Source organism: Nicotiana tomentosiformis, chromosome 1 (genome assembly GCF_000390325.3).
Source record: "Nicotiana tomentosiformis chromosome 1, ASM39032v3, whole genome shotgun sequence".
NCBI lineage: Eukaryota > Viridiplantae > Streptophyta > Magnoliopsida > Solanales > Solanaceae > Nicotiana > Nicotiana tomentosiformis.
The window spans coordinates 93,588,126-93,660,214 of NC_090812.1; the positions used below are offsets into that span (position 1 = coordinate 93,588,126).

Here is a 72,089-nt window from a genome sequence, read left to right on the forward strand (position 1 = left end):
CTTCCTTCGAAAGGTAACCTCTTCTATTTTCCTGTGGTATTTTCATTTTTTGTTGTACGTCGATTCATTTTGCTAACTTCAACATTTGTTTCTTTCCCAGGCTGGGGGTCTTTTCGAAGGAGTCGGGCACCGGTGCCAACCTTTTGAAGGAAGGCTGTTGCACCTTTGGCTTCCGCCCCTATTGCGACTACCGTCGCTTCTGTGCCGACCCCTCCCTCGGCTACCGCAGTCCAAGAACTTGCTTCTGTTCTGTCTACTATGACGATATTTCTCCTGAGGACAGCAGTCTAATGCCTCGTAAGCGGAGAGCCACGGATGCGGGAGGAGAAAGGCCAGTAGTCATCGACTTGGAAGAAGGAGATTTCATTCTTCGAGAGATGACAATAATGCATGTTGGAGAAAGCACTAGGGTGGACTCCGAGGTTTCGTATTTGGAGGAGATGAACGTGAGTGCACCGATGCATACCACGGGGAAGACGGTCAAAGGCGGGATGTTTGACGATGGCCATGTACTTTCAAGGCAAGAGAAGGCTTCATCTTCTAGGGCTACAGTGGATGTCCCCTCTTCTACTGGTGGCATAGAGAAGGTCGTTACTGAAGAGGACGTCGGATCTGACTCCGATTTGGATCTACACGAGTTGAGGATGATCGACGAGGGACTTACTCAACTCGAGATGAGGTTGGAAGGGGGCTCCAAAACTATTACGATCCCAATGGATCGTAATCTTCTTTTAAATTTCGAGAAAGTAGCCCCTACCCTTGGTCCTCTTTATTCTGAGGTTGAGGGTACGACCCTCGAGATGATAAACGACAACACTCTGTCGAATAACAATTCTGCTCTCCGTGTAAGTACGACTATCGTCTATTCTTTTCCTTATGCTTTGGTTTCTTTGTAAGTTCTAACTCATTTTATTTGTTTTATAGACGGTTATTCTAGAGACTGAGAGTGCTCGACAGGAGAAGAGATATAAAGACATTTATGTGAGGATGAAGGACAAGTATACAAAGTGCCTTGGGAAGTATCAGGAGCTCCGGTGTCAGCTTCACGAAGGCGGCCATGTTCGGATCCTGAAGGATGACTTAAGAAGAGGGACGAGGAGCTGATGTGGGTTGTTGAGAAATGCAGTGTCCTTGAAGGGATGTTGAGGAGAAAAAAGGAGGAGCTTGAGCTTAGTAGGGGCATAGAGGCCCAATGCAGCGATCTCCAAGCCCAAGTGGTCCAGCTGTGAGGCCAACTCGAAGAGTGCCAGTTCAAGGCAGAGGCTCTCAGTGGCGAGGTCACCAAGAAAAAGGAAGAGCTTGATAAGGCAGAGTTTGCTCGGTCGGAGGCTTGGAGAAGGGTGGAGTTCCTTGAATTAGCGAACTGAACCCTTCGTTCTGAGCGATAAAATGACTTGTCGACGGTGAGAGCTAAAGAAGAACGGCTCGATGAAAGGATTGGGGAGTTGGAAAAAGACACCTCCGATCTTTATGATTGAGTTGCTACTCTGGAGGCCGAGAAGGCCAAACTTCTTGCAAGGACTTCTTCATCTACAGTTTTTGGCTTCCCCAACATTACTTGTGAGCTCTATGAAGAATTGATTCATGCCGAGGAACAATTAGATGTGCTTCGTGAGTTGCATGTGGCGGGCTCCGATCCCGCCGTGCACTTTGAGGATGCTCAGGTCTAGGCTCATGAGGCTCGGATTACTTGTGGCTACGACTCGTCTATGCCTCACCCTGGCGAAGAAGAGGAAAACGGGGAGGATATTATAGATCGCCTTGAGGATGAGGCCTGGTACGATTCTATTTACCCTCCAAGCAAGGATGGAGAGGGCGTTGAAGATCGGACCGGTGAAGACGTTATGGGTGGTGATGGCAATGGCCAACAGTAGTTTGTTTTTAAAAGTTTGTGTATTTTTGCTGGCGTCTTCAAGAGCCGTTGTAAGAAACCTTTGTCTATAAATATCATAGTTGGTTTTTGCTTTCATTTGCGCCTTTCTTATTTGTTGTGGTTTGTTCCTGTACTTTGCATGTTTTGCTCCTTCATACTTTTGTTACTATTCTTTGACTGGTTGTAGTCTTTGGATTGAATAGCTATGGGCTGAATTACCCCTTTGTCCGTATAGATCAAGTATGTCTGCGGATCGATCGGTTAGGTTTGAACTTGGTAGGACTTAGCTTTTTTCGGTTAAGTTTAACCTTCTATCGAAATGTGACTGAGGGCCAATAGGTGTCATTTGAACTTGGTCGAACTTAACCTCTTTAAATCGCAGTTGAGGGCCGGTAGGTGTTTCTCGAACTTGGTCGAATTTTAACCTTTTGCAGGTATTGTTCGAGTTGGGTCGAACTTGATCTTTTATTAAGGTGCGACCGGGGGCCAATAGGTATTGTTCGAGCTGGGTCAAACTTATACCTTTTATTAATGTGCGGCCGAGGCCCGATAGGTGTTGTTCGAGCTGGGTCGAACTTAAACTTTTGTTAATGTGCGGACGAGGGCCAACATGTGTTGTTTGAGTTGGGTCGAACTTAACCTTTTGATAATGTGCGGGCGAGGCCAATAGGTGTTGTCCGAGTTGGGTCGAACTTAACCTTTTGTTAATGTACTGCCGAGGGCCAACAGGTGTTGTTCGAGCTGGGTCGAACTTAACCTTTTGTTAATGTGCGGCTGAGGGCCGATAGGTGTTGTTCGAGCTAGGTCAAACTTTACCTTTTATTAATTATGCGGCCAAGGGTCGACAAGTGTTGTTCGAGCAGGGTCGAACTTAGCCTTTTGTTGAGCTGTTTCTGATAAACGTAAGTTTCTTATTACTTTGATGTTGTTGCTCTGATAACATGATTAGAGAAAGTTACAAAGTTTGGGCATTGGCTGGCGTTCCAGTCCTAGTCCCAATCTAGTTAGTCCCTTCATTGCTTGACAAGGCCTTCTTCATCTATGGCTTTTGGCTTCCCCAATGTTCCTTGTGAGCTGTATGAAGAATTAATTCATGCTGAGGAACAATTAGATGTGCTTCGTGAGTTGCATATGGCGGGCTCCGATCCGGCCGTGCGCTTTGAGGATGCTCGGGTCAAGGCTTGTGAGGCTCGAATTACTTGTGGTTATGACCCGTCTACGTCTCACCTTGGCGAAGAAGATGAAGACGGGGAGGATGTTATAGATCGCCTGGAGGATGAGGCCTGGTACAATTCTATTTACCCTACAAGTGAGGATGGAGAGGGCGTTGAAGATCGGACCGGTGAAGACATTGTGGGTCGTGATGGCAATGGCCAGCAGTAGTTTGTTTTTAAAAGTTTGTGTATTTTTGCTGGCATCTTCAAGAACCGTTGTAAGAAACCTTTGTCTATAAATATCATAGTTGGTTTTTTCTTTCATTTGTGCCTTTCTTATTTGCCGTGGTTTGTTCCTGTACTTTGCGTGTTTTGCTCCTTCATACTTTCGTTGTTGTACTTTGACTGGTTGTAGCCTTTGGATTTAATAGCTATAGGCTGAATTACCCCTTTGTCCGTATAGATCGAGTATGTCTGCGGATCGATCGGTTAGGTTTGAACTTGGTAGGACTTAGATTTTTGTTCGGTTAAGTTTAACCTTCTATCGAAATGTGACCGAGGGCCGATAGGTGTCATTTGAACTTGGTCGAACTTAACCTCTTTAAATCGCGGTCGAGGGCCGGTAGATGTTGCTCGAACTTAGTCGAATTTTAACCTTTTGCTGGTGTTGTTCGAGTTGGGTCTAACTTGATCTTTTATTAAGGTGCGACTGGGAGCCAATAGGTATTGTTTGAGCTGGGTCAAATTTATACCTTTTATTAATGTGTGGCCGAGGGCCGATAGGTGTTGTTCAAGCTAGGTCGAACTTAACCTTTTGTTAATGTGCGGATGAGGGCCAACAAGTGTTGTTCGAGCTGGGTCGAACTTAACCTTTTGTTAATGTGCAGGCGAGGCCAATAGGTGTTGTCCGAGTTGGGTCAAACTTAACCTTTTGTTAATGTGCGGCCGAGGGCCAATAGGTGTTGTTCGAGCTGGGTCGAACTTAACCTTTTGTTAATGTGCGGCCGAGGGCCGATAGGTGTTGTTCGAGTTGGGTCGAACTTAACCTTTTATTAATGGCGCGGCCGAGGGCCGACAAGTGTTATTCGAGCAGGGTCGAACTTAGCCCTTTGTTGAGGTATTTCTGATAAACGTAAGTTTCTTATTACTTTGACGTTGTTTCTCTGATTACATGATTAGAGAAAGTTATAAAGTTTTGGCATTGGCTGGCATTCCAGTCCCATTCACAATCTATTTTGTCCTTTCATTGCTTGACTTGGAGAATATTAAGGAGTCGGGCAATGAAACAGAAAAACAGTCCCTCCCCTGCATACTTTGATTCGAAGTGCCCCTTTTGTCGCCTCGTTAAAAACCTCCTTAAGAAAACCCTAATGGGACAAAACTCAAGTGGGGGAAAAAGAATACGACTTGGGGACACCTCGTCCTTTTAGAAGTTGAAGTATTTGAGGTGGTTGATGTTCCAATTGTTTGGTAATTGTTTTCCTTCCATCGTCTCTAATTGGAACGAACTCTTGTTTGCTTTGGCTGTAATTTTGTAAGGGTCGTCTTAGTTCGTTCCTAGTTTGCCTTCCCGTGGGTCTTTTCTTGCTTGACTTTTGGCTTTCAGTACGTAATCCCCGACTATAAACGGCCGAACCTTTTCTTTCTTATTGTAGTAACATTCTGTTGCTTTTGGGCGACCATCCTTATGTATGTCATATCTCTTTGTTCGTCGATCTCATCGAGTTCCTGCCTTCTACTCTCGTCATTACTAGTACCGCTTTCATGGGAGTACCTTGGCTGGGTTCTCCGACTTCGACTGGTATGACTGCTTCGATCCCATGGACCAGAGAGTAGGGTGTCTCTCTTGGCTCGTCTTCGGGATTGTTTTATACGCCCATAATACTTTTGGGAGTATCTCCGGCCACAGTCCCTTAGCGTCTTCGAGCTTTCTCTTCATGATGTTTAATATGAACTTGTTGGAGGATTCTACCTGCCCGTTACCTGCCGGGTGATACGGGTTGAAAGTATCCTCTTAATATGCCATTTCTCGAAGAATTTGACTGTTTTTTTTTTGTGAAGTGGAGTCCGTTGTCGCAGTTGATCTCCTTAGGTTGGTGATCTCGTCCAATTTCACTCCTCTATTTGAGGATATGAAAACGGTCGATGCAATAGTAATACCCAACAAGGAGTCGGGGTCGATTTTCCACAAGGAGCTATGAATGGGTCTTAGGGATATATATTATAGTGTATGAGTTTGAATTATCTCAAATTACACTTCCACAAACTTTGGTTGTTTCTAGGTCTAATTTTAAACTAAGATTACAAACTAAGAATTTAAACTAGGATATTATTTTTGGTTGTTTTTCAAATGTTATAAAAGGCCTAGGGCTATGACCTTTATCTAGGTGTTCGCTTAATGGGTTGTAAGCCTTAAAGCTTGTTTTATTGGTCGGGGTGTATTATAGACATCAACACTCAAATACACACTGAATACCTCTCGGTCAGAGAGTGATTTTGCCCAATTTGGCTTTCTCAAGTCCAAATGGGTATTGAACAAAGCAGTTGATAATAAGCTCAAGTCGGGTTTTACTATCTCTAGATTTAACCCATTAATTGGGTTTATCAATCTCTCGATTGACCCAATTCCTTGCTAGCCAAGTTTTCCTAGACTAAGTCTCTCTTTTTCAAGTAGAGACCCAGTCAATTAGGCATGAAATAATTTTTGCAACCATTACTTCTTCAATTAAAAGTAAGAACAAGGCTAGATAATCAACACCCAACCATAAACAAGCAATAAATCAAATACCCGTCAAGTTACACACTAGGGTTGGGTCACAACCCTAGTGAAAATCTAGCTACTCATGCTTAAATTAGAAGATAAAGAAGAAGAAGTGATAATTAAAACCATATTAATGACTAAAATGATAAAACTAATATTCAAAAAGCTAAAAATAGCTAAATCTACTAAAAGAAGCAAAGTAAATGGCTGTTGATGTCAAAAGTTACCAAAGTTGCCCTAAAAAGGTGAAACTATTCTATTTATACAGTGCTGGAATTTTCGGACAAAATTGCCCTTACGGAGGTTCTGCGGCCGCACAATTCCATGTGTTGTCCGCACTTTTCTTCAGCTTGGCAGGATTGGACTTTTGCGGCCACACAATTCTGAATCGCGGCCGCATCTCTCCCTTTCTGCAGTCCGAACATTTCTGAGTGAGGCCGCACATGGCTCTTCTACGGACCGCACAAATGTTGTTGCGGCCGCACAACTGATCTTCTGCAGCTGCACAATAATTATGCGGTCCGCACTTCCTTTTAGCTTGAAATGAGAACTCTCTGAACTTCTGATCTTGCTTAGCTTCTGCGGTCGCACATTTCATGTGCGGACCGCATTTTTCATTTGTCTCCGATAAGCTTGCCTTCACAATCTGCGATTGCAGATGATATTCTACGGTCCGCACTTTGAACTTTTGTGCCTGTTTTTGTTCTTGAGTTCAGATCACTCCTTCATGAGTTAGATTTCATCTTAGTGGCTCATTTTCCAATATTCCTGCAATTAAGCATATTGTATCAGTTTTCGGAAACACAATTAAACGCCTTTGGGCTAAAACGAAAGCTAAAAGGCGCTAATAAGTAGTCAAAATCCCCACTTATCAGTAGGCCAAATCGGCAGATGTTGTTTCTCTATATAAAGGGGATTACCTCTTGCTCGCGTATTTGGGCGAACGCTCCTGCTTCCACCCATTTAGAGAAATAGTCAACTAAAACCAAAAGGAATCATACATTACCTCACCCTGGTGGGAGGGGACCCACGATGTCCAATCCCCACTTGATGAACGGCTACGGAGAGTTGACTGAGTGGAGAAGTTCGCCTGCTTGGTGAATTATTGGGGCGTATTTCTGACATTGTTCGCATTTCTTCACAAATTATGAGGCATCCTTTTTCATGGTGGGCCAATAGTATCCTGCCCGTATGAGACATCTAATGAGTGCTCGATTGCCGGAGTGAGCGTCGTAATGGCCTTCATGGACTTCTTCAAGGACGTGTTGGGTTTGGTTTAGGCCCAAACATTTCTCCAGAGGTCCACTGTATGTCCACTGTATGCTAATGTAAAATGGGAGATTGCATACCTTTACTTTCTCGGATTAGGACTGCACTTACTGCCACTTCGGAGACGGCCAGGTAAATGAGGAGATGTTCCCCGGTTTTAGGCTTTGAGATTAGAGGTGGTGATGACAGAAACGCCTTCAGTTCTCGCAGAGCATGTATGCACTCAGCCATCTATTCGAGGTCGTTATCCTTTTTTAGTACGCCAAAAAATTTATGACATCTATCATATGACCACGAGATGAATCTCGATAAGGCGACGATTCAACCAGTCAACCTTTGGACTTGCTTCTTGGTAGTCATGAGTTCTGGTATCCCTTCGATACCTTTGATTTGGTCTGGATTGACCTCCATCCCCCATTGCGACACTAAGAAGCCCAAGAACTTTCCCAAGGCTACGCCAAACACGCATTTCTCTGGGTTTAGTTTCATTATGTACTGTCTCAGCATGTCGAAAGCTTAATTCAAATGGTCGATATGGTCCTCTACGTACGGATTTGACTAGCATATCATCGATATATACCTCCATGGTCTTGCCAAGCTGATCTTTGAACATTTTTATGACCAATCTTTGATAGGTAGCCATGCGTTCTTCAGCCCAAATGGCATGACCTTATAACAATATGTTCCTCAGTGGGGGATGAACATGTTTTTCTCCTGGTCCTCTTCTTCCATAAGTGTCTGATTATAGCCCGAGTACGCGTCCAAAAAACTCAACAGCTCGTGCCCGGCCATTGCGTCGATGAGTTGGTCGATATGTGATAACAGGAACGAATCCTTCGGACATGCTTTGTTCAAGTTCGTGAAGTCTACGCACATCTGCCATTTCCCATTTTTTGTTTTGACTATCACTACATTGGCGATCCACTTGGGGTATTTCAACTCCCGGATGAAGCCATTTTCTAATAGCTTAGCCACCTCTTTATGGACAGCATTGTTGATGGAGGGGTTGAATTTTTGTCTGGCCTGCCTTACTGGTTCTTGGAGTTTGCAGTTGATGTAGGCCCTTTTGCTGTAGTCGCGGGGATCTAATTGAACGGGTTCGAGATCCTCTATAGTCAGGTCTGCGGCTTCAACTATTTCAGGATCCATAATGACGTACCTGGTCTCTTCTTGTGTCAACCTCGACCTTGTTGATTGGTATGCCTCTTTCTCCATGTCTTTTTTCTGTTAGGTTGTCGTGTTGTCTAAAGAGATGCGGTAGCATTCCCGGGACGTGCGATGTTCTCCCCGTATGTTGAATATCCCCCAAGCTGTTGGAAATTTGATTACTTGGAATAAGCTGGAGGGGACAACTCTCATGGGATGTATCCATAGTCATCCTACTATGGAATTATATGCGGTGGCCTGGTCCATGATGTGGAATGTCATCTCCAGCGTTATGCTGCCGGCCAAGACGGGGAGTGTAATTTCTCCCAATGTCCGTTCAACTGCATTATTAAAATCAGTTAGTGTGATGTAGCGTGGCACTATCTTGTCCTCGAGTCTCATCTGGGTGAGGACTAGGGGATGGATAATGCACGTTCCACTCCCATCGTCCACCATGATACGTTTGACATTACTATATAAAATATGCAAAGAACTGACGAGAGCATCTTTGTGAGGAGTCAAACCGTCGGCATCTGATTCGTCAAAGATGATACTTTCTTCAAGTATGTTATACCGTTCGTGGGTGGTAGATCTTTTGAGCTTGTGAGTGACAGTGAATTTAACTTCGTTGATGGAGGCATTATCGTTGCCACTGATGATTATGTTGATAGTGTGAGCTGGTGATGGTGGCTTCGGCGGGCCTTGACGTTCACATCCTCTAGCTAAGTTGTTTCTCCCCTTGTTGCTCAGCAACTCTTTGATGTGTCCCTGTTGCAACATGTTCACAACTTCTTGCCTGAGGGCGATGCAATTTTCTGTCTTGTGTCCGCGCTCCTGGTGGAATTTTCAAAGGCCATCGGATTTTCTAGTGCTCGGATCGGACCTCATCTCGGGCGACCATTTCACCTTCGTTCCGAGTTTTTCCAGAGCATAGACTATTTTTGTAGGTGACACACAAAAATTGTGAGCAGATAATAAGGGAGCCATACCTCTCTCATTCCGGTAAGTCCCCGTCCTCGGCCTGGATGAGCCTTCACCATAGCAGAAAGCAGGCGGCGCAGGGGCTCTAACATATGGCTGATATCATTCCCTGTTGGGCTGTGATACCGGGTGATCCCTCCTTATGTTATCTCTTCGTTCTTTCCTGGGCTCGGCTTGTATCGAGATGAGTCGTCGAGTTGGTCCGTTGAGGTCATCATCATCTGCTTGGACTTCGGCATAGTAGGCATTATAGATTTCGTCCCAAGTGGTTGGAGGATATTTCATCAACCGGCTCAGCAGTTTTCTGGTTGCTCTTTAACCCTCTCTACTCAACCCATTCTGAAAAGTCGTGACCGTCATCCCCTCGGACACGTTTGGTAGGGTCATTCTTACCCTATTGAATCGGGCGAGGAAATCCCTCAGTCCCTCTCCTAGGGGCTGCTTGATGGCAAATATGTCGTTTACTCTTATTTCAACTTTCTTGGCTTCGACATGCGCCGTTACGAACTTATCGGTCATTTCTTCGAAGGTTTCTATGGAGAGGGCTAGTAGCTGTGAGTACCATGTTAATGCCCCTCCCATAAGGGTTTCGCTAAATTTCTTCAATAAAATAGAGGACACTTGTTCCTTGGTGAGGTCGTTGCCCTTCACGACGGTAACATAATGAGTCACGTGATCTTCGGGTTCAGTCATTCCGTCGTATATCCTGAGATAAGGTGGCATTTTGAAGGTCTTTGGTATGGCATGCGAGGCTACTTCCTCGTTGTACGGCTGCTCTACGAATCTATCGGCGTCCCTCTTTGGTAGTAGATTAGGGGCGCCTGGTATCTTGTCGACTCGTTCTTGGTGTTCTTTCGTTTGATCTCTGAGCGCTTTATTTTCATTCTCCATTTCTTCATCCTCTTTAGAACAACGGCGAGGACGTTGTCACCTGCATTGTTAGTAACATTATGAGTTATACCTGGCGTTGGAGGGTCTGGTTGGCCGCCCTGTTCGTCTGCTCGTTGAACTATGTGGGCTCTTGCGGTCTCTGTAGTCATGCATGGAGTGGGCTTGTTGAGCACGCTTACTAGCGTATCAGACAACCACGCTTCGAGGAGATTTTTCATGGCCGGTGGTGTCCCCTCTCCTGTGGACGTGGAGGCCCTTTTTTCATTTGGTTTTGTTATGCTACAATGGGGGGGAGGTGACCTCTCGCGCCTGGGGGAGGCAATGAGTGTCACATCATCGCCTAATGTTTCACAGCTCTCGTTGATAGCGTTCATGTGGTTGCCAGGGAAATCACATGTCACTTTAGTCCTATCTCCTTGGTTACCTGCCATGTAGGTTTCCGTACATGCAAAAAAAAAAAAAGATCTTGGGGTTTGTTAGGTTAGTGACTCACGTTAATTATAGATATAAAGGAAACTAAAAAATTTACTAAGAAGTTCCTACAGTGTCAAACGGTTTGACTCAAAATACAGATCTTGGTTCAACTAATTAGATTTAAATAAAGAAGAGTCAATCTTAGCTAATAATAATATTCAAAAGATAAGATTATTGGTTTTATGACAGATAATATGTATATTTGACCAAATAGTAATGAATGTGACCACTAATAACAATATTCAATGATCCAACAAGGTGGAAGATAGCATTAAATAGTAATAAATGACATTTAAGAAAATAAAAACGTGTGAGTCACCCGAAAAGGGGTGTGATCCGTAGATATTCTTTTTGGCAATGAAGAATGATTGATGAGCCTTAGAACAATTAGGTTGTTCTTGGATCAAGTGAAAAAGTTAGAAAGAATCTTAGTAAAAATATTATTTTCGTATGCTTGTAATATGGTCAGATTCTTTCTATAAAGTCAATGTATTTTCTTACAAGTGAATATCTCTTGTCCCCTATCATTATGTCTCTTTCTATTTATATAGGACATATTTCTAGAAACCCTAATAGTACAGGTAAGAATATCCACTAGAATATTCTCTTTAGTGTCCTATCTTAAAACTAGTTGTTATAACTCTGTCTAGGATGCTCGACCTCGACCTTGATCCTTGTTGACTCCTTGACCGCATTCATCATTTATGGAACCACTTCGACCTTGGGCAGGTCCCCATTAGAGTCGTATTAGTGACATATGGCAGTATGTGAATACCTCCTTAATGTTAACATGGTTTGATCATATTAGAGATAATTTTTAACCCATACAATTTTATGGTCATCATTAGAATGCCATGTTTAAATAATTACCAAAACATTCCTTTTAAGTTCTTTTTTCAGTTCACTTTTTTTTCACCGTTGTGTCCGCATCCTTTTCTAGTTATGACAGGTTAAAACTTATAATTTTGTTTTGTTTTTAACTCAGTAGATAAGAGGTTGTAACTCTGGTTGCGGTACACGGGTTCATTACTAGCATCCTTTCTTAATCCCTATTAACTACATGAAAAAGAATAGAAAAATTGTCACAAGGATTTGGGATCTGTACGCACCCCGTGCAAAGTTTTGGGCCTATTTCCCAACATCTCCGAAGCTTAAGAGGGAAGTAGGAGTAACTTTTGCTTTTAATGAGAGTCCCTTCTTGCAAAATGTTCATTGCAATTTGCAACCTGTGAAAATGAAGCCGAGACTCGCTGCTTCAATTTCTGCTTTAATGGCCGGTAAAAATCTCTGTAAAACCCTAACTTTTTACTGTTTTTCAAATATCTCCCTTCCCGTTAAACTGTTCATTTTCCTCCGCCGCAGGTGAACGTGCCGGAATCTGCAAAGCCATTTCCAGCATATTACCGGAATCTCAAACATTCAACGGCGGCCAAAACTGCAGCAGGTAAAATACAATTTAAAGCTTGTGATTTAATGGAGTAGCTTTTTTCTTGGTAGTTTTACAAATAAAGATTAAGCAACAGTAAAAATCGAAATATGAAAAAATTTCTGCGTCAGTGTGCCAATAGTAGGAGGATTAATAGCCTACCTATATCCCTTTTTCAATTTTATCCTGGTTATTAGTGCTAATATAGATTCTTTAAATGTGAAAATTATCAAAATATTTCATTTTTAGCATTGGCTAATATCACTGCAATTTTTACACCATCAATCCAATTTAGTTGGTTATAGCAGGTTATCACCATATTTTCCAGGTTACCATATTAGACTTGACATGAACAGTTTACCTACTGATATAGGTCGATGGTCTAAAAAATTTATACGCCGTCAATGCACATAACTTAAACTTTGTTTGTCGTAATTCATCTTGATATTTTCGCTTATGGATTATAGTTCATCTATTCGTTGTTATTTATTATTTAATAATTGAGGACGATGTTAATTGTCAATAGAACTTTAAATCACATGTAATCGAGCAAAAAAGAGAGAAGAGTTGACATGAGAGTCTTTTCTCGTAGAGAGAGGGAAACCAATGCCAAGTTCGGCAATATTCTGAATGCATTTTAGCTGAAATCTTGTAGGAGTAATTTGTAACTGGGACAGTTATGTAATTTTTACTTCAAAGATATAGATGTTGTAGCACCCAAGGGTATGGCCTAGTTGTGAATGAAGTGGGTTGAGAACCATGAGGTCTTAGGTTCAAATTCCAACGAAGACAAAAATACTAGGTGATTTTTTCCATCTGTTTCGACAGAGTTACCTTGTACCTATTGCTAGTAGGAGGTAGCAGATATTACGTGGAATCAGTCGAGGTGCACGCAAGCTGGCCCGGACACCAGGGTTATTTAAAAAGAGATATAGATGTTGTTACTTGTTACTACTTACTAGAAGCACGCCAAGGCAAATGCACCTAGGAATATGTATATAGAGCAGGATATAGTGATGTTAAGATTGGATTAGACCAAGAAGCCATTTTATAGATTAACCAAAATATAATGGATGGACGATGAAGCAGATTCAGTTTTTGTCTTTCCTTAGACCATTCCCTCTTTTACTATAGTGGAGATTATTGAACATGCTCATAAGACAACAGAAGAATGAATGTTTTCTTTTGTAGAGGTATAAATAGCAATTGGGCTGTATTACGCCGACTCTGGTTCTAAGCATCCTTTCTTCCCTGCTATGCTTAGGAAGTTATGTGGATCCTTTGAGTGCTAAATTGATGCCTAATTGAGATTCAGGTGACTAGTGTGTAACCTACAATTTAGGAATAGTTATTTTCCAGAGCCGGCTGAAAATATGCCAATTTTTGCAATTCACTCACAAAGGGCCGCTTGACACTCAACCCTCACCATACTACATAAAGGGTGGGGTAGATTTCCTCTTATCTATCTCTGTATACAGTGCTTGTGGATAACCATTCACGTAGGTCACGTGCTATTCAGTAAGTACCCTGTGCATATAAAGTATCTCCGAAAGCTTGTCATGGATATGTCTTTGGCTGGTATATTAACTAAAAGGAAAAGGTTTCCAGCTGTATGAGTGTGAATGCCAAATACTCATTCAGAGTCTCTTTTGACCTTTCCTTCCTCAATTAGTATTCTTGTCTAATTCATCAGTCATTCTCATTGCTCACTAAAAATGGATTCTAGTGTTATTGGTTTAATATAGTTTTTCTATTCTCTATCATGCGTCAACATTCTCCAGCATACTTTATAGAATGTATTTGTGTTCATGTATAAATGTTTGGATAACTTCTGCATAAAAATAGCAAGAGATGGTTTGTTTTGTGTGTTTGTTTAAGTTCAAGATCATTAGCCTATCCACAATGAATTCAATCCAAAGTTAACTTAACATTTAGAAATTGAATGGATAGCTCCCTCTATTGGTTTTTTTAATAAGCAATGTGGAAGCTCCCTCTGATGGGCTTAGATTGCAAAGTTAAAATCGATTATGCAATTATGCACAGATCCCGTAATTATGACATTGATATTAATAATATGGTTGTTTGGCTTCTACAGCCTTTTGGTTATACATCAAACAAAGCTGGCATTTGCTGTTGGGCAAACAAAATTTGTCTCATAGAGCAGATGAATTGATTTGGGATTGAGTCACAGTTGATTGATCGATTGATGAGATAACAGAGGGAAAACAGTGCACTAGGTCTAATCTGTTTGATTATATACTCCCCCTGTCTCATTTAGGTGTCCCATTTTATTTGGCACAATTATTAAGGTAAGAACATCTAATTGAAAATGAGTCCAAAAGTGTAGTATATAAAGTGAACTTGAAGAAATTTGAACTTTGCGTTGTTCAAATGTGGGCTTTGCAGCACCTTTTAAACAATAGAATGTAGAATATTGAAAGAATATTAAGTTCTTTTTTTTTTATTAAAAAAAATTGAACAATTTCTCGATTTGTGCATGTCATCCTTGCGTAGGGGCCATACTAATATTTTCTGTAGCAGACCAATTTTATCAGATGTCGCCGAAGGGACAAATAGTTTACACAATTTTGGAATAGGGTTGTAAATCTTTGCAATTAACACCTTTGCACAATAGGTGAAAATGGGTACAGAAGTGGTGATAAAGTTGATTTGGAAAAATGTGAACTTTTTTTGCTCAAAAATGGGTCCAACAACCATTTTACGAATAGAATATTTGATGAAGGATTTTATGAATAGATGAAAAAGGTAATAATCTCCATCAGAATAAGTTGACAATTTTGGAACAACCTAAAATAGAAATAGATAAATTTGTTAGTATGAAGGAAGTAGTAATTAGTAAATCTTCAGAGATAACACCTTTGCACAATAGGGTTCGGGTGAAGGCCAACAAATAATCAGCGCATGGAGAAAACCAAGGGCAAGCTATAGAAACTAAAAGTACTGAATGTGTCAAAAGCATAGCAAAGACCTCTTGCCATAATAGCTAGTGAAAAGGATAAACTACCTTCTTAAAGGCTCAATAGCTTTTTTTCAAAAAAAAATTAAAAAAAAACAAGCTGGCCCGGACACCACGGTTATCAAAAAAAAAAAAGGCTCAATAGCTTTCAGCATAATTACTTAGATGAACAGTTAAAATAGTATCGGGAGGTTTTAGTTTAGGAGAATTATAATTTGCTAAGCTGGGCAGGTACATGAGAAATACTTCAGGTGTATCAAAGTTGGAAGGCAAAGAAAGGACAAAAAAGACCTTGGCATTTTGTCTGTACCCTCTCTTCCGTGCTAGGTCAACCTGTGGATTTTCCTGTATAGTGTGGATTTTATAGACATTAATATTCTTATTATTTTTAAGGCCAAATGCCATGCATTCTTATTGATTATTGTACTATTCTTACACCTTAAAGTTGACCAGCTTCCAGTTCCAAAGATTTAAGAGCTCAAAGGGTTTACAATTTGTCTGTGATGACGATGATGACTTCTCAGAATTGGGTTCTCCAGTAGAAAGAGCCATTGGGCAGCTGAAGTTATTAACGGAGAAGCCTGACCCTTTTGTGGTATGCCTTTCTGATTTTATTAAGAGCTATATATTATATGTCCATATAGGACTTCTTACCATTGGGTACATGGACTGATTTGTTTGAAGATGTTACCAATACCTTTTGAGCCACAGAAACATGATAATGGTAGAAAAGTATCTTCAAGCAAGTCTTCTCGCAGTGAAAGCAAGCAAAGCAGAAAAGGCGGAATCTTAAATCTTGATAAACCTCATCAAACTTCTTGTGAGTTTGGCAATGGTGATGATGCTTCTGGATCGATTTATACAACTTCGGATGCTGCTAGGATGAATGGTCGGAGGTCAATCTCAGTTGGGAATGTACCTTCTACCATCAGCCTTTCTCAGCTTGTAGAAGCAGTTTCAGTCTTTGGAAAGGTCTGTACTGCCTCAGTCCGGGATCTGCCTGATGGGCTTAACTGTTGGGACATCCAATTCGAGGTATGCTATTGATTCTGGAACTTCTGCCTAAATTCTCCTCATTGAGGAAAAGTTTGTTTATTAACTGTTGTTAACTGTTGGCAAGAGCTTTGAATCCTGCAACAGAGCAATTAGAGCTGGTGCGTTAACTGTTGGGAAGTCTCGTCTTCAAATCCATCCTCTGCGGGCTTCGATGGTTGTTACTATCAGGATTAAAGGCATATCCAGAGATGCTTCCTTTGGTGAGATACATTCAATCTGTAAAGTTGGCACAACAGAAGGATTAGCATGGGTAAGCAAGGATAGTGTTGATGCCTTATTTACAGTTGAGACTGACACAGAATCGCAATCAATCCTCAAAAAGTAAGTGGTGGTTCAACCTGGAATACAAAATGTTTTATTGTTACTGCATTCATCTGTTTTAACTCTTGTAGGTTAGGGGACTGGGTTATTTTTTTTGATTACTTTGCTATCTCAAAAGTATAAAACTGTTCTCATGGTTTCCTTTGGGAAGGAGTTGGAGGGGAGAAATTAATCCAGAAACCGCTTCTCTTTATTACTGCATCAACATTAATCATGTTCCTCAATATTCCATGTAGTTTTTCACCGACTCTTAGCATCAGTACTCCATATTGTTTGCATATTATTAACTATGAGAGGACTGATATTGACATCTGGTCATTGAGTATTATATCTTCCTCTTTTCCTTAGCAAAACATATTATCTTCCATTATTTGTGGACACTGGTTGATAACCTATGGTATTTCAACTATCTTTTGGCCAAGAATTTTAATTATGTCAATCCGAAATCAAGTTGCTGTTCATCTTGTTTCCAATTTAATTGTGCCTTTACTCCAGTGGATGAGAATATATATACTTGGTGTAACTTTCTTATGCATTTCTCTCTTCTTAGGTTAAATGGTACTACTGTTGGTGGTCATCGCCTGTCAGCTTCTTTACTATCGAGCAACTCATCCTCTGCTTCCATGTCTGCAAATGAGGATGCTAGATGCAAGATGGGTTTACAAATTAGTAGTTACTTGACAGTACTCAAATTGCAACTTGAGGAAAAGAAAGTGCATTTGGAGGATCTTCAGATGCTGCATGAGGGAATAGTGCACCTTGAAGATCTGCCTTCCAACATTGATTAATCTGACATTTGATTCATGATTTTCAAATTGTTTTCTCTATTCAAGAATGTTCACTTGCTAACAACAGGGTCACTCTCTTCAAGCCTCTCTGTACCCCCTTCCCGCAAACCCTTCAGGTGGCTCCTTGCCCTTGCTTTTAGTTGCTGAAATGAGCCTTTTTGCAGCCTGTCCCATTTGTAAAGGATTGGCTGTCCTATATATGTGCAATAGCGGTGGTGACATAGTCAAATATTCAAGGGGATTTTTGCAAATTATCCCTATATGAAAGGATAGTTGACTTTTCCCTTGAGCGTGTTCCAACTTTAATTTCTTAATTGACTGATTTCATTATCATATTTGCTGGACAGGAAAGCTTAATTAAGCTACGCCTGACTATCAGATCATTATCGGGCATTGGTGTGTGTTCTTCCGAGAGAAAGCAAACAAGATGATGGGGCCATTCTGACTAACCCTATGTCAATGACCCTTCTTTTTGTTCTCTATACTTTTTACAGCCTCATTTCTAGTAACTGAAAACGCTATTACTGGAGGGACCCTATTGGAAAAGTCTATTGGTCGATGATTTGTTTGTGGTGGTTGTTACCATTGATTGCTAACCCGTGCTCGGTTCTTCATTGCCTGTGGCTATCACTGGCTATCTCCTCTCCTAATCCACTTTTAATTTCATTTAGTAAACTTGGATTCAAATTAGATTACCCAAATGCATGGAGTAGGAAAAATTGCTCTGTGGACGTAATTTTAGAAAGAAAAATGAAATACTCTTGAATTACTTTGGTATACCCTGAATATCCAACTGGTTGAAGACTACGGGAGTATGTGAGATGGACAAGTTTGAGAACATAGAGGGAATTGTAGAGTGGAATAGAGAAAAGGAAAAGGAAGTCGAATTGGGCCTGGATTTCTCAGTTCCTTATCATCATATTACGTACCATACACTGAGATCTAGTTAAATACATACTCTTCACATGTTTTCTTATACTTCTGTTTCTGTTCATATGTTTTTTCAACTAAGAAATGAAAATTTTGAGAGAGTAGTAGAGGGAGCAGGGAAGTGGGGAGGACAAAGAAAGAATGACCCAAATAATCAGGGAATTCTGTGAACGAAGGCCCATTTTCTGAAAGTTGTTCTATTTGAGCATAAAGTGCACAAGTCATTTACTGAAGGTTTTAGTTGTGCACAAGTGCAGTAATTGAATTCATTAAGGACAGGGACAGGGATTGTGTTTAATCTACAGATTCATCTCCTTTCGGCCCCATATTCAAAATTCTACAAGAACTCTCCCCATTTTCGGGTGCTGATACACTCATTGAGGAGCATTGTTCAATCTTATATTCCCTCTCATCAACTAAAGACTTCATGTAGGAACAAGGCCGGTCCTCGGTCTCCATATGACTAGGCTCCAGCCCTGGACTAAGTTGCAACTCAAATGATGATGGTCCGAGAGGTTGAGTCCTCATTTGCACAGATCGCAAAAGTGCAGCTCTCCTTAAGTCAGCAGAGTGGCATATGTCACTGGGTGATGATGGAAATCGACCCTCAGAATCAGAGCCTCGTTGCCGAGGCTGTGAGGATGTGGCAGGAGGGAAGTTGCAGGAATTTGACGGGTATGACGTGGAGGGAGGGCCTGATGAGAACCCATTCAAAGGTCTGTGATATCGGTAGGGTGAGACTGGACTAGTTGGTGTGCTCTCAGATTGGGGGGAGCTGGTAATTGTCAAAGGTTCATAGCATCGTGAGTCATCCGAATCTTCTGACATTGGGGAATACTGAAAGGACATCTCGTCCCTGAAAAAACAATAATATAAAGTCAAATAAAGCTTGATAACAAATAAAAAGGGTGACAGCAACTATAGCATCTTCATCTGTCAACTATATTTCATATTCAGATGCACATGAGCAGGGGCAGATCCAGCCCTTTGGTACCGGGTTCATCTGAACCCGGTACTTTCGGCGCTGAGCATAAATTTATGTGTAAAAATTCACTAAAATTGCAACAAATAGTAGATATGAACCCATAAATATAAAAATATCATGAGTTCAAAACTAAAAACTTTAAAAGTTGAACTCATAGAGTTTAAATATATCCTCCTCTGCACATAGTTTGTCAAGTTGCAAATAATTAGGACATTCAAAACTCGGGAAGAATTCAGGTAGTCTATCTCTACAAGTGATTCGGAGAGAGATAAAATGAAAATAAATGCTCCTAAAAAATAACCATATCCAAAAGCATGTATTGTGATAGATTGGTCCATCTACACATTAGTGTCTGTGTCTTCCTCATCGTGTGTGGTTCAGTAAGAGATTAGGGAATTTTGGTCTTCAGAGGACCAAAATGACCAAGATAATCGTATTGATCATATCTTCAAAACAGTGTAATTTTGCTTGATTGTCACAGAAACTCCCCCCCCCCCCCCCCCCCAAACCCCCCAACCAAAAATGAAAATGTAAATGATGGTGCTGTTTTATTTAACAGCAGACTACAGAGTCCTGACATTGCACGGCACATCAGGTTTTCTTACAACAAAATCGAAGGCAAGTCACCCCTTTTTAGAATTTTTGGAACTATAAAACCATACAGCGTTGACCCCTCTGTTACGCTCAAAAAACAACCATACGGTTTGTATTTCCTTGCCAGCCATTTTTTGCTCTAAACTCCAATTGCCATGACAGGAGACACCAACAGAGGGCTCACTGCTAGCTTCATCTAGTAATCCTTTGAGATGTTCGCAATGTCAGTGTATGTAAAGCTCTCAACACTTCACTTTTCGCAACAGAATTGCTCTTACAGTCACTACAAGGTTCACAGAGTCATAGTAGATGAATCGAACTATGATCATCATAGAATCAGCGAAAACTAGAACCCTCTTCAGAAAAAGACAGGAGACAGCTGCCAGATGACAAACCGCATCTACCAACTCTAGTTTCCTATCATTCATCACTCCATTACTGATGAATGGAAAAGCTGCTACCTTTTGAGCATCTTAACTCTACAAGTTTTGAGGTTGCTTAAAATATACTAATTTATCTGTCAAAGATGCACAGACACGAAACACCGCAGAATCCCGCACCACAGTATATTCACTTGCAACTAGACCCATACAAACTGCCATAATATTGTGTTTCATCAGTTTGCAGATCTTAGGGTTTTTTTCCCAAGTACTCTCCTACATAGGACCAACTCCTACCTATAGCATAGTATTATGACTATGAAATTCAAGAGGTCAATTTAAAGGACTAATAGAAGATGAAATGGCGAAACTCAAACAGTGGAGTATGCATCATGCTTGGCCATTTTTATCCAAGGGAAATATGTGTAAAAACGTTTGAGGAAGTAACAAAAAGTTCAGGTAGCTACTCTGCATCTTACCTTGTTTGTTTGATGCTTCCCACTTACACAGAGTATATTCTCTGATATTATAACAATAAGGCAGGTAAGTTTCAAGTGAAAATTGGAAATGGACAGGACACTACATAGACTGTGCAAGTCATGAAAGTTATTGGATGTTGAAGTACCCAGATCCTTGCTAATCAGATATAATATAGTTTACTTCTTGCTTCATTTTGTTTTATGCGGAGGAGGGTAACAGAACAAAAGAAGCCAGAAGTTCGATTTAGCCTTCTAGTAACTTTTGAAATGTAACAATTAATAGATGTTAAAGGTCCTAAGGAAACCTAATATAGACCAGCATCAACTACAGCATCCACCATAGTTGAACAATTGATGTACATGGAAGAAGAAAAGCAACTTCTCTGCTGTCTGCTCTCTCTCGATTTAGCTCCACTACCTCGCAGAAATAAAATTCAACATATGTTGTAAAAGCCTATAAATATTATGTCCCAAAGCACCAACATTCAGGTAGAGGTATCAATAAATCTCTCTGGATAATAAACAGTTCTCTCAAGACTCAGCTTACTGTAAGGACTATCACGAACATATAACTTAACAAAGGATTTGTACTTGGAGCCTAAGCTTAAGGTCAGAGTGTCATTTCAGACTTTCAACAGTCACTGAAGTTGGATTAAAGTTGGAATAAGAAAGTAATTCTCTACATATAATGAGAAACAGAAATTGCTCCCACCCTTAATGAGAAACCGAAATTCCGTCTTGCAAAATAGTAGAAAGTTCATCACCTGATATAAAGCATGTTTTCAGATCTTGATGGAGAATCCACTATATTATCTGGTAAGGAGTCTCCCACTGTCAGTCCATTTAAACTTGACGCCATTATCTGCAGAATTCCTCAAGTTACGTCATAAATAGCAAAAGCAACTAGCACACAAAGCCAGTACTCACACGGCAAAGAACATGCAACTTCAAAAATTACAATCAACATAAGAATCCGAAAATAAACATTTACTAAACACTTGTAACTTTAATAACCTTGTTAAGAAAACACAATCTTTTGGAATATTCAATCAGCTGCATTTCAATCCTAAACTACTCTTTATCCAAACAAACACTACAGTTTTTACTCTATTTGTCCTCTTTAATACACCGAATTAGATTCGTGGAAACAAATATTAATGGTCGTAATTTGATAAAGAAAATATCACACCGGAACTGAATTATTTATAAATTTGAGTTCATGAAAGTTATATAGAAATGAAATGCTCAAACATGTCGAAATGTCCCAAATAAAAGAGTATTACGTAAATTAAGACATAGAGAGTATGATTAACAAAATCGGCGAGCTTCTAATTCGAAGCCCAGATACACATTTTAAAAGAAAAGAAGAATTCGAGAAGGGGACACACCTCACTAAGATATCGTTTGTGAGAGTGGAGATTATCGAGATAAACCTCGTCTTCTGGGTCTCTATTTCTCTTACCGCATGGAGACGATGTGGCTGACGATGTGGCTGACGATGCTGCTGCCGTCGCCGGAGCTGACGACGGCGACGAACCCGTCTCCGAGCCCATAATCCCAAAGAGGAAAATCAATCCTTTTTCCCCCTGTTTCTGGAGTTCAATGTCAGACTAAAACCGATCAAGCACCCAACAAAACCAAAATTTAACGGCTCTAGTTATCTTTTTTGCTTAAAATGGCTTTAATTATACAAAAAGGTGAATATAAAATAAAAAAGATTTCGATACTAGTTGAAATGATGCCAGGTCATTTGTCCACTTGTCTCTAAATGTAAGCCCCTTCATTTATGGGCTTAGGCCTTTATTAAGTCAAAATAGCACTTGCTAGCTATTTTTCGGACCGATAATCAAAAAAATAGCCAGCATTTACAAAGTTAGTGAAAATAGCTATTATTTTATTAAAATACGGAAAATTCAAGCATAATATGCGGGATTATAGAGCTGATGCATATAAACTTCCAACATATTATGCTGGAACTCCACGACACGAAAAGTTTCAGCATAATATGCGGGTTGGAGCTCCTACATATAAACTTCCAACATATTATGATGGAACTCCAGCACATTATAAAATTATAGCATATTATGTTGGAAGCTCATATTAAAAAAATTGAATTCCAGCATATTATGCTGGAATATTTTCGGATTTTAACAGTATTTTTGTTCAAATTATGTCTTTACATAAAAAGTAACTAAATTTTGATTACTTTTAAACCGTGATTATTTTTCAACTACCAGTTATAAATCTAGAAATTTTGTAGTTTCACCCTTAAATTAATGCTTGTAACTTTCATTTTCTTAAACATTTGGGATTTTTACGCAAATAGTCGGTCGCATTGTTTACTTTTCTTAGTTATAACTTATACACTAATTATATATAATTATACATATATTACCTATAAATTATATATTTATTATATATTTATTGGTAATATTTAGTTTAAGCAATTTTATGAATGGCTGTTTTATTAATTCTTCTATACATTTTCTGGCAAAAGACAAGCATATGCCTAAACTGCACAATAAATTTCATTTCTCGAACACTACTAGAAATTCGGCAAAAATCGACCAAGGTCGACCGACCAACTTTGGTCGGTCAAAAAATCGACTAAAGTTGGTTGGCTTTTCAAAATATTTTATTTTTTATTTTTTGTTTACGAAACCGACCAACTTTGGTCAGTTTTCTTTGGCGCAAAAATGCGAGAAACTATTTTTGAGTCCCACAGAATTTATTTTTCAAGAAATCGACCAACTTTGGTCGGTTTTTCAATTAAAAATAATATTAAAAAATCGACCAAAATTGGTCGGTTAATTCGGCCGGTCATTTTAAAAAACCGATCAACTTTGGTCAGTTATTTTCGTGCGAAAATACAATTAAAGAGTATAAATCAAATAAAAGACAGTCTTAAAATAAAATGCACCAATGGTCTAGTGGTAGAATTGTATCGTACCACAGTACAGACCTCGGTTCGATTCCCAGATGGTGAATTTTTTGATTACATAATTAAAATACCGACCAAATTTGGTTGGTTTTCTTTTTTGCAATATTTTTTTTTTTTGAATTTAATTCACCGACCAAAGTTGGTCGATATTCCTTTCCGACCCCTAAAATACCGTTCACACGTAAATGGCACGTTTTGGTCGGTTATTGGTCATTACCGACCAACTTTGATCGGTTTTTACCGGATTTCTAGTAGTGGAACCTATATGATTTCAGCTTCTTCTGTTTACTTTTGTGACTTTTGTCTTACCTTTTTCTTTTACTTTTTACCTCAAATTGCAAAATAAATTTAATAAATATTTACTCAACTTTTTTTATTACACTAAATTTATTAAATTATTTTTTGTATTAAAAAACATTCAATTTTACCTAAGTATCGGGAATGTTGAAAAAAAAATTAAATTACTTATTTATCATGAAAAAATATTATTCTACTTTACCTAAGAATTATATAAAATCACTGTGAGAAAACAATGGAGATATTTTCTACTCATGATAATTAGGTGAATTTGAGTTAAATTTTTTATTACAAAAAGATGTAGTGACCTTTTTGTGATATCATTGTTCAGTGGCGTTTTTTCACACACAAAAAAAAAGGTTTAATGACGTGGTACAATAAAGAAAATTGAGATTTGAGTCGCAGTTTCCTGAAACTACCCCTCAATTCGCAAGAGCGTTAAAAAAAATTACTCTCCCGGTTACATTTTATGTGTATTAGTTTGACATGACATGATATTTAAGTAAATAAGAAAGATATTTGAATTTTATAGTTTTAAACTAAAGATGTATATAATGGTACCAAATGTACATTGAATGATCTTAAACTACTATGTGGGATATTGAAATTAAAAGAGTTACTAAATATAAAAAGTGATATTTATTTTTAAACGGACTAAAAAGGAAAGTATGACGTATAAATTAAAACATGAGAGTATCTATTATCTGTCGTGATTTCTAAAAATAGTTATCTCAAATTATTTGTCATTTTAGAAGTTCAAAACAAAATTAATTATTTTTGCTCATTTCACCTTTAGTAGTAATTGTTCTTGAAAATGAAGATGTCACATAAATAGAATAAATATTCAATGAAGATAAATTATATCTTAAGACATAAATAAGGGCAAAAAAGTCAAAACTCTCTTCTAATCAATATTTCTTAAGGGTTGTTTACCCGAAAAATGGATAGAGTTGAATTTATACGTAGTTCCAAGGATATGTGGCGCAACTTAATACAAATTATAAGGATAAATATAAATATAAATATGGACTGCAAAGAATGCGAAATAGATAAGGTTGTAAAGAAAATGAATCTTAGGACTCAACAAGTAGAATCAATTTAAGAAGCCTGAAAGAACGATTATTTACTATGAGAGAATATAGTATTTTTATTACAATGTAAGCCTGGAAAAACTTGCCTTTACAGAAATGATAATCATGCCCTTTATAGTAGAGGGACTTTGCTCTAAGCATAATAAAAAAAATACTCAGTGGGAACCCCATGATAAATCATCCTTTCCATAATTTCTACCAAGATTCTCTCTAGTGGGATTGCAACGACTTTTGTCTAGGAGCTCGATCTTGCCTAGAGCCCTCGATTTTGGTTTGAGCTCGATTCTGACTCGAGCTCTCGATCTTGGCTCAAGCTCGATTCTGACTCGAGCTCTCGAATTGATTCGGGGTCAATGTTGGTTGGTCTCTGGATCACAAGCATGATAGATTTACTCTGCATCATAGTTCGATTTGGATTCGAGCTCGATAACGATGTCGAACTCGGCATGGATCGGCCCCTCGGGTTCGAGGCTTGTTTGTTCCATCTTTGGAATCTCATTTCGATCGATCATCGTTCGAACTCGATCGGACGTGCGAAGGCCGAAATCTATTTCGACCGTATACAGATAGTCACCTCGTTTTTCAGGAAGAATGTAGTGAGAAACGATATGATTTTTTAACGGCTCGATAAGATTACAACCTAACCCATCGGGCTCGATCATGACGCATGTGCTAGTTGTCCCGTCGGTTTAGTCTTTCAAGACATTTAATGCATGTCAGACGGTGGTCGGCCACCGCTGATACTGAACCGCCATCGCTTAAGCCTATAAATAACCCTTCCTCTTACCTTTTACCACTTTTACATCTTCAATCTTTCAATATTTCCCAAGTCTTTTTTCGTATTTTTGGATTTACCCGCAAGTATGTGATTTCCCAAATCCCCTTTTCAATTATTCCAAATCTTTGTCACTTTCTTCTATTCCTCATCTTTGAATTCAAAAATGGAGAAAACATCACAAACCATTCCTCAGAAAGAGAAGGCTTCATCTTCACAGTGTGCCATCGATGAGACATTAGCAGAACCACGTCCCGAGGAGTGCGTTCCCGTGGCGTGTGTTCTTACTTCTGATTTTAAGGCCGATAAAGGCTCATCGATCCCTGGCTGGTGCAAGCCAGTATCGAGGTACATGTGTTCGATAAACGAGAAGCACCTCAAACAGCTAAAGAAGGATTGCAATTGGGGTGAAAAAGAAATAATAATTCCTACTCCTGACGAAGATATCACTTCTTACGTGAAAGGGTTTTTGAATGTGCATACTTACCCTTTCACGTTAGGTCCCCTCGATTCCGTTATTATTGACTTCTGTCGTCAATACCAGATAACCCTAGGCCAAGTCCATCCTTCTTTTTGGCGGATCGTTATCCTGATACGATATTTTGTGAGCAAAATCGAGGGGATGTCGTACCCTCGACCATCTTATCTGATTATACCGTCCTCAAATTTTTCGAGGAGGGTTAATAAAACTTTAGCGTCGGGCTACCAAGGCTTTGTTCTCGAGCATTGACGAGGATGGGGATCGGGGTTGGATGGGCAGGTTCGTTCGAGTGAGGACTTTGGACCTGATTCCGACTGAAAAGATGCCCCTTCCCGAGGAGTGGAATATGAAACGTAAGTGTGATCCTACTGTTACTTCTACTTTGTTCTTTCATTTCTTCTCTCATCGACACTCCTCCTTCTGTGATGTAGCGGTTCCCTGGATGCCCGGAGCAGTTCCCGATCTCAAGAACTGGGTAAGAGCTCTTGTTTCGACCTCCACATACGCCGAGCGCTCATGGCATAATTTGTCAAAAGGTCAGTGGGAGGCAAAAAATCATGGTAAGCCTATTTCTCGTACTCTTTGATAATTTAAATGAGGTGGTTTTCAAAATATTTTATTAAGATTTTCCATATGCAGGTTTGGGTAAAGATGCGGTTTTGAGGCCCTTGTCCAACGAGGAAGAATTTTTGGCCTATATCCCAAAGCCGGTGAAGGGAAATAAAAAGAAAAGAGCCTCCGTTCCCGAAGATCCAAAACTGAAGAAGAGGACGGATCGTAAGCCGAACAAGAATGCCATTCCTTTGATCGTGGAATCAGTTCTGTGTCTAAGGGATAAAGATGAAGAAGAAGAAGAAGAAAACGATGGGTCCGTGCTGGCGGCCCGAACGAAGAGAACCACTGATGCCCCATCGGCAGCTGGATCGATGATTCTTCATGAGTCTCCGCCTCGAACTAAGGATATACCGGAAAAAGATTCGGGTAGAGTCCCCGAAATATGGGAGATCGAAGACGCATCTCATCGGAGCCAACTAGCAGGGGATATGACTAAAGGGGCCCTCGAATCCCCTAGAACCGAAGAGAATGCTCCTCGTGATTCATTTGGGGCAGCAGCAATCGAGGATTCGCCTACCTTTCCCGCTTTTCCGCATGGGTGATTCGGGAAGCCCAAGCTCTGGGGGTCCTCGATCTAGACAAGCCTCACGATGTAGAGGATCCCTTTCGTGACCTGATTACCGGTATCGAGGACGTTACCGGTACTGGTGATGAATCAGATCTTTCTCACGGGGTGTGGCAGGCTTTGAATCAGGTAAGCTTTAAAATTATTTTGTCGGTGCTACCTTTATGTTTACTTTTCGTTAACTTCGTTTCTTGTTTCTTTGTAGGCAACAACAGTTCATCGAGAAGCATGTTCTCGGTCCCAAAATGAGTTGCATCGATACGAGGCCGAACTACAACGGGCTACTGATGAGAGGAACTCCATTGGACTTCTCTTAGGGCAGAGAGAAGATAAAATAAAAGACCTCCGAGCTGAGTTGGCCAAGGCTTATCGAGATCAGACCGATTTGTCTGAGCATGTAATGATACTTTTAAAGCCTATGGGATTGATACCGGAATGATGGCTAATTTTTTGGTCTCACAGTTGCAGCAAAAAATCGAGATAATTGGGAAGCTTCGTGAGGAGGTTGATGTGATAAAAGCGGAGTCTTTACAGTGGAAAGAAGGAATGGACTGCTTTGCTGCAGAGAAAGAAACTGCTTGAGCCTAGTTATCATCGGTCGAAACCCAACTTCATAGAATGAAGGAAAAGGGCCTGGTTCAAGCAAGAAGAATATAGGAGCTTGAGGCACGGTTGGCCTCTGTACTTGCCAAGGCCGAATTTGATGTCGAAAAGGCAAAGGCCGATGCGGATGCACTCGTGGGCGTCTATTGGGCCGATGCTGAAGCTGCCCAGGTCCAAGCAAGAGAGGCAGTCAAGTCCGCCGATACTCGAGCACATTGGGTCACCGAGTTTGCTAAGTGCCGATCCCGAAGGGAAACCCTCGAGGAGATCCATGCTCGCGGTTTTGATCTCGCTGAAGAGATAAAAAAGGCCAAAGAGCTCAAAGCTGATGTTGAAGCTCTGGTTTCTGATAACGATGATGATGATGATGATGATGATGATGATGGGAGTAAGAGCGGATCCGAGAACGGGGAGAGCCCGATAAAGAAGGGACCGCTCCTGAGGATGACTAAGAAGTTTAGTCCTTAGTTTTTACGTTGTAATCAACCATGTAGATAATTTTGTATATAGATAATTTTGCCGACTTGCTTCTGTTTTGTGAAGACTTTATTCATGCCTTATGAATGATTTAAATAACTTAAATCAAATTTGGACTTTTGTAGCCTCTATAATCGAGCGAGTGCTTACTCAAACTTGAGATGATGTAGCCCTTAGGCTTATTAGTTGAGTCAATTATTCGAGCTCGAAGAAATATAGCCCGTAGGTGTAATGGTCGAGTGAGTGCTTGCTTGAACTCGAAATGAAAGTAGCCCTTAGGCTTAGTAGTGAATGAGCTTGCTTGAACTCGAAATAAAAAATATCTCGTAGGTTTAGTAGTCGAGTGAATGATTCGAACTCGAAGTAATGTAGCCCGTAGGCATAATGATTGAGTGAGTGCTTGCTCGAACTAGAAATAAAAAGTAGTATGTAGGATTAGTAGTCGAGTGAATGATTCGAACTCGAAGAAATGTAGCTCGTAGGCATAATGGTCGAGTGAGTGCTTGTTCGAACTCGAAATAAAAGTATCCAGTAGGCTTAGTAGTCGAGTGAATGATTCGAACTCGAAGTAATGTAGCCCGTAGGCGTAATGGTCGGGTGAGTGCTTGCTCGAACTCGAAATAAAAAGTGGCCCGTAAGCTTAATAGTTGAGTGAATGATTCGAACTCGAAGTAATGTAGCCCATAGGCGTAATGGTCGAGTGAGTGCTTGCTCGAACTCGAAATAAAAAGTAGTATGTAGGATTAGTAGTCGAGTGAATGATTCGAACTCGAAGTAATGTAGCTTGTAAGCATAATGGTCGAGTGAGTGTTTGCTCGAACTCGAAATAAAAAGTAGCATGTAGGCTTAGTAGTCGAGTGAATGATTCGAACTCGAAGTAATGTAGCATGTAGGCTTAGTAGTCGAATGAATGATTCGAACTCGAAGTAATGTAGCCCCTAGGCATAATGGTCGAGTGAGTTGTTTGCTCGAACTCGAAATGAAAGTAGCCCGTAGGCTTAGTGGTCGAGTTCATCTTAATTCTGTTTGTATAATCTCCAAATAGAGGAATTTTTCTTGGACATAAGATGTTGGCAAACTTTCTTTGCAAGTCACTATATATGTGTTTATGTTTCGCGTTTGGGTTCGGGCCAACTACATGAGCATGGTTCATTTTGACCATTTTGATCTTACAACTTTTCATATAGGAAACCGTTGTTGCGAAATAACTTTCTTGCATCAGAACTTGATATATTTGAGGGCTAATGCCCCCCCAGTATTCGAGGTCGATTGTAAAGAGGCCTCGGATACTATTGTAAGCATAGTATGATCATTGGTTGCCTCACTAAAAATCTTGCCGAAAAAACCATTTGGGATAAAACCGGTCTAAGGGAAAAAGAGTGCAACGCGTGCTTTCGAATCTTGGGGCTTCGTATTGAAAGATCCACCTTAGCTCATGATCGGACTTCTACAGGGGTTAGTTTTGAAATGTAAATGAATATGGGAGGGTCGTACCTTAGCAGTAGTATCGTTTTAGATGTGACACATTCCAATTGCTTGATAATTGTTTGTTGTTTATAATGCCGAGCTTGTATGAACCCTTTCCAGCATTCTCGAGAACCTGATATGGTCCTTCCCAGTTCGGTCCTAGTTTTCCTTTTATTCGGATTTTGGGTATTGAGGGTAACTTTCCTCAGCACTAAGTCCCTGGGCTTGAAATAACGGAGCTTGGTTCTTCGATTATAATATCTTTCAATTCATTGCTTTTGGGGGGCCAATTGGACGAGAGCAGCTTCTCGTTTTTCGTTCGATAAATCGAGGCTAGTGTTCATAGCCTCGTTATTTGATTCTTCTGTCGTGTATCAAAATCTGGTACTGGGTTCGCCGACTTCGACTGGTATCAATGCTACGGACCCATATACTAAGGAGAACGGGGTTGCCCCCGTACTGGATTTTGATGTCGTTTGATATGCCCAAAGGACTTCGGGTAGGATTTCTCTCCACTTTCCTTTAGCGTCGTTCAACCTCTTCTTTAGGTTTTGAATGATAGTTTTGTTCGTTGATTTGGCATGTCTGTTCCCACGAGGGTGATATGGTGTTGATAATATCCTTCTTATTTTGTGGTCTTCGAAGAATTTTGTCACTTTTCTACCCACAAATTGTTTCCCATTGTCACATACTATTTCGGCGGGTATTCCGAATCGACATACGATATGATCCCAGATAAAGTCTATAACTTCTCTCTCTCTTACTTTATCGAACGTTTGTGCTTCAACCCATTTAGAGAAATAGTCATTCATAAATAAAATAAATTTAGCTTTACCTTGGGTCGATGGTAGAGGACCGACGATATCCATTTCCCATTTCATGAATGGTCATGGGGATAGGACTGAGTGAAGTTGTTCTCCGGGTTGATGGATCATTGGTGCAAACCTTTGACATTTGTCACATTTTCGAACAAATTCCTTCGCATCTTTGCCCATATCGATCCAATAATACCCTGTCCTGATTATTTTTCGGACTAAAGGATCAGCATCGGAGTGATTCCCATAAGTGCCCTCGTGCACCTCACGTAAGATGTAATAGGTATCTCCTGGACCCAAGCATACCGCCAACGGTCCATCGAATGTCCTTCGATATAACGTTCCATCTGAAGCCAACGTGAATCGAGCGCTTTAGTCCGTAGGGCCCTTGAATCTTTAGGGTCCGATGAGAGCTTTTTGTTCTTTAAGTATTCAATATACTTATTTCTCCAATCCCGAGTTAAGATCGTAGAATTTATCTCGGCGTGACCTTCTTCGATCACGGATCTCGAGAGTTGAACGACAGTCCCCGAGCTCAAGTTACCTTCCTCGACCGATGATCCCAAATTCACAAGTGCATCAGCCTTACTGTTTTGCTCTCGTGGAACATGCTGTAAAGTCCATTGTTTGAAATGGTGCAAAGTGACATGTAGTTTATCCAAATATCTTTGCATTCTATCGTTTTGAACTTCGAAGGTTTTGTTTACTTGACTTACCACCAACAAAGAGTCACATTTGGCTTCAATAACTTCTGCTCCCAAGGTTTTAGCTAGCTCGAGACCTGCAATCATGGCCTCATACTCGGCCTCATTGTTAGTCAACCTGGTAGTTTTAATAGATTGCCTAATAGTGTTACCTGTGGGTGGCTTTAAAACTATGCCTAGCCCGTACCTCTTCACGTTCGAAGCCCCATCCGTAAAAAGGGTCCATACCCTCGATGACGTACTTGATTTCAAAAGGAGTTCTTTTTCGACTTCGGGTACGAGGGTCGGCGTGAAATCGGCCACGAAGTCTGCTAAAATTTGAGACTTGATGGCCGTACGGGGTTGATATTCGATGTCGTACCCACTGAGTTCGATGGCCTATTTGGCCAGTCGGCCTGATAGTTCGGGCTTGTGCAAAATATTACAAAGTGGGTAAGTCGTTAATACGCATATGGGATGACATTGAAAGTACGGTCGTAATTTTCTAGAGGAGCTTATCAGTGCAAGTACCAATTTTTCTAGGTGTGGATATCTAGTTTATGTTTCTCCTAAGGTTCGACTTATGTAATAAATGGGAAACTTCTTACCTTGCTCTTCCCGAACTAGGACACCACTTACTGCTATTTCCGATACTGCCAAGTATAAGTAAAGTTTTTCGTCTGTTTTCGGAGTGTGAAGTAGTGGTGGGCTCGACAGATATTGTTTTAGTTCCTTTAATGCATGTTGGCATTCTGGGGTCTAAGCAAAATCGTTCTTCTTTTTGAGTAAGGAGAAAAATTTGTGACTTCGATCTGATGATCTCGAAATGAATCGGCATAAGACCGCAATCCATCTCGTTAGCCTTTGTACAACTTTCACGTTGTCCATGATGGTGATGTCTTCGATGGCCTTGATTTTATCGGGGTTCATCTCGATTCCCCGATTTGACACCATGAAGCCGAGGAACTTTCCTGAACCGACCCAGAAAGCATATTTTTTGGGGTTGAGTTTCATGTTGTATTTCCTCAAAATCTCGAACGTTTCCTGCAAATGGGTCAGATGGTCCTCTGCGCGCAGGGATTTAACTAACATGTCATCAATATAAACTTTCATCGATTTACCAATTTTTTCCTCGAACATTTTATTTACTAAGCGTTGGTAAGTAGCCCTTGCATTTTTTAGCCCGAAGGGCATCACATTATAATAATATATTCCATATTTTGTGACAAATGAAGTCTTTTCGTGGTCCTCTGGGTTCATCTGGATTTTATTATACCCGTAATAAGCATCGAGAAAAGTAAGGATCTCTTGACTGGCCGTGGCATCGATCATGCGATCGATGTTGGGCAGCGGAAAAGAATCTTTGGGGCATGCTTTGTTCAAATCCTTATAGTCCACACACATTCTAAGTTTGTTCCCTTTTTAGGCACTACCACTATATTGGCTAACCATTCGGGATATTTCACCTCCCGAATGGACCCTACCTTGAGAAGTTTGGTTACCTCATCTTTTATGAATGCGTGTTTTACCTCGGACTGGGGTCTTCTCTTTTGCTTCACCGGTCTGAACTTAGGGTCCAAGCTTAGCCGATGCGTCGTTACGTCCGGTGGGATACCTGTTATATCTAAATAGGACCATGCAAAGCAATCAATGTTATCGATAAGAAATTGAATAAGTTTCTTCCTGAGTTTGGGGCTCAACCTCGTTCCCAGGTATACCTTTTGTTCGGGCCAGTGCTCGATTAGTATGACTTGCTCTAGTTCCTCAATTGTTGATTTGGTGGCATTGGAGTCATCGGGAATCATGAAGGATCGAGGGATCCTCTGATCATCATTTTCTTCAATCTTCTGGTTATCTGGTTCGGTCGAAGCCGATGTCTGTGATTGCTATTTGGTATCTCGTTCCCCTTCTGAGCCCGAGCCCGTTACTGGCGAAGGAGAGGATATTGATTTCGCTTCCTCGATGACGAACATTTCTTTCGTGACTGGTTATTCTCCGTACACTATTTTGAATCCTTTCGATGTTGGGAATTTGAGGACCTAGTGTAGGGTCGAAGGTACAACTCTCATGTTGTGGATCCATGGCCTTCCGAAAAGGGCGTTGTATCTCATGTCGCCTTCGATCAGGTGAAACTTTGTTTCTTGGATGGTTCTGACACTTTTATTGGTAGAATTATCTCGCCTTTGGTAGTTTCACATGCCATATTGAATCTGTTTAGAATCAGGGTTGCGGGTACGATCTGGTCCTGCAGGCCGAGTTGTTCTACAACCTTTAACCTGATGATGTTGGCCGAGCTACCTGGATCAATCAACACACGCTTAACTTTAGTTTTAATCATGAGTATGGATATTACCAGTGCATCGTTATGAGGTTGTATGACTCCTTCTGCATCTTCGTCATTGAAGGACAAAGTTCATATGGGTGTGTAATCTTGAGTTCGAGATCACTTTTCTCTCACAATTGATGTTTTAGTGCGTTTAAGCACTGGTCCCTGAGGGGTATCGGCGTTGCCAATGATCATGTGAATGACGTGTTATGGTTCTTCTTGTTTGTTTTGCTTGCCGAAATCCCTATTTTTAAAATGGTTCTTCGTCCTATCGCTCAAGAATTCCCGAAGGTGCCCTTTGTTAAATAACCGGGCTAATTCTTCTCTTAGTTGCCTGCAATCTTCCGTTATGTGGCCATGGATGCCATGATATTCACACGTTTGATTGGGATTCCTCTGGGCAGGATTGGTCTGCATGGGTCGAGGCCATTTAGTGTCTTTGATGCATCCGATAGCTGATACGATGGCGGATGCATCAACGCTGAAGTTATATTCCGATAACTGAGGTGCTTCCTTAGATTCGACAGGCCTATCGAAACTACTTCTATTATTAGCCCCCGGGACCCTTGACCTCGATCACTTATTTTGTTATTTTGCCTGAGGTTATGTCTCGATTTACTGACTATGTGGCTTTCGTTGTACGGTTGGTATCGATCCCTAATCGAACCTCGTTCCCGATTAGTATCCCTTCGAACAGCGGGTTCAAACCCCAATTAATAATCTTCGACCCTAATTTTTGATTGGTACCTATTGTGTACGTCGGTCCATGTGATGGCTGGGTATTCAATCAAGTTATGCTTTAATCGTCGTGAAGTCGTCGAACTTCACTCGTTCAAACCTTGAGTGAAAGCCTGAATAGACCAATCGTCTGTGACTGGTGGCAAGTCCATTCGTTACATTTGAAAATGAGACACGAACTCCCTCGGCATCTCGTTATCCTTTTGTCTTACCTTGAAGAGGTCTGATTTCCTCATTGCGACTTTTTTGGCGCCGGCATGTGCTTTCACAAAAGAATCTGCTAACATGATGAACGAGTCGATGGAATTGGGTGGTAGGTTGTGATACCAAATCATTGCCCCATTCGAGAGGGTCTCTCCGAATTTTTTTAGCAACTTAGATTCGATTTCATCGTCTTCTAAATTATTGCTATTGATGGCACATGTGTAAGAAGTGACATGCTCGTTGGGATCAGTCGTTCCGTTATATTTGGGAATTTCGGGCATACGGAATTTTTTGGGTATTGGTTTTGGGGCTGCGCTCGAGGGAAAAGGTTTTTGCACGATTTTTTTTCGAATCCAACCCTTTTATCATTGGTGGAAGTCCCGGGATATGATAGATCCTAGAGTTATATGTTTCTACTTTTTTATCAATGGCTTCGACTCGCTTTGTGAGTTCCTCGAGCAATTTAGCAATTTCTGGAGTAGTCCCCGATTCTTGCTCATTTGACTTCACTATGGCTGGCTCCGTTTTGTGGGTGATTTCTCGAGGTGGATTGGGCTCCGGCCTGCTTTGTAGCTGGGTTTGGCCCTGCAACTAAGCTATTACTTCTTATTGGGCTTGCAACATTTTGAAAATCACACGCAAGCTAACGTCGTTTTCCTCGACGTTATGGGTATCTCGAGCCGCAGACCGAGTGCCACCATGGATGATATTCTCGGGTTCAGCATGTAGGTTCGCCTCAATGGCTATATGCGAATTGATGTCTATTGGCGCTCCGATTCGAACTCCAATGGCGTTTACAGGTGGTCTTTCAGTACTGGGTGTCAAGTTATTCTTTTTGTCTTGAAGATCGGCCTCGTTATCGATCAGTAAAGCCATTTGATCGATGGTTAGTCGTAGCTAATCCGAAATCCAAGATTTTTTTGGAAACAAGCGCAAAACACAATGGTGTAATTTTTTAGATTCGTATCAAATAACCACTGTTATCCTTGGCCCCACGGTGGGCGCCCAACTCTTTACCCGAAAAATGGATAGAGTTGAATTTATATGTAGTTTCAAGGACATGTGGCGCAACTTAATACAAATTGTAAGGATAAATATAAATATAAATATAAATATGGACTGGAAAAAATGTGAAATAGATAAGGTTGTAAAGAAAATGAATCTTAGGACTCAACAAGTAGAATCAATTTAAGAAGTCTGAAAGAACGATTCTTTACTATAGGAGAATATAGTGTTTTTATTACAATGTAAGCCTAGAAAAACTTGCCTTTACAGAAATGATAACCATGCCCTTTATAGTAGAGGGACTTTGCTCTAAGCATAAAAAATAAAAATAAAAACTAAGTGGGAGACCCATGATAAATTAACTTTTCCACAATTTCTGTCAAGATTCTCTCTAGTGTGATTGCAACGACTTTTGTCTGCGAGCTCGATCTTGGCTCAAGCTCGATTTTGACTCGAGCTCTCAAATTGATTCGGGGTCAATGTTGGTTGGTCTCTGGATCATAAGCATGATAGATTTACTCTGCATCATAGTTCGATTTGGATTCGAGTTCGATAACGATGTCGAACTCGACATGGATCGGCCCCTCAGGTTCGAGGCTTGTTGTTCCATCTTCGCAATCTCACTTCGATCGATCATTGTTCGAACTCGATCGGATGTGCGAATGTCGCAATCTATTTCGACCGTATACAAGGGTCATGTAAAAGAGAAATATGACAGATAATTTGAGACAAGGAGAGTATTAAATGCCAATTAACTAACTCTATTACCACCAAAGATTGTGATGGATGGATAAAATCTTTTCACTCTCAACGAGAAGGGTCAAGCCCGAAAATAAAAATAAAATCTTAATAGGAAAGACTTTCCGCTTTAATATGTCTGATCCAATATGAACTTGGATTAGTCGAACCCAATACGGATTAGAACAACAAAAATAACCTATTAGATCCTCACTAAGACATTTGAGGAAAGAAGGAAACATGAAACGTCAAAGGAAGTAGGAGAAAATGAAACAAAAAGGTATTGGCAAGGATCAGATTTCAATATTCTTTTTAACTTTTGAAGTCTTGAACTTGTCCACATAAAGGAATTGAGTACTGAACAGTTGTCCCCTTAAAGCAAGCGTTTTGTTGGAGCAAATGGAGTTGTCGGGGATATACGCATGTGAATTGTCAATTGTTGTATTAGGGTACGTGATTGCAAAGAACTTGGCCCCAATACCAAACATCATAGCAGCTAACATGCTTCCACGTACACCATTATTACTCATCACTTATCCTGTAAATAGGCCATGACTAACTTTTATTATTTCATCAATTTTTCTTTTATTTAGATAAATTTGAACCAAGTTTTACCTTCACATTTTTCATTTGAGTAAATTAAACTTAAATACATATGACACGCAGAGGCAGAGCTAGTTGAAACTTGGAAGGATGGGGTTTAACTGAATCTCAAAGGGAGTTCAAAAGTAATTTAACGTCACTAACTATAAACGACTATAACTCGGTGGTCAATTAAGTCATCATCAACAATTAATTTGAAAGAAGACAAAGTGGGCAATCAAATCATCAACAATTATTTCAAGAGAAGATAAAATAACAAATCACCATGGCCTAGCTTTACAAGAGAGGTTCGGATGGAGTGATTCTCCTCCAAAAAAATTCTATATGTGATTTTTTTGTTTGTCATTCAGTTCCGATATAAGTATTGAGCAGGGGCGGCCTCACCCTAAAGCAAGCACTTGCTTTAGGTCCCAAAAATTTAAGGGCTCAAAATTACTATTTTTTTTATATATATTAGTATATTATTTATATAATTATTTTTTATTATTAATAAATTTATTTTTTTATTGTCATATTAATTTTTAATAACTCGATTTCTTCCTCTAATTAATATAACTAAAATAGTTTTCTATCAATCTTATTTTACTTTTTTACTTAATTATATTTCTCTATTCATTAGTTGGTCACGTAACTATATCTAATAATCTAACTTATTATTTATCTTTCTTACATAAATTATACTCTCTCTGTCTCAATTTATATGAAAGTGTTTGACTGGACATGGAGTTTATGAAATAAAGGAAGGCTTTTGAAACTTGTAATCTTAAATAAATCATAAAAATTTGTGAGCTAGAAATTATCTCATTAATGGTAAAAAGAAAAATCTAAAGTTGAATTGTTACCAAATATAGAAAGGGACTTACTAAAAAAAATGAGTCACTTAAGTTGGGACGAAGGAAGTATGTTTTCTGGGTTCTCCCATTTCAGTTGTGATGCAATCAACGTTAAATTCATTTAATTTTCTGTACTTTATAAAACTAAGTTCTCATTTTTTTTAATTCCACATTCTCACTTGTCTAATTTTTTAAAAAACGATGTTCATTAAATAATATATATATATTAAGGCCTCTTATTAATATATATATATATATATATATATATATATATATATATATATATTAAGGCCTCTTATTAAGGCTTTGCTTTAGGCCTCGGATGATGTTGGGTCGCCCCTGGTATTGAGACTCGATTAAATCCGGATGTACCAGGAAATCCCATATTGAGGGATAAAGTGCTCCTTAATTAACAGAAACGATTACATATCCAGATCTCAAACCCTAAATTTCTACTACTTAAGGATAAAATAAGGATTTACCACTCTATCACAACCCTTGTTAGTTACATGTGATGTTCGATACGTGTATATAGTGGTGGCAAAATGAATAAAAGAAAATAATTATTCACTCATATTATTCATTTTGGATAGTGAACTTTTAAAAATGGGTTGAATACGGATAAGAAGTTAAGAACGATATTATCCATTAAGAAAACGGATAACAATAGATAACTAATGAGTTTAACTTTTATATTTATAAAGTCTCAAATTGGGTTCCTCGAGTTTGGGAGACTAGGAATCCCAAAAGTGATCATATTCAATAAGCTATAGATAATATAGATATCCATATTATCCACCGGTTAACTTATTTTTTTATCTGTGTGAAATATAAGTCGGGTCGTATAATTTATCCATTTTTGTATTACCCATTTTTTACCTGTCACATATCTGACCTGACCCGCTCGTTTGCCACCCCACCTGTATATGAAGAGATTTTACCTAAAGATTCTTGAATAATGATCAAAATAGTTTCAGATGTTCATAACAAATATTCACCTTTGATGAATTGACCTTAGTTTTTATTTTCTTTTGTGAGCCAATCTTATTGACTAATAAAAAACTAGTTTAGGCTCAAACAAGTGTTAATTACTAGGAGTACTATATACTTGCCCTTTTTCGATCTACTATCATTAGTTTACTTACGTCTCCGTAGCAATATCACATTTTCGGTGCATTAACTTTATACAGGCTTGAAAACGTTGTTAGTGTTGAGGTTTTATTTTAAGATGTAATATTCTTAAAATGAGGGTGAATGGGAAATGGAGGGAAAATGAAATTTTGAGTAAAATTTTAAGTTTCCCCTTCTTAACAATGAGACATTGTCCCATATTGGAAGTGGAAGACATCTTTGGTGGGTATATATATAATTGCTCTTCTTGTAGCTCTTAAAGAGTTAAGAAGAAAGCAAGCCTCGCGCCGTCGTCGTCGTCGCTCGCTCGGCTTCGGCTTCGGCTTCGGCTTCGGCTTCGGCGGCTTCGGCTTCGGCTTTGGACCAAATTTATTTGTTAATAGAAAATACCACCATGAAGGGTGGACGTTTGGTCTTGCACTCCTTCTTGGCTGCTATATATATGAGCAGCAAATGTTGAAGAAATACAAAAACTCAACATACAATTCGCTCAACAAATTGGCTATACATTGCATTCCTTCCTCTCAGAACTTCCATACGTTTTTCTGAGTATATACTCCTTCGTTCTGCATTGTTTTTTAACTTCAAACAAAGCAACTGTAAGTGTGATTTGCTACCGAACTTTGTGTTCGCCGAAACACTGGGGTTTGAAGTACCGCTACACCAGTGTGTTATTCGTTCTATCCTGGGAGGAAATAATCCATTACCTTGGGTACTAGGAGGGGATTAAATTCCTTAAGGAAACACTGTGAATTCAGTGGGCTCGAATTTATTATTATTGTTTCATTACGTTAACTTATATTTTGCAGAATTAATATTTACAAATACAGCAATATTGACCGGGAATAACAATCTTAAGGAATTTAATATTTATTTCTGTACTTGTGTTATTCTTATTATTCTGCAAACTAAAACCTTTGTGGTTTGTGTACTCCCGTTTTGGAGAGTTAAGCCTTCGTGGCGTTTTGTTGGATATTAAAATCTACGTGATTTTTACTCCAGTTTGAAAACGTGTATTAAACGTTTGTTTGTGTCATTCTTTTACATAAAAGATGATGACTGAAAACGAAAACCAAGCTGTTCCGATGGCGACTGCCAACGCAACGACAAGCCGAACACCGGCGTTGGCACCGGCAGAAAAACCCGGAAAATTTTCCGGGATTGATTTCAAAAGCTGGCAGCAGAAGATGTTCTTCTACTTAACTACGTTATGTCTACAGAAGTTCATCAAGGAAGATGTTCCTGATCTGCCGGATAAAACTCCAGATAATGAACGCTTTCTCGTGATTGAAGCGTGGAAGCATTCTGATTTTTTATGCAAGAATTATATTCTTAGCGGACTGGATGATAATCTGTATAATGTATACAGTAGCATGGAGACATCCAAAGAATTGTGGAATGCGCTTGAAAAGAAATATAAGACTGAAGATGCCGGGATGAAGAAATTCGTTGCCGCAAAATTTCTGGACTACAAAATGATAGATAGCAAGTCTGTTATTACTCAAGTCCAGGAATTGCAAGTGATTATTCATGATCTACTTGCTGAAGGTCTTGTAATCAACGAAGCATTCCAAGTAGCAGCAATGATTGAGAAGTTGCCTCCGTTGTGGAAGGACTTTAAAAATTATTTGAAACACAAACGAAAGGAAATGTCCCTTGAAGATCTCATTGTTCGGTTGAGAATCGAAGAGGACAATAAAGCTGCTGAAAGGAGAGGCCGTGGAAATTCAACAATAATGGGAGCAAATATTGTTGAAGCTAACAAAAAGAGGAAGAAGGCTTCTGGTCCGAAATACAACCCAAGCAAGAAGCGGTTCAGTGGAAACTGCTACAACTGTGGGAAAATCGGACACAAATCTACGGAGTGTCGTGCTCCGAAGAAAGACAAGAAAAGGGGTCAAGCAAACATGGTAGTAAACCATGATGATGTTGATAACTTGTGTGCCATGCTCTCTGAATGTAACTTGGTGGGAAATCCTAAACTGTGGTGGTTTGATTCAGGAGCCACTCGCCATGTTTGTGCAGTTAGAGAGGCTTTTGCTACCTATGCTCTTGCTGAACCCGGAGAGACAGTTTATATGGGAAATGCTTCAACAGCAAAAGTTGAAGGATATGGGAAGGTATTTCTAAAAATGACTTCTGGCAAGGTCATGACTTTGAACAATGTCCTTCATGTTCCCGAAATGAGAAAGAATTTAGTCTCTACTGGACTTCTTGTTAAGCACGATTTTAAGTGCATTTTTGTATCCAACAAGGTTGTAATTAGTAAGAATGGAACATTTGTGGGAAAAGGTTACCTCACCGAGGGCCTTTTCAATCTAAATGTAATGGTTGTTGAAAATAATAATAATATTTCAGCTTCTTCTTACTTACTTGAGTCAAATGATTTATGGCATGTACGTTTGGGTCATGTCAATTATAAAACCTTGCGGAAAATAATTAACTTGGAAGTACTGCCCAAGTTTGAATGCAAAAAATCAAAATGTCAAATATGTGTGGAATCTAAGTATGTTAAACATCCTTATAAGTCAGTTGAAAGGAATTCAAATCCTTTAGACTTAATTCACACAGATATTTGTGACATGAAGTCAATACCATCTCGCGGTGGAAAGAAGTATTTCATAACTTTTATTGACGATGGTACTCGATATTGCTATGTTTACTTACTGAATAGTAAAGATGAAGCAATAGACGCATTCAGGCAATACAAAAATGAAGTTGAAACGCAACTTAACAAGAAAGTAAAAATGATAAGAAGTGATAGGGGTGGTGAATATGAATCTCCTTTTGAAGAAATATGTTTAGAATATGGAATTATTCATCAAACAACAGCCCCTTACACGTCCCAATCTAATGGGATTGCGGAAAGAAAGAATCGCACATTAAAGGAGATGATGAATGCGTTGTTGATAAGTTCTGGTTTGCCACAGAACTTGTGGGGGAAGCCATTCTTACGGCTAATCGAATATTAAATCGAGTGCCCCATAGCAAATCACAATCCATTCCTTATGAACAATGGAAAGGAAGGAAGCCCAACTTGAATTATTTTAAAGTGCGGGGGTGTTTGGCAAAAGTGCAAGTTCCTAAACCCAAAAGGGTAAAGATAGGACCGAAAACCGTTGATTGTGTTTTCATAGGATATGCGACAAATAGTAAAGCATATCGATTTCTGGTTCATAAATCAGAAAATCCCGACATTCATAATAATACGGTTATAGAATCAGATAATGCTGAGTTTTTTGAAAATATATATCCGTATAAAAAGGAATGTGAATCGTTTGGTGAAGGATCTAAACGACCTCGGGAAGAAACAAAAGAAAGTACATGTAATCAGGAGAATCCAAGACGTAGTAAACGTCAAAGAACGTCTACTTCATTTGGACCAGATTTTGTGACTTTCTTATTGGAGAATGAGCCTCAAACATTTAAAGAAGCTATGACTTCTTCGGAATCATTGTTTTGGAAAGAGGCAGTCAATAGTGAAATAGAATCCATATTGAACAACCATACATGGGAATTGGTTGATCTTCCTCCTGGAAATAAACCTTTGGGTTCTAAATGGATTTTTAAGAGAAAAATCAAAGATGATGGCACTATTGATAAATTCAAGGTAAGGCTCGTAGTCAAAGGGTATAGACAACGAGAAGGTCTAGACTACTTTGATACATACTCTCCAGTTACAAGAATTACGTCCATACGGATATTAGTAGCATTAGCTGCAGTGTATGGTCTTGAAATTCATCAAATGGATGTTAAGACGGCCTTCTTAAATGGAGAGTTGGAGGAAGAAATTTACATGGAACAACCTGAAGGGTTTGTGGTTCCAGGTAAAGAAAAGAAGGTATGTAGACTTGTTAAGTCTCTTTACGGACTAAAACAAGCACCCAAACAATGGCATGCGAAATTTGACCAAACAATGTTGTCAAATGGTTTTAAGATAAATGAATGTGATAAATGCGTGTACATTAAAAATGTTCCAAATCACATAGTCATTGTTTGCCTATATGTGGATGATATGTTGATAATGAGTAATGACATTGCCAACATAAATGCTACTAAGCGTATGCTCAATAGCAAGTTTGATATGAAAGACTTGGGAGTTGCTGATTTAATTCTGGGAATTAAGATCAATAAGACTCCTCAAGGTCTGGCATTGTCACAATCTCATTATATTAAGACAGTACTTGAAAAATTCAAGCACTTGGGCTTTAAAGTTGCAAAGACTCCAATTGACGTGAATCTTGCATTAGCAAAGAACAAAGGCCAAAGCATATCACAATTGGATTATGCTCGTGTATTGGGATGCTTAATGTATATCATGAATTGTACACGACCAGACATAGCTTGTGCTATAAGTAAACTGAGTCGATATACGAGCAATCCAGGCCAATCTCATTGGATGGCAATGAAACGAGTTTTGGGATATTTAGAACATACCCAGAACTTTGAATTGCACTACAGTAATTTCCCTGCGGTGATTGAGGGATACTGTGATGCAAATTGGATCACCGGTTCAACTGATTCTAAGTCCACGAGTGGATATGTATTCACTATTGGTGGAGGAGCGGTATCTTGGAAGTCGTCCAAACAAACATGTATTGCCCGCTCTACAATGGAGGCTGAATTCATAGCCTTAGATAAAGCCGGTGAAGAAGCTGAATGGCTCCGGAATTTCTTGGAAGACATTCCATTTTGGCCCAAACCGTTGGCACCAATATGCATACATTGTGATAGTCAAGCGGCAATTGGAAGGGCTGGGAGCGTCATGTATAACGGTAAATCTCGTCATATACGACGAAGACATAAAACCGTTAGGCAATTACTCTCTAGAGGAATTATCACAATTGACTATGTAAAGTCAAGTGATAATGTGTCGGATCCACTTACAAAAGGCCTAACTAGAGAGGTAGTTGAGAAATCATCAAGGGGAATGGGGCTATGGCCGAGAACAAGTCATTGTGGCGGTAACTCTACCTAGAAGACTGGAGATCCCAAGATCTAGGTTCAAAGAGATCAAACAAAGTCATTAATGACGGTTCAACATTGTCAAATAAAATTTTAGTCCATTCTCGTGATGAGACAATGTTCAGTACCAAGGATAAAGCATTAAGGCTTTTTAATGATTTCTAAATTTGATACGGGGTATATCAAATAGTGTATCTACAGGATGACACGTTTAGGAATCACCTATTTAAGTGTGAAGTGTGAGCCGCTTCAAGGAGAACTTTGTAAGGCCAGTTCTCTACGCACTTATGAAACCAGGCGGTGTTCATGGCTGAAACGAACACAACAATGAGAACCAAAGACGGTTAAGGATTGATTGTGTGACTTATGGTTGTCTAGGTATACACCAAAGATCGACGGTTCAAAGATATCAAATCTACCGATTGACCGAGTATATCCGACATAAGTTTACTACGGAAAGTTCAAAGGGAAACCTACTTATCCAGATGCAATTAATCCTTGCTTGTAAATCACACAGTTTTTCATGCATACTTCCGTGATATAGCCATTCCCCATTCATGTGGGGGATTGTTGAGGTTTTATTTTAAGATGTAATATTCTTAAAATGAGGGTGAATGGGAAATGGAGGGAAAATGAAATTTTGAGTAAAATTTTAAGTTTCCCCCTCTTAACAATGAGACATTGTCCCATATTGGAAGTGGAAGACATCTTTGGTGGGTATATATATAATTGCTCTTCTTGTAGCTCTTAAAGAGTTAAGAAGAAAGCAAGCCTCGCGCCGTCGTCGTCGTCGCTCGCTCGGCTCGGCTACGGCTTCGGCTTCGGCTTCGGCTTCGGATTTGGATTTGGTCAAATGATCGATTGATTGATTAATTTTTTGGACCAAATTTATTTGTTAATAGTAAATATTAACGTAAGATTATCCGTATTTGTAAACGGATATTTTCCAATCCGTGTATTGATAATTTGGCAGCCGGATAATGGTCTTCCCACCATGAAGTGCTTGCTCCACAAATATGAAGTGCTTGCTCCACAAATATGTAATGCTTGATCCACCATGAAGGGTGGACGTTTGGTCTTGCACTCCTTCTTGGCTGCTATATATATGAGCAGCAAATGTTGAAGAAATACAAAAACTCAACATACAATTCGCTCAACAAATTGGCTATACATTGCATTCCTTCCTCTCAGAACTTCCATACGTTTTTCTGAGTATATACTCCTTCGTTCTGCATTGTTTTTTAACTTCAAACAAAGCAACTGTAAGTGTGATTTGCTACCGAACTTTGTGTTCGCCGAAACACTGGGGTTTGAAGTACCGCTACACCAGTGTGTTATTCGTTCTATCCTGGGAGGAAATAATCCATTACCTTGGGTACTAGGAGGGGATTAAATTCCTTAAGGAAACACTGTGAATTCAGTGGGCTCGAATTTATTATTATTGTTTCATTACGTTAACTTATATTTTGCAGAATTAATATTTACAAATACAGCAATATTGACCGGGAATAACAATCTTAAGGAATTTAATATTTATTTCTGTACTTGTGTTATTCTTATTATTCTGCAAACTAAAACCTTTGTGGTTTGTGTACTCCCGTTTTGGAGAGTTAAGCCTTCGTGGCGTTTTGTTGGATATTAAAATCTACGTGATTTTTACTCCAGTTTGAAAACGTGTATTAAACGTTTGTTTGTGTCATTCTTTTACAGAAAAGATGATGACTGAAAACGAAAACCAAGCTGTTCCGATGGCGACTGCCAACGCAACGACAAGCCGAACACCGGCGTTGGCACCGGCAGAAAAACCCGGAAAATTTTCCGGGATTGATTTCAAACGCTGGCAGCAGAAGATGTTCTTCTACTTAACTACGTTATGTCTACAGAAGTTCATCAAGGAAGATGTTCCTGATCTGCCGGATAAAACTCCAGATAATGAACGCTTTCTCGTGATTGAAGCGTGGAAGCATTCTGATTTTTTATGCAAGAATTATATTCTTAGCGGACTGGATGATAATCTGTATAATGTATACAGTAGCATGGAGACATCCAAAGAATTGTGGAATGCGCTTGAAAAGAAATATAAGACTGAAGATGCCGGGATGAAGAAATTCGTTGCCGCAAAATTTCTGGACTACAAAATGATAGATAGCAAGTCTGTTATTACTCAAGTCTAGGAATTGCAAGTGATTATTCATGATCTACTTGCTGAAGGTCTTGTAATCAACGAAGCATTCCAAGTAGCAGCAATGATTGAGAAGTTGCCTCCGTTGTGGAAGGACTTCAAAAATTATTTGAAACACAAACGAAAGGAAATGTCCCTTGAAGATCTCATTGTTCGGTTGAGAATCGAAGAGGACAATAAAGCTGCTGAAAGGAGAGGCCGTGGAAATTCAACAATAATGGGAGCAAATATTGTTGAAGCTAACAAAAAGAGGAAGAAGGCTTCTGGTCCGAAATACAACCCAAGCAAGAAGCGGTTCAGTGGAAACTGCTACAACTGTGGGAAAATCGGACACAAATCTACGGAGTGTCGTGCTCCGAAGAAAGACAAGAAAAGGGGTCAAGCAAACATGGTAGTAAACCATGATGATGTTGATAACTTGTGTGCCATGCTCTCTGAATGTAACTTGGTGGGAAATCCTAAACTGTGGTGGTTTGATTCAGGAGCCACTCGCCATGTTTGTGCAGTTAGAGAGGCTTTTGCTACCTATGCTCTTGCTGAACCCGGAGAGACAGTTTATATGGGAAATGCTTCAACAGCAAAAGTTGAAGGATATGGGAAGGTATTTCTAAAAATGACTTCTGGCAAGGTCATGACTTTGAACAATGTCCTTCATGTTCCCGAAATGAGAAAGAATTTAGTCTCTACTGGACTTCTTGTTAAGCACGATTTTAAGTGCATTTTTGTATCCAACAAGGTTGTAATTAGTAAGAATGGAACATTTGTGGGAAAAGGTTACCTCACCGAGGGCCTTTTCAATCTAAATGTAATGGTTGTTGAAAATAATAATAATATTTCAGCTTCTTCTTACTTACTTGAGTCAAATGATTTATGGCATGTACGTTTGGGTCATGTCAATTATAAAACCTTGCAGAAAATGATTAACTTGGAAGTACTGCCCAAGTTTGAATGCAAAAAATCAAAATGTCAAATATGTGTGGAATCTAAGTATGTTAAACATCCTTATAAGTCAGTTGAAAGGAATTCAAATCCTTTAGACTTAATTCACACAGATATTTGTGACATGAAGTCAATACCATCTCGCGGTGGAAAGAAGTATTTCATAACTTTTATTGACGATGGTACTCGATATTGCTATGTTTACTTACTGAATAGTAAAGATGAAGCAATAGACGCATTCAGGCAATACAAAAATGAAGTTGAAACGCAACTTAACAAGAAAGTAAAAATGATAAGAAGTGATAGGGGTGGTGAATATGAATCTCCTTTTGAAGAAATATGTTTAGAATATGGAATTATTCATCAAACAACAGCCCCTTACACGTCCCAATCTAATGGGATTGCGGAAAGAAAGAATCGCACATTAAAGGAGATGATGAATGCGTTGTTGATAAGTTCTGGTTTGCCACAGAACTTGTGGGGGAAGCCATTCTTACGGCTAATCGAATATTAAATCGAGTGCCCCATAGCAAATCACAATCCATTCCTTATGAACAATGGAAAGGAAGGAAGCCCAACTTGAATTATTTTAAAGTGCGGGGGTGTTTGGCAAAAGTGCAAGTTCCTAAACCCAAAAGGGTAAAGATAGGACCGAAAACCGTTGATTGTGTTTTCATAGGATATGCGACAAATAGTAAAGCATATCGATTTCTGGTTCATAAATCAGAAAATCCCGACATTCATAATAATACGGTTATAGAATCAGATAATGCTGAGTTTTTTGAAAATATATATCCGTATAAAAAGGAATGTGAATCGTTTGGTGAAGGATCTAAACGACCTCGGGAAGAAACAAAAGAAAGTACATGTAATCAGGAGAATCCAAGACGTAGTAAATGTCAAAGAACGTCTACTTCATTTGGACCAGATTTTGTGACTTTCTTATTGGAGAATGAGCCTCAAACATTTAAAGAAGCTATGACTTCTTCGGAATCATTGTTTTGGAAAGAGGCAGTCAATAGTGAAATAGAATCCATATTGAACAACCATACATGGGAATTGGTTGATCTTCCTCCTGGAAATAAACCTTTGGGTTCTAAATGGATTTTTAAGAGAAAAATCAAAGATGATGGCACTATTGATAAATTCAAGGTAAGGCTCGTAGTCAAAGGGTATAGACAACGAGAAGGTCTAGACTACTTTGATACATACTCTCCAGTTACAAGAATTACGTCCATACGGATATTAGTAGCATTAGCTGCAGTGTATGGTCTTGAAATTCATCAAATGGATGTTAAGACGGCCTTCTTAAATGGAGAGTTGGAGGAAGAAATTTACATGGAACAACCTGAAGGGTTTGTGGTTCCAGGTAAAGAAAAGAAGGTATGTAGACTTGTTAAGTCTCTTTACGGACTAAAACAAGCACCCAAATAATGGCATGCGAAATTTGACCAAACAATGTTGTCAAATGGTTTTAAGATAAATGAATGTGATAAATGCGTGTACATTAAAAATGTTCCAAATCACATAGTCATTGTTTGCCTATATGTGGATGATATGTTGATAATGAGTAATGACATTGCCAACATAAATGCTACTAAGCGTATGCTCAATAGCAAGTTTGATATGAAAGACTTGGGAGTTGCTGATTTAATTCTGGGAATTAAGATCAATAAGACTCCTCAAGGTCTGGCATTGTCACAATCTCATTATATTAAGACAGTACTTGAAAAATTCAAGCACTTGGGCTTTAAAGTTGCAAAGACTCCAATTGACGTGAATCTTGCATTAGCAAAGAACAAAGGCCAAAGCATATCACAATTGGATTATGCTCGTGTATTGGGATGCTTAATGTATATCATGAATTGTACACGACCAGACATAGCTTGTGCTATAAGTAAACTGAGTCGATATACGAGCAATCCAGGCCAATCTCATTGGATGGCAATGAAACGAGTTTTGGGATATTTAGAACATACCCAGAACTTTGAATTGCACTACAGTAATTTCCCTGTGGTGATTGAGGGATACTGTGATGCAAATTGGATCACCGGTTCAACTGATTCTAAGTCCACGAGTGGATATGTATTCACTATTGGTGGAGGAGCGGTATCTTGGAAGTCGTCCAAACAAACATGTATTGCCCGCTCTACAATGGAGGCTGAATTCATAGCCTTAGATAAAGCCGGTGAAGAAGCTGAATGGCTCCAGAATTTCTTGGAAGACATTCCATTTTGGCCCAAACCGTTGGCACCAATATGCATACATTGTGATAGTCAAGCGGCAATTGGAAGGGCTGGGAGCGTCATGTATAACGGTAAATCTCGTCATATACGACGAAGACATAAAACCGTTAGGCAATTACTCTCTAGAGGAATTATCACAATTGACTATGTAAAGTCAAGTGATAATGTGTCGGATCCACTTACAAAAGGCCTAACTAGAGAGGTAGTTGAGAAATCATCAAGGGGAATGGGGCTATGGCCGAGAACAAGTCATTGTGGCGGTAACTCTACCTAGAAGACTGGAGATCCCAAGATCTAGGTTCAAAGAGATCAAACAAAGTCATTAATGACGGTTCAACATTGTCAAATAAAATTTTAGTCCATTCTCGTGATGAGACAATGTTCAGTACCAAGGATAAAGCATTAAGGCTTTTTAATGATTTCTAAATTTGATACGGGGTATATCAAATAGTGTATCTACAGGATGACACGTTTAGGAATCACCTATTTAAGTGTGAAGTGTGAGCCGCTTCAAGGAGAACTTTGTAAGGCCAGTTCTCTACGCACTTATGAAACCAGGCGGTGTTCATGGCTGAAACGAACACAACAATGAGAACCAAAGACGGTTAAGGGTTGATTGTGTGACTTATGGTTGTCTAGGTATACACCAAAGATCGACGGTTCAAAGATATCAAATCTACCGATTGACCGAGTATATCCGACATAAGTTTACTACGGAAAGTTCAAAGGGAAACCTACTTATCCAGATGCAATTAATCCTTGCTTGTAAATCACACAGTTTTTCATGCATACTTCCGTGATATAGCCATTCCCCATTCATGTGGGGGATTGTTGAGGTTTTATTTTAAGATGTAATATTCTTAAAATGAGGGTGAATGGGAAATGGAGGGAAAATGAAATTTTGAGTAAAATTTTAAGTTTCCCCCTCTTAACAATGAGACATTGTCCCATATTGGAAGTGGAAGACATCTTTGGTGGGTATATATATAATTGCTCTTCTTGTAGCTCTTAAAGAGTTAAGAAGAAAGCAAGCCTCGCGCCGTCGTCGTCGTCGCTCGCTCGGCTCGGCTACGGCTTCGGCTTCGGCTTCGGCTTCGGATTTGGATTTGGTCAAATGATCGATTGATTGATTAATTTTTTGGACCAAATTTATTTGTTAATAGTAAATATTAACGTAAGATTATCCGTATTTGTAAACGGATATTTTCCAATCCGTGTATTGATAATTTGGCAGCCGGATAATGGTCTTCCCACCATGAAGTGCTTGCTCCACAAATATGAAGTGCTTGCTCCACAAATATGTAATGCTTGATCCACCATGAAGGGTGGACGTTTGGTCTTGCACTCCTTCTTGGCTGCTATATATATGAGCAGCAAATGTTGAAGAAATACAAAAACTCAACATACAATTCGCTCAACAAATTGGCTATACATTGCATTCCTTCCTCTCAGAACTTCCATACGTTTTTCTGAGTATATACTCCTTCGTTCTGCATTGTTTTTTAACTTCAAACAAAGCAACTGTAAGTGTGATTTGCTACCGAACTTTGTGTTCGCCGAAACACTGGGGTTTGAAGTACCGCTACACCAGTGTGTTATTCGTTCTATCCTGGGAGGAAATAATCCATTACCTTGGGTACTAGGAGGGGATTAAATTCCTTAAGGAAACACTGTGAATTCAGTGGGCTCGAATTTATTATTATTGTTTCATTACGTTAACTTATATTTTGCAGAATTAATATTTACAAATACAGCAATATTGACCGGGAATAACAATCTTAAGGAATTTAATATTTATTTCTGTACTTGTGTTATTCTTATTATTCTGCAAACTAAAACCTTTGTGGTTTGTGTACTCCCGTTTTGGAGAGTTAAGCCTTCGTGGCGTTTTGTTGGATATTAAAATCTACGTGATTTTTACTCCAGTTTGAAAACGTGTATTAAACGTTTGTTTGTGTCATTCTTTTACAGAAAAGATGATGACTGAAAACGAAAACCAAGCTGTTCCGATGGCGACTGCCAACGCAACGACAAGCCGAACACCGGCGTTGGCACCGGCAGAAAAACCCGGAAAATTTTCCGGGATTGATTTCAAACGCTGGCAGCAGAAGATGTTCTTCTACTTAACTACGTTATGTCTACAGAAGTTCATCAAGGAAGATGTTCCTGATCTGCCGGATAAAACTCCAGATAATGAACGCTTTCTCGTGATTGAAGCGTGGAAGCATTCTGATTTTTTATGCAAGAATTATATTCTTAGCGGACTGGATGATAATATGTATAATGTATACAGTAGCATGGAGACATCCAAAGAATTGTGGAATGCGCTTGAAAAGAAATATAAGACTGATGATGCCGGGATGAAGAAATTCGTTGCCGCAAAATTTCTGGACTACAAAATGATAGATAGCAAGTCTGTTATTTCTCAAGTCTAGGAATTGCAAGTGATTATTCATGATCTACTTGCTGAAGGTCTTGTAATCAACGAAGCATTCCAAGTAGCAGCAATGATTGAGAAGTTGCCTCCGTTGTGGAAGGACTTCAAAAATTATTTGAAATACAAACGAAAGGAAATGTCCCTTGAAGATCTCATTGTTCGGTTGAGAATCGAAGAGGACAATAAAGCTGCTGAAAGGAGAGGCCGTGGAAATTCAACAATAATGGGAGCAAATATTGTTGAAGCTAACAAAAAGAGGAAGAAGGCTTCTGGTCCGAAATACAACCCAAGCAAGAAGCGGTTCAGTGGAAACTGCTACAACTGTGGGAAAATCGGACACAAATCTATGGAGTGTCGTGCTCCGAAGAAAGACAAGAAAAGGGGTCAAGCAAACATGGTAGTAAACCATGATGATGTTGATAACTTGTGTGCCATGCTCTCTGAATGTAACTTGGTGGGAAATCCTAAACTGTGGTGGTTTGATTCAGGAGCCACTCGCCATGTTTGTGCAGTTAGAGAGGCTTTTGCTACCTATGCTCTTGCTGAACCCGGAGAGACAGTTTATATGGGAAATGCTTCAACAGCAAAAGTTGAAGGATATGGGAAGGTATTTCTAAAAATGACTTCTGGCAAGGTCATGACTTTGAACAATGTCCTTCATGTTCCCGAAATGAGAAAGAATTTAGTCTCTACTGGACTTCTTGTTAAGCACGATTTTAAGTGCATTTTTGTATCCAACAAGGTTGTAATTAGTAAGAATGGAACATTTATGGGAAAAGGTTACCTCACCGAGGGCCTTTTCAATCTAAATGTAATGGTTGTTGAAAATAATAATAATATTTCAGCTTCTTCTTACTTACTTGAGTCAAATGATTTATGGCATGTACGTTTGGGTCATGTCAATTATAAAACCTTGCAGAAAATGATTAACTTGGAAGTACTGCCCAAGTTTGAATGCGAAAAATCAAAATGTCAAATATGTGTGGAATCTAAGTATGTTAAACATCCTTATAAGTCAGTTGAAAGGAATTCAAATCCTTTAGACTTAATTCACACAGATATTTGTGACATGAAGTCAATACCATCTCGCGGTGGAAAGAAGTATTTCATAACTTTTATTGACGATGGTACTCGATATTGCTATGTTTACTTACTGAATAGTAAAGATGAAGCAATAGACGCATTCAGGCAATACAAAAATGAAGTTGAAACGCAACTTAACAAGAAAGTAAAAATGATAAGAAGTGATAGGGGTGGTGAATATGAATCTCCTTTTGAAGAAATATGTTTAGAATATGGAATTATTCATCAAACAATAGCCCCTTACACGCCCCAATCTAATGGGATTGCGGAAAGAAAGAATCGCACATTAAAGGAGATGATGAATGCGTTGTTGATAAGTTCTGGTTTGCCACAGAACTTGTGGGGGGAAGCCATTCTTACGGCTAATCGAATATTAAATCGAGTGCCCCATAGCAAATCACAATCCATTCCTTATGAACAATGGAAAGGAAGGAAGCCCAACTTGAATTATTTTAAAGTGTGGGGGTGTTTGGCAAAAGTGCAAGTTCCTAAACCCAAAAGGGTAAAGATAGGACCGAAAACCGTTGATTGTGTTTTCATAGGATATGCGACAAATAGTAAAGCATATCGATTTCTGGTTCATAAATCAGAAAATCCCGACATTCATAATAATACGGTTATAGAATCAGATAATGCTGAGTTTTTTGAAAATATATATCCGTATAAAAAGGAATGTGAATCGTTTGGTGAAGGATCTAAACGACCTCGGGAAGAAACAAAAGAAAGTACATGTAATCAGGAGAATCCAAGACGTAGTAAACGTCAAAGAACGTCTACTTCATTTGGACCAGATTTTGTGACTTTCTTATTGGAGAATGAGCCTCAAACATTTAAAGAAGCTATGACTTCTTCGGAATCATTGTTTTGGAAAGAGGCAGTCAATAGTGAAATAGAATCCATATTGAACAACCATACATGGGAATTGGTTGATCTTCCTCCTGGAAATAAACCTTTGGGTTCTAAATGGATTTTTAAGAGAAAAATCAAAGATGATGGCACTATTGATAAATTCAAGGTAAGGCTCGTAGTCAAAGGGTATAGACAACGAGAAGGTCTAGACTACTTTGATACATACTCTCCAGTTACAAGAATTACGTCCATACGGATATTAGTAGCATTAGCTGCAGTGTATGGTCTTGAAATTCATCAAATGGATGTTAAGACGGCCTTCTTAAATGGAGAGTTGGAGGAAGAAATTTACATGGAACAACCTGAAGGGTTTGTGGTTCCAGGTAAAGAAAAGAAGGTATGTAGACTTGTTAAGTCTCTTTACGGACTAAAACAAGCACCCAAACAATGGCATGCGAAATTTGACCAAACAATGTTGTCAAATGGTTTTAAGATAAATGAATGTGATAAATGCGTGTACATTAAAAATGTTCCAAATCACATAGTCATTGTTTGCCTATATGTGGATGATATGTTGATAATGAGTAATGACATTGCCAACATAAATGCTACTAAGCGTATGCTCAATAGCAAGTTTGATATGAAAGACTTGGGAGTTGCTGATTTAATTCTGGGAATTAAGATCAATAAGACTCCTCAAGGTCTGGCATTGTCACAATCTCATTATATTAAGACAGTACTTGAAAAATTCAAGCACTTGGGCTTTAAAGTTGCAAAGACTCCAATTGACGTGAATCTTGCATTAGCAAAGAACAAAGGCCAAAGCATATCACAATTGGATTATGCTCGTGTATTGGGATGCTTAATGTATATCATGAATTGTACACGACCAGACATAGCTTGTGCTATAAGTAAACTGAGTCGATATACGAGCAATCCAGGCCAATCTCATTGGATGGCAATGAAACGAGTTTTGGGATATTTAGAACATACCCAGAACTTTGAATTGCACTACAGTAATTTCCCTGCGGTGATTGAGGGATACTGTGATGCAAATTGGATCACCGGTTCAACTGATTCTAAGTCCACGAGTGGATATGTATTCACTATTGGTGGAGGAGCGGTATCTTGGAAGTCGTCCAAACAAACATGTATTGCCCGCTCTACAATGGAGGCTGAATTCATAGCCTTAGATAAAGCCGGTGAAGAAGCTGAATGGCTCCGGAATTTCTTGGAAGACATTCCATTTTGGCCCAAACCGTTGGCACCAATATGCATACATTGTGATAGTCAAGCGGCAATTGGAAGGGCTGGGAGCGTCATGTATAACGGTAAATCTCGTCATATACGACGAAGACATAAAACCGTTAGGCAATTACTCTCTAGAGGAATTATCACAATTGACTATGTAAAGTCAAGTGATAATGTGTCGGATCCACTTACAAAAGGCCTAACTAGAGAGGTAGTTGAGAAATCATCAAGGGGAATGGGGCTATGGCCGAGAACAAGTCATTGTGGCGGTAACTCTACCTAGAAGACTGGAGATCCCAAGATCTAGGTTCAAAGAGATCAAACAAAGTCATTAATGACGGTTCAACATTGTCAAATAAAATTTTAGTCCATTCTCGTGATGAGACAATGTTCAGTACCAAGGATAAAGCATTAAGGCTTTTTAATGATTTCTAAATTTGATACGGGGTATATCAAATAGTGTATCTACAGGATGACACGTTTAGGAATCACCTATTTAAGTGTGAAGTGTGAGCCGCTTCAAGGAGAACTTTGTAAGGCCAGTTCTCTACGCACTTATGAAACCAGGCGGTGTTCATGGCTGAAACGAACACAACAATGAGAACCAAAGACGGTTAAGGGTTGATTGTGTGACTTATGGTTGTCTAGGTATACACCAAAGATCGACGGTTCAAAGATATCAAATCTACCGATTGACCGAGTATATCCGACATAAGTTTACTACGGAAAGTTCAAAGGGAAACCTACTTATCCAGATGCAATTAATCCTTGCTTGTAAATCACACAGTTTTTCATGCATACTTCCGTGATATAGCCATTCCCCATTCATGTGGGGGATTGTTGAGGTTTTATTTTAAGATGTAATATTCTTAAAATGAGGGTGAATGGGAAATGGAGGGAAAATGAAATTTTGAGTAAAATTTTAAGTTTCCCCCTCTTAACAATGAGACATTGTCCCATATTGGAAGTGGAAGACATTTTTGGTGGGTATATATATAATTGCTCTTCTTGTAGCTCTTAAAGAGTTAAGAAGAAAGCAAGCCTCGCGCCGTCGTCGTCGTCGCTCGCTCGGCTCGGCTACGGCTTCGGCTTCGGCTTCGGCTTCGGATTTGGATTTGGTCAAATGATCGATTGATTGATTAATTTTTTGGACCAAATTTATTTGTTAATAGTAAATATTAACGTAAGATTATCCGTATTTGTAAACGGATATTTTCCAATCCGTGTATTGATAATTTGGCAGCCGGATAATGGTCTTCCCACTATGAAGTGCTTGCTCCACAAATATGAAGTGCTTGCTCCACAAATATGTAATGCTTGATCCACCATGAAGGGTGGACGTTTGGTCTTGCACTCCTTCTTGGCTGCTATATATATGAGCAGCAAATGTTGAAGAAATACAAAAACTCAACATACAATTCGCTCAACAAATTGGCTATACATTGCATTCCTTCCTCTCAGAACTTCCATACGTTTTTCTGAGTATATACTCCTTCGTTCTGCATTGTTTTTTAACTTCAAACAAAGCAACTGTAAGTGTGATTTGCTACCGAACTTTGTGTTCGCCGAAACACTGGGGTTTGAAGTACCGCTACACCAGTGTGTTATTCGTTCTATCCTGGGAGGAAATAATCCATTACCTTGGGTACTAGGAGGGGATTAAATTCCTTAAGGAAACACTGTGAATTCAGTGGGCTCGAATTTATTATTATTGTTTCATTACGTTAACTTATATTTTGCAGAATTAATATTTACAAATACAGCAATATTGACCGGGAATAACAATCTTAAGGAATTTAATATTTATTTCTGTACTTGTGTTATTCTTATTATTCTGCAAACTAAAACCTTTGTGGTTTGTGTACTCCCGTTTTGGAGAGTTAAGCCTTCGTGGCGTTTTGTTGGATATTAAAATCTACGTGATTTTTACTCCAGTTTGAAAACGTGTATTAAACGTTTGTTTGTGTCATTCTTTTACAGAAAAGATGATGACTGAAAACGAAAACCAAGCTGTTCCGATGGCGACTGCCAACGCAACGACAAGCCGAACACCGGCGTTGGCACCGGCAGAAAAACCCGGAAAATTTTCCGGGATTGATTTCAAACGCTGGCAGCAGAAGATGTTCTTCTACTTAACTACGTTATGTCTACAGAAGTTCATCAAGGAAGATGTTCCTGATCTGCCGGATAAAACTCCAGATAATGAACGCTTTCTCGTGATTGAAGCGTGGAAGCATTCTGATTTTTTATGCAAGAATTATATTCTTAGCGGACTGGATGATAATCTGTATAATGTATACAGTAGCATGGAGACATCCAAAGAATTGTGGAATGCGCTTGAAAAGAAATATAAGACTGAAGATGCCGGGATGAAGAAATTCGTTGCCGCAAAATTTCTGGACTACAAAATGATAGATAGCAAGTCTGTTATTACTCAAGTCCAGGAATTGCAAGTGATTATTCATGATCTACTTGCTGAAGGTCTTGTAATCAACGAAGCATTCCAAGTAGCAGCAATGATTGAGAAGTTGCCTCCGTTGTGGAAGGACTTTAAAAATTATTTGAAACACAAACGAAAGGAAATGTCCCTTGAAGATCTCATTGTTCGGTTGAGAATCGAAGAGGACAATAAAGCTGCTGAAAGGAGAGGCCGTGGAAATTCAACAATAATGGGAGCAAATATTGTTGAAGCTAACAAAAAGAGGAAGAAGGCTTCTGGTCCGAAATACAACCCAAGCAAGAAGCGGTTCAGTGGAAACTGCTACAACTGTGAGAAAACCGGACACAAATCTACGGAGTGTCGTGCTCCGAAGAAAGACAAGAAAAGGGGTCAAGCAAACATGGTAGTAAACCATGATGATGTTGATAACTTGTGTGCCATGCTCTCTGAATGTAACTTGGTGGGAAATCCTAAACTGTGGTGGTTTGATTCAGGAGCCACTCGCCATGTTTGTGCAGTTAGAGAGGCTTTTGCTACCTATGCTCTTGCTGAACCCGGAGAGACAGTTTATATGGGAAATGCTTCAACAGCAAAAGTTGAAGGATATGGGAAGGTATTTCTAAAAATGACTTCTGCCAAGGTCATGACTTTGAACAATGTCCTTCATGTTCCCGAAATGAGAAAGAATTTAGTCTCTACTGGACTTCTTGTTAAGCACGATTTTAAGTGCATTTTTGTATCCAACAAGGTTGTAATTAGTAAGAATGGAACATTTGTGGGAAAAGGTTACCTCACCGAGGGCCTTTTCAATCTAAATGTAATGGTTGTTGAAAATAATAATAATATTTCAGCTTCTTCTTACTTACTTGAGTCAAATGATTTATGGCATGTACGTTTGGGTCATGTCAATTATAAAACCTTGCAGAAAATGATTAACTTGGAAGTACTGCCCAAGTTTGAATGCAAAAAATCAAAATGTCAAATATGTGTGGAATCTAAGTATGTTAAACATCCTTATAAGTCAGTTGAAAGGAATTCAAATCCTTTAGACTTAATTCACACAGATATTTGTGACATGAAGTCAATACCATCTCGCGGTGGAAAGAAGTATTTCATAACTTTTATTGACGATGGTACTCGATATTGCTATGTTTACTTACTGAATAGTAAAGATGAAGCAATAGACGCATTCAGGCAATACAAAAATGAAGTTGAAACGCAACTTAACAAGAAAGTAAAAATGATAAGAAGTGATAGGGGTGGTGAATATGAATCTCCTTTTGAAGAAATATGTTTAGAATATGGAATTATTCATCAAACAACAGCCCCTTACACGTCCCAATCTAATGGGATTGCGGAAAGAAAGAATCGCACATTAAAGGAGATGATGAATGCGTTGTTGATAAGTTCTGGTTTGCCACAGAACTTGTGGGGGAAGCCATTCTTACGGCTAATCGAATATTAAATCGAGTGCCCCATAGCAAATCACAATCCATTCCTTATGAACAATGGAAAGGAAGGAAGCCCAACTTGAATTATTTTAAAGTGCGGGGGTGTTTGGCAAAAGTGCAAGTTCCTAAACCCAAAAGGGTAAAGATAGGACCGAAAACCGTTGATTGTGTTTTCATAGGATATGCGACAAATAGTAAAGCATATCGATTTCTGGTTCATAAATCAGAAAATCCCGACATTCATAATAATACGGTTATAGAATCAGATAATGCTGAGTTTTTTGAAAATATATATCCGTATAAAAAGGAATGTGAATCGTTTGGTGAAGGATCTAAACGACCTCGGGAAGAAACAAAAGAAAGTACATGTAATCAGGAGAATCCAAGACGTAGTAAATGTCAAAGAACGTCTACTTCATTTGGACCAGATTTTGTGACTTTCTTATTGGAGAATGAGCCTCAAACATTTAAAGAAGCTATGACTTCTTCGGAATCATTGTTTTGGAAAGAGGCAGTCAATAGTGAAATAGAATCCATATTGAACAACCATACATGGGAATTGGTTGATCTTCCTCCTGGAAATAAACCTTTGGGTTCTAAATGGATTTTTAAGAGAAAAATCAAAGATGATGGCACTATTGATAAATTCAAGGTAAGGCTCGTAGTCAAAGGGTATAGACAACGAGAAGGTCTAGACTACTTTGATACATACTCTCCAGTTACAAGAATTACGTCCATACGGATATTAGTAGCATTAGCTGCAGTGTATGGTCTTGAAATTCATCAAATGGATGTTAAGACGGCCTTCTTAAATGGAGAGTTGGAGGAAGAAATTTACATGGAACAACCTGAAGGGTTTGTGGTTCCAGGTAAAGAAAAGAAGGTATGTAGACTTGTTAAGTCTCTTTACGGACTAAAACAAGCACCCAAATAATGGCATGCGAAATTTGACCAAACAATGTTGTCAAATGGTTTTAAGATAAATGAATGTGATAAATGCGTGTACATTAAAAATGTTCCAAATCACATAGTCATTGTTTGCCTATATGTGGATGATATGTTGATAATGAGTAATGACATTGCCAACATAAATGCTACTAAGCGTATGCTCAATAGCAAGTTTGATATGAAAGACTTGGGAGTTGCTGATTTAATTCTGGGAATTAAGATCAATAAGACTCCTCAAGGTCTGGCATTGTCACAATCTCATTATATTAAGACAGTACTTGAAAAATTCAAGCACTTGGGCTTTAAAGTTGCAAAGACTCCAATTGACGTGAATCTTGCATTAGCAAAGAACAAAGGCCAAAGCATATCACAATTGGATTATGCTCGTGTATTGGGATGCTTAATGTATATCATGAATTGTACACGACCAGACATAGCTTGTGCTATAAGTAAACTGAGTCGATATACGAGCAATCCAGGCCAATCTCATTGGATGGCAATGAAACGAGTTTTGGGATATTTAGAACATACCCAGAACTTTGAATTGCACTACAGTAATTTCCCTGCGGTGATTGAGGGATACTGTGATGCAAATTGGATCACCGGTTCAACTGATTCTAAGTCCACGAGTGGATATGTATTCACTATTGGTGGAGGAGCGGTATCTTGGAAGTCGTCCAAACAAACATGTATTGCCCGCTCTACAATGGAGGCTGAATTCATAGCCTTAGATAAAGCCGGTGAAGAAGCTGAATGGCTCCAGAATTTCTTGGAAGACATTCCATTTTGGCCCAAACCGTTGGCACCAATATGCATACATTGTGATAGTCAAGCGGCAATTGGAAGGGCTGGGAGCGTCATGTATAACGGTAAATCTCGTCATATACGACGAAGACATAAAACCGTTAGGCAATTACTCTCTAGAGGAATTATCACAATTGACTATGTAAAGTCAAGTGATAATGTGTCGGATCCACTTACAAAAGGCCTAACTAGAGAGGTAGTTGAGAAATCATCAAGTGGAATGGGGCTATGGCCGAGAACAAGTCATTGTGGCGGTAACTCTACCTAGAAGACTGGAGATCCCAAGATCTAGGTTCAAAGAGATCAAACAAAGTCATTAATGACGGTTCAACATTGTCAAATAAAATTTTAGTCCATTCTCGTGATGAGACAATGTTCAGTACCAAGGATAAAGCATTAAGGCTTTTTAATGATTTCTAAATTTGATACGGGGTATATCAAATAGTGTATCTACAGGATGACACGTTTAGGAATCACCTATTTAAGTGTGAAGTGTGAGCCGCTTCAAGGAGAACTTTGTAAGGCCAGTTCTCTACGCACTTATGAAACCAGGCGGTGTTCATGGCTGAAACGAACACAACAATGAGAACCAAAGACGGTTAAGGGTTGATTGTGTGACTTATGGTTGTCTAGGTATACACCAAAGATCGACGGTTCAAAGATATCAAATCTACCGATTGACCGAGTATATCCGACATAAGTTTACTACGGAAAGTTCAAAGGGAAACCTACTTATCCAGATGCAATTAATCCTTGCTTGTAAATCACACAGTTTTTCATGCATACTTCCGTGATATAGCCATTCCCCATTCATGTGGGGGATTGTTGAGGTTTTATTTTAAGATGTAATATTCTTAAAATGAGGGTGAATGGGAAATGGAGGGAAAATGAAATTTTGAGTAAAATTTTAAGTTTTCCCCTCTTAACAATGAGACATTGTCCCATATTGGAAGTGGAAGACATCTTTGGTGGGTATATATATAATTGCTCTTCTTGTAGCTCTTAAAGAGTTAAGAAGAAAGCAAGCCTCGCGCCGTCGTCGTCGTCGCTCGCTCGGCTCGGCTACGGCTTCGGCTTCGGCTTCGGATTTGGATTTGGATTTGGTCAAATGATCGATTGATTGATTAATTTTTTGGACCAAATTTATTTGTTAATAGTAAATATTAACGTAAGATTATCCGTATTTGTAAACGGATATTTTCCAATCCGTGTATTGATAATTTGGCAGCCGGATAATGGTCTTCCCACCATGAAGTGCTTGCTCCACAAATATGAAGTGCTTGCTCCACAAATATGTAATGCTTGATCCACCATGAAGGGTGGACGTTTGGTCTTGCACTCCTTCTTGGCTGCTATATATATGAGCAGCAAATGTTGAAGAAATACAAAAACTCAACATACAATTCGCTCAACAAATTGGCTATACATTGCATTCCTTCCTCTCAGAACTTCCATACGTTTTTCTGAGTATATACTCCTTCGTTCTGCATTGTTTTTTAACTTCAAACAAAGCAACTGTAAGTGTGATTTGCTACCGAACTTTGTGTTCGCCGAAACACTGGGGTTTGAAGTACCGCTACACCAGTGTGTTATTCGTTCTATCCTGGGAGGAAATAATCCATTACCTTGGGTACTAGGAGGGGATTAAATTCCTTAAGGAAACACTGTGAATTCAGTGGGCTCGAATTTATTATTATTGTTTCATTACGTTAACTTATATTTTGCAGAATTAATATTTACAAATACAGCAATATTGACCGGGAATAACAGTTAGTTGTTTTAAACCAATGCTTATTGAACTTTTTCGTATAGCAGCTTATATTTACCACGAAAAGTTAAATTTGAATCTTCAAATAACCGCACACATGACTCGACTGTGCCTCAATCTTCAATACTATATATTTAACGAGCACTAACTGGCACAACATTAAATATCTCAACTTGCTATCTAATGATAATAAAAAGCATGAAAAAGGAACAGAAAAGAAATAGAGAATAACAACCTTGGCATAAGCCAAGGGTATGATTTTATCAAGAAAGTAAACATCCTTATCTTCTTTACAAGAAAATAAAAACCTAAAAATTGAATTGTTGATGCTTCTGACTTTGGCAGTCATGCTCAATTAACTATCTTAATTAAGTACTCCATTTGGATAAGTACTTATCTTGTGGTGCACCACGCAGCAAGAGGGTGGCAGGTTGGCAAGGAAATGTGTGCTATTTATAATCATTACAAGGCACTATATTTTTGCGTATGCAATGATAGTCTTCGTCAATCTATTATTCTCCAAACTCTTGCCTCAATTTTCTCCTCCATTAAAATTACTCCAACCATTATCGAATTCTTTACTCCAAAAACATATTTTTTATTTTATATTCTTCTATTTCTTTAATATTATATTATTATCTTTTATTTAAATTTTATTTTCTTATTTCTATTAAAAAAGTTCTATCTTTTTTTTTTTACATATTCATCATATATAATTTAATATAAAATTATTTTATACCATAAATTTTTAAATAATATAATTTGTAAGTAAATATTTTAGATTGTATATATTAATGGATAATTCAAATAAAAGTGAAATCATTGAGATACAAGATAATTAAATATATATTACATTATGGTAAAATTCAGATTAAATATTACATAAATATTCAACTTCCACCTCTAGTAAAATCAATGTGGATTCTATTGTCGATTCGACTTGTCGTGAATTTTTGCGACAAGAACAAAAACGAATAATGTATAAAAGAAGTCAACAATTTTCACAGTCACAACCACAACAATCACCGGCCCCATTCACTCAATACTATAATAATTTTGGTGTATCTCGAAACGACATAGGTCCCTACTAAGTTATTATGCTATTTACCGTAGTTTCAATTTTTATGTATTTGTATTTCCAATTTTCATGTATTTCCAATTTTAATGTATTTTCATTTAATATATTTTTAATTTTTACTTTTCAATTTTAGCAACATCTAATATTTTATATTCGCACCTTTTAATTTTAACAACATCTAATATTTTATATTTGCATCATTCATTTTTTGAGATGATTGTATATTTTTTGTACAATTATAACTTATAATAAAATTAACTTACAAATTTACATAAAAATAATAAATGTAAGAAAATTAATTTATCAAAATTATACGCCAAAGTTAAGATGTAAAATTAAAATTATAAAGATATTACATAAACATAATTAGGTATATATAAAGAGATAAATTAAAAGAGTTAAATAATAAAAATAACAATAAAGTAAGGATGAATAGTGATGGATGAGATGAATAGTGTCACTCCCAGATTTGGAGTGACACTATTCATCTCATCCATCACTATTCATCCTTATTTTATTGTTATTTTTATTATTTAACTCTTTTAATTTATCTCTTTATATAGATTTGGAGTAACTATTCATCCCCCATTTTGGAGGCAAAAATGAGGGAGTATTGGAGCCTGCATTTTCAAGAAATGGGAGAAGGTTAGAGATGCCCTTATTGTACGCTGAGAAGTAAAGGTCAATAATAAATAAAAACAATTAAAAAATAATGAAACACTCAGATAAGTTGTGGTCCATTGATGAATTGGAACAGAAATGACGAAAGATTAGTGTTTAAATGATGGACAAAATTTAAATGTGTTGGTAGAAAGTACTACAATAACAATATGCTCAGTATAATCTCACATAGTGGGGTATGGAGAGGGTAGTGTGTACGCAGACCTTACCCCTATCTTGTGGAGGTAGAGATGATATTTTCAATAGATTTTCGGCTCAGGAAAGTATAGGTACCACAATAATAACAAGAAAACAATAAGGGACAACATCGAGAAACCATGTAAAAACAGCATACATAACAAGATAGTAAGATAATCGAAACGCAAAAGACCACAGATATTCAAAGAAACCTAATACCAACCAAATGCGATAGTACATACTTACACTACCGGTATGAATAATGTAGACTGCCTAACCTACTATATCCTAATCCTCGACCTCCACACCTTCCTATAAAGGGTCATGTCCTCGGTCAGTTGTAGTTGCGTCATGTCATGCCTAATTACCTCACTCCAACTCTTCTTCGGCCTACATCTACCTCTCATAAGGCCCTCCAGTGTCAACTTCTCACACCTCCTTACCGGGGCGTCTGTACTTCTCTTTCTCACATAACCAAACCATCTAAGACGTGCTTCCCGCATCTTGTCCTCAACAGGGGCCACACCCACCTTGTACCGAATAACTTCATTCCTAATCCTATCTAATCTGATGTGCCTGCACATCCATCTCAATGTCCTCATCTCTGCAACCTTCATCTTCTAGACGTGGGAGCTCTTGACTGGCCAACACTCAGCCCCATACAACATAGTCAGTCTGACCACCGCTCTATAAAACACACCTTTAAGTTTTGATGGTACCTTCTTGTCACACAAAACATCGGAAACAAGTCTCCATTTCATCCATCTCGTCCCTATACGGTGTGTGACATCTTTATCAATCTCCCCATCCCCTATATAATAGACCCAAAATATTTAAAACTTTCCCTCCTAGAGATGACTTGTGAATCTAGCCTCACATCTCCTTCCGCTCCTTGAGTAACACCACTAAACTTGCACTCTGAGTACTCTGTCTAGGTTCTGCTAAACTTGAAACCTTTGAATTCAAGGTAAATAAAAATTACTTATAGAATTACTTGACCCTTGCAAAACACGATAAATAAATTGCAGACACTACAGTTATAAAAAGAGTTAAAAGAGCAATCGCAATTATAGAATATACTTATAAGTACGGATTTGTTCCAAAAAGTAATAGAGGCTAAGGACTCAAAGGTGCCACATCATGACAGGCTCAGAACATAATCAGATAGGTCCACTCTTCAATTATTTTATATTTGTTTCATGGTAATTATTATATAATGCCCAATGTTAAAATACGTGGTTTTCTTCTAATGGATATGCTTATTTTCTTCTCTCACAAGCTCTTTCCCGTTTGACCAACGCAAATCTGAAACCATGGGGCCCATTGTAGGGTTGCCTAATTAATTAAGTACTATGGGGCTGCGAAAATGTTTCCATAAAAACTATTTTTCTAGAAAATGGATGAGTTTTGTCCCTTTTGTTTGGTTGGTCGATAAAAAAAAAGTTTCAAAATTTTATAGTGTTTGGTTAGAGAAGAGAGTAGAAATTTTTTTTTAGAAAAATATTTTTATATGCTACTCTCCTCACCCCCTCCCCACAAGTCCCTCATGTTTCTTGTGCTTCCCCCCTCCCCCCCCCCCCCAAAAAAAAAAATACCCAACGTTTTCAAGACGTTATCTTCTTTAAGAATTTAATTATTCTTCTAATTATTCACACGAACCCAAAGGAACTAATGTGTTGTTTTACTTTTTTACGCAAAAATAACATTAAAATTTGTGCTCCATAACTAAAAAGGAAATACTTCTTTTTTTGGTTGAAAAAGAAAGTACTCTTTCTACAACATTGAAATAAAGTACTCATACTGTTAAAATGAAAGAAAATATATTTTTTACATCATGAAAGGAAAGTAGTGTTTTTGTTAAATTGGAAAAAAAGATTATTTCATATCGTGAAAAGAAAATACTCATTTGCTGAAATGAAAAAAAGTACTCATCTATAACATGAAAAGAAGGTACTATTAATAATATTTCTATTTAAGTTGGGGTGGGGGCGGAACAGAGCGGGGCAGGGTGGGTGTGGGGATGTGGGGGTGGGCTGATAGGGGTTAGTGAGGATGAAGAATAGGGTAGGGAAAGTTGAAAAAGAGTTTTGAAAAATATTTTTCCTTCTCTTGATATGGAAAATATTTTTCTCTAATTGAAGGAAAATGAGTTAATGAGAAAAATATTTTCTAAAACATTTAAGCCAATTAAACGTGCGAAAATTGAAAAATATTTTCCGAAAAATATTGAAACGCACCCAACATATACTATTATTTGCTTTACCACTCATGTCACTCACTTTTTACTCTAATTTTTTTTAAGTTTTGACAAGGCGGGTAAGGATTAAGAAAGAAAAGAACATAAAAAGAAAACGCATAAGAAAGAAAGAAAAAACACATGAGCAGATGAAGAATTAGAACTTAGAAGTATAGACTAAATAGTTGGAAACTTTAGAGTCTATATAGTACTCCATCCGTTCCAGTTTGTTTGAAAATATATTTTTTTTGTCCTTCCAAAAAGAATGATTACTTTCTAAATTTGAAATAATGTTGCTTAAACTTATAATTCTACCCTTAATGAGAAACTTTTATAATCACATAAATACTTTGTGTCACGATTCAAATTCACATATAGGTCGTGATGGCGCCCAACACTACACCTAGGCAAGCCAACTAATAAATAAAGCATACATTGATAAAATTTAAAATCAAGAAAATATAAACCCAAACTCTACCAATGTGTGTGCCAAGACCTGGTGTCACAAGTGAATGAGCATCTAGTAGATTATACAAAACTCCAAATACTGTCTGAAATGAAATAGACAGAATATAAATATAAGAAGAGACACTGGTAGCTGCAGAACGGCTCAGAAAGGCAGCTCACCACTATGCCTCGGGATGACATGGGTATATGATGATAGGTCCTCCACTAGTGCCTCTCTCAGATCCTGCACAAAAAGTGCAACAAGTGTAGTATGAGTACGTAAACAACGTGTACCCAGTAAGTATCAAGCATAATCTAGAAGTGGTAGAGACGAGATGGCCGACTTTGACACTCACTATGGGTCAATAATAGTAACTAAAATAAAACTAGGATTTTTAAATCAACATGATTTATAGAATTTACCATAATTTATTTAATCAGCGAAAATAATCAAATTCCTTCCAATGTAAAAATTCTCAATATATTAATTAAATTCCTTCAATTCAAATAATTTTCAATTTATCAATTAAATCTCATTTACAAAAGTAACAATTAATTCCTTAACAAGCAAGAATAATAATTCATTAAATTTCAAGATTTTTCAATTTATTAATTAGCTTCACAAGCTGAAATAAATTATTAAAGTATCGTGTAATTATTATTATTAAGCACGATTTCTGCCGAGTACGTATGGCCCGATCCAGAGTGTCGTGTACACTGCCGAGGGACGTACGGCGCGATCCATAGATGCATCTATCCTGCTGAGGTATTCGGCCCGCTCCACAAGAAAGGAGGACATTTTCTTATATGCCTCCGGAAGGAGAGTATATTTATTATAAGATAAATTCGGGAGGAGAACAATTTCTTTTAACAATTAATTGATTTAAACAAAAATTAAACATATGAAAATTTCATATTTTTTTACTTTTCATAACAATTCACAATATATATATCAATTATTTTAATTAATAAAGAATACAATTTACACAAGTAATTCATGCTTTGAGTCTTAAACTACCCGGACTTTAGCATTAATAGTAGCTACGCACAGACTCTCGTCACCTCGTGCGTAAGTAGCCTATGCAATTAGCAATAATTATTCAATTTAATTCCTATGGGGTAATTTCTCCCTCACAAGATTAGACAAGAGACTTACCTCGTCTTGCTCCAATTTAATCCACTATAAGGCCTTTTCCACGATTATCCAACTCGGCCTGGCTTGAATCTAGCCAAAATAATTCGATACAATCACTAAAAATTATAGGAATCAATTCTATAAGAAAATACTATATTTTTAATTAAAAACCCCGAAATTAATAAAAAATTAGTCCGTGGGGCCCACGTCTCGAAATCCGTCAAAAGTTACGAAATCCGATAACCCATTCAATTATGAGTCCAACCATACCAGTTTCACTCAAATCCGACTCCGAATCGATACCGAAATCTCAAAAATTCGTTTCTATGAGATTTCTAAAAATTTCCCAAATTTAAATCTCAAAACACTAATTTATGGTGAAAACAATGATATACTTATATATGTAGACCAAATCCGAGTTAGAATCACTTACCCCAATATTTTTTCCTTGAAAATCTGTCAAAAGTCGCCTCTGCTCAAGCTCAAGTTCGTCAAAAATGGCAAATGGGACGAATGTCCTCTGTTTTTATAACTTACAGCTCTGTCCAGTTCGATCAAGGAGCTCGATCTCGGGAGCTCGATCTCAGGGAGCTCGATCTCGGGAGCTCAATCTTGGGAGCTCGATCATGGGAGCTCGATCTTGGGAGCTGGTCATGGCCTCGATCAGGCCTCGAGCCTGGGACATGGTTATGGCCTCGATCAAGTTCGATCTTGGGTCTTGATCCTGGCCCTCGAGCCTTGCCTTCGATCATGGCCCTCGAGGCTTGCCTTCGATCGTGGCTTCGATACTGAGCCTCGTCCCTGGCTTTGACTCAGGCCTCGATCGTGGGCTCGATATTTGGGTTCGATCTGGGGCTCGATCACAGCCCAGAATATACAGCAAAAGGGAAAATTGCAGTAGCTTTTTAAGTCCAACTTTTGATCCGTTAACCATCCGAAACTTACCCGAGGCCCTCGGGACCTCAACCAAATATACTAACAAGTCCTAAAATATCATACGAACTTAGTCGAACCTCTAAATCACATCAAACAATGCTAAAATCATGAATCATACCCCAATTCAAGCTTAATGAAACTAAGAGTTTTCAACTTCTACATTCGATGTCGGAACCTATCAAATCAATTCCGATTGACCTCAAATTTTACACACAAGTCATAAATTACATAACAGAGCTATAAAAATTTTTGGAACTGGATTCCGACTCCGGTATCAAAAAGTCAACTCATCGGTCAAACTTCCAAACTTAAATTCTTGTTTTAGCCATTTCAAGCCCAATTTAACTATAGACTTCCAAATAAAATTCCGAACACGCTCCTAAGTCCAAAATCACCATACAGAGTTATTGGAATCATCAAAATTCTATTCCGGGGTTATTTTCTCAAAATGTTGACCGAAGTCAAACTTAACACTTTAAGGCCAACTTAAAGAATCAAGTATTCCGGTTTCACCCCAAACACTTTCAAATCCCGAACCAACCATCCCCACAAGTCATAAATCATTACAAGCACCTACAGGAAGTTTTATTTTAGGGAACGGGGTTCTAAAAGTTAAAATGACCGGTTGGGTCATTACATTCTCCACCTCTTAAACAAACGTTCGTCCTCGAACAAGTTTAGAATTGTACCTGGAGTGCTGAATAAGTGTGAATATCTGCTCCGCATGGCTTACTCGGCCTCCCAAGTCGCTTCCTCGACTGGTTGGCCCCTCCACTGGACTTTTACTGCAGAAATCCTCTTGGACCTCAACTGGCGAACTTGTTTATCAACAATGGCAATTGGCTCCTCTTCATAACCCAAGCTATTATCTAGCTGAACGGTGTTGAAGTCTAACACATGTGATAGGTCGGTATGAGACTTTCGGAGCATAGATACGTAAAAAAACTAGATGAACTCCCGATAGGCTGGGAGGCAATGCAAGCTCATAAGCAACCTCCCCAACTCGTTTCAACACCTCAAATGGGCCTATAAACCTTGGGCTCAACTTGCCCTTCTTCCCGAATCTCATAATTTCCTTCATCGGCGAAACCTTCAAGAGAACTTTTTCACCTACCATAAATGATATATCACGCGCTTTCTGATCCGCGTAACTCTTTTGTCTGGACTGTGCTGTACGAAGTCGCTCCTGAATCAACTTTACATTTTCCAAGGCATCCCTTACCAAATCAGTACCATATAACTTAGCCTTACCTGGCTCAAACCATCCGAAAGTGAACGACATCGCCGACCATATAAAGCCTCAAATGGAGCCATCTCGATGCTGGATTGGTAAATGTTATTATAAGCAAACTCGGCCAAAGGTAGGAAACGATCCCACTGACCTCCAAAGTCAATCACACATGCCCTGAGCATATCCTCCAAAATCTGAATTGTCCTCTCTGACTGTCCATCGGTCTGCGGATGGAAGGCTGTGCTGAGCTCTACACAGTTCCCCAACTCACTCTGTACTGCTCTCCAGAAATGTAAAGTAAACTGAGGGCCTCTATCTGATATGATGGAAATTGGCACACCGTGCAACCGAACTATCTCCTGAATATAAATCTGGGCCAGCCTCTCTGAAGTATATGTAGTCACAACAGGAATAAAATGTGCCGACTTAGTCAACCCGTAAACAATCACCGAAACTGCATCAAACTTCCTCAAGGTCCGCGGCAACCCAACTACAAAGTCCATAGTAATTCGTTCCCATTTCCACTCTGGTATAGTCATCTGCTGAAGTAGGTCACCTGGCCTCTGGTGCTCATATTTAACTTGTTGGCAATTTAGACACCTAGATACATACTCAACTATGTCCTTTTTCATTCGTCGCCACCAATAAAGTTGCCTCAAGTCACGATACATCTTAGTAGCACCTGGATGAATAGAATACCGAGAACTGTGTGCCTCTTCCAGGATCTTTTTCCTCAGTCCATCCACATTAGGAACACATAGACGATCTTGGAGTCGCAAAACACCATCCGCTCTAATAGTAACTTCCTTGGCACCACCTCGTAGTACCGTTTCACGAAGAACCATCAAGTATGGGTCATCATACTGGCGAGCGTTGATCTGCTCAAATAGTGAAGCTTGGGCCACCATACATGCAAGAATTCGGTTGGGCTCTGAAATATCCAGCCTCACAAGTTTGTTAGCCAAGGACTGAATATCTTAGGCTAATGGCATTTCCTCTGCTGAAATGAAAGCCAAACTACCCATACTCTCTGCCTTCCTGCTCAAGGCATCTGCAACCACATTTGCTTTGCCCGGATGATACAAGATAGTAATATCATAATCTTTTAGTAACTCCAGCCAACTGCGCTGCCTCAAATTTAGATCCCTCTGCATGAACAAATACTGCAAACTGCGATGATCAGTGTAAACTTCACAAGACACCCCATAAAGATAATGCCTCAATATCTTTAGAGCGTGAACAATCGCAGCTAACTCCAAATCATGTACTGGATAATTCTTCTCGTGGGGCTTCAGCTGACGTGAAGCATATGCAATAACTCGCCTTTCCTGCATCAATACACAACCCAAGCCAACGCGTGACGCGTCGCAATACACTGTATATATTCCCGAACCAGATGGTAACACTAACACGAGTGTTGTAGTCAGTGCTGTCTTGAGCTTCTGAAAGCTTGACTCACAATCATCGGACCATCGGAACTGAACACCCTTCTGGGTTAATTTGGTCAAAGGTGCTGCAATAGATGAAAAACCTTCCACGAACTGACGATAAAAACCTGCTAAACCCAGAAAACTCCTTATCTAAGTCGCCGAAGTGGGACGATGCCAATTCTGAACTGCCTCAATCTTTTTGGGATCAACTTTAATACCTTCGCCCGATACAATATGTCCCAAAAATGCTACAGACTCTAGCCAAAACTCACATTTAGAGAATTTAGCATATAGCTTTTGTTCCCGCAATGTCTGAAGCACTACTCTCATATACTGCTCATGTTCCTCCTTACTGCACGAATAGATTAATATGGCATCAATGAAGACAATGACAAATGAATCAATATATGGCATGAATACCCTGTTCATCAGATCCATAAACGCTGTCGGGGCATTAGTTAAATCGAAGGACATCACCAGAAACTCATAATGACTGTATCTA

The 72,089-nt window shown here is 38.9% G+C and overlaps 2 protein-coding genes and 1 non-coding gene across 4 annotated transcripts; 1 reads left to right on the top strand and 2 right to left on the bottom strand.

Moving 5' to 3' along the window:
* Window positions 1–11,578: 11,578 nt before the first annotated feature.
* LOC104117896 (uncharacterized) lies at window positions 11,579–17,406 on the top strand. 2 transcript variants are annotated; one of them, XM_009629028.4, is made up of 6 exons: window positions 11,579–11,826; window positions 11,912–11,993; window positions 15,406–15,547; window positions 15,637–15,987; window positions 16,073–16,329; window positions 16,880–17,406. In XM_009629028.4, the coding sequence occupies exons 1-6, from the start codon at window positions 11,610–11,612 to the stop codon at window positions 17,115–17,117; spliced, it is 1,287 nt and encodes a 428-aa protein (XP_009627323.1). In that variant the 5' UTR covers window positions 11,579–11,609; the 3' UTR covers window positions 17,118–17,406. The 2 variants fall into 2 exon arrangements, with proteins under 2 accessions (XP_009627323.1, XP_009627324.1); XM_009629029.4 differs by having other exon boundaries at window positions 11,585–11,826; window positions 15,664–15,987.
* LOC117281866 (U6 spliceosomal RNA) lies at window positions 14,444–14,546 on the bottom strand. The gene has a single exon (XR_004512491.1). It is a non-coding gene; the product is annotated as a U6 spliceosomal RNA (small nuclear RNA).
* Window positions 17,407–18,228: 822 nt separating the features above from the next.
* On the bottom strand, window positions 18,229–22,146 carry LOC104117895 (uncharacterized). Its single transcript, XM_009629026.4, has 3 exons — window positions 21,874–22,146; window positions 21,250–21,347; window positions 18,229–18,903 (listed from the first exon to the last, which is right to left on the bottom strand). The coding sequence occupies exons 1-3, from the start codon at window positions 22,036–22,038 to the stop codon at window positions 18,342–18,344; spliced, it is 825 nt and encodes a 274-aa protein (XP_009627321.1). The 5' UTR covers window positions 22,039–22,146; the 3' UTR covers window positions 18,229–18,341.
* Window positions 22,147–72,089: the final 49,943 nt, after the last annotated feature.

Coding starts and splice junctions, on each gene's coding strand:
- LOC104117896 (XM_009629028.4), top strand. CDS start 11,610: ATGAAAAAGAATAGAAAAATTGTCACAAGGATTTGGGATCTGTACGCA. Junction 11,827..11,911: donor AATTTCTGCTTTAATGGCCG/GTAAAAATCTCT, acceptor CCTCCGCCGCAG/GTGAACGTGCCGGAATCTGC. Junction 16,330..16,879: donor TCGCAATCAATCCTCAAAAA/GTAAGTGGTGGT, acceptor CTCTCTTCTTAG/GTTAAATGGTACTACTGTTG.
- LOC104117895 (XM_009629026.4), bottom strand. CDS start 22,038: ATGGGCTCGGAGACGGGTTCGTCGCCGTCGTCAGCTCCGGCGACGGCA. Junction 21,348..21,873: donor ACAAACGATATCTTAGTGAG/GTGTGTCCCCTT, acceptor GGAATTCTGCAG/ATAATGGCGTCAAGTTTAAA. Junction 18,904..21,249: donor GAAAACATGCTTTATATCAG/GTGATGAACTTT, acceptor TTGTTTTTTCAG/GGACGAGATGTCCTTTCAGT.